This window comes from Mercenaria mercenaria, chromosome 7, assembly GCF_021730395.1.
Source record: "Mercenaria mercenaria strain notata chromosome 7, MADL_Memer_1, whole genome shotgun sequence".
In the NCBI taxonomy this organism is placed as follows: Eukaryota; Metazoa; Mollusca; class Bivalvia; order Venerida; family Veneridae; genus Mercenaria; species Mercenaria mercenaria.
In genome coordinates this window covers 23,544,677-23,616,765 of record NC_069367.1, presented here as the reverse complement: position 1 = coordinate 23,616,765, position 72,089 = coordinate 23,544,677, and the positions used below count along the sequence as shown (strand labels likewise).

The following is a 72,089-nucleotide window of genomic DNA, read 5'->3' as shown; positions in this document are numbered from 1 at the left end:
TATTACAGTGTAATAATTCTGAAGAAATAATACCAACACTTTTTTAATTGAGTCCAAATGACACATGAATTTGTTACGTTGAATATTTGTACAAAGGTGTATAAATATTCATGCATAGATGAAAAAAGTCTGCAGACAGAACAATAAAAAGAACTACAATATTTTACAGACTGGACGGCAAAAAATCAATGTTGACTTTTGTCCTCCACGCGTGACCTTGACCTTTGAGCAATAAAGTAAAATCCTTATGAAGGATGATTGAGTTTTTGACCGGACAGAAAAAAACAAACAAGTGACCTTTGACCTTTAAGTTAGGGGTCTGAAATTTGTGAAATAAAACATGTCTTATTATGAGAAAAGTTTGAGCCAAGTAATGTTAATCCCTTGACTGATTGTTGAGTAGCAGAAGTCCTGTTGATCTTGCACCTTCAAATTTGTCCCTTTACCTTTATCTATAGTGTTCACATATCTATGAAATGTAATTTAAACTGCAATTTTCCATAATCATGCATGTAAACAGGCTAATTCTCCGTGCAAACAGGCAAATTCTTACTAAGAATATTATGCATTTACTGCATTGTACAGTAATAAAACCCATACAGTAGTCTCTTCTGAATAGTAATGACCTTGCTAGTTTTCTTAAAATGCAATAATACAGTGTTTTAATTACCGGAACTATTTTTTTCAACTTTTTTAAGGTAGTAATTTCATGGAGTACTAGTAGTATGATCAAATAAAACTCTATCATTGCTCGGTTTTAATGCCAGTTTAACATAGAAGGTCAAGCTCTGTGATAAACAACGGTTGACCCGCTGACCGGTAAGAGAGCATTTTGATGTTCATTATGACGTCATATTGCCATATGAAGTCTGGTTCATTACTCCTCAAGTAAAAGAAGTCCAGCATTGTATTAACCACAATATTTTAACAAGAATGTTAGAATGAAAATGTTCAAGAACTTCTTGTGGTTTGTTGTCTTATTTACCACGGTTCATCGTTCAGATGCTAAAGTATTTAATCACTCGGGCTAACGCCCTCGTGATTAATTTCCTGCACATCTAAACTTTAGATAATTATTTTAAGAATGGATTCAAGCAATTAATATGTACCTCCAACGTATTCTGTGATGCCCGGAGCTCATACACCAAGGTATATAAAAACTGGGCATTTTCTTTCCCGATCGGGAAATTTTTCAGTCAATATTTCCCGAACGGGAAAGTTCCCCAACTGATATGGCTAAAGCATAATGGAAATAGGCGTAGCTAGACCAACCTTGTCTGTATGCACACTGCTGGCCCGAGGGACTAAAAAAAGTGTCACGTGGTCATGTAATAGTAAGACATGGACTTTAGCTCTCTCAAATTATTGGATTTTAAAGGGCATTTTTTAGGAACGGGAATGCATTTTTTTTTTGTTCTGGTGGTACCGAACACAAAACAAATTAGCTCAACACTCCCTATTACACAATTTATTTACCGTATTTAACCAGTTAGAATTATCTATAACTGACAAATTTAAACTTTTTGAAAGCATTTTTGGTTCAGTTTTAAACTACGGTGTTGAAATTGGTTATCATGAAGGGAAAAATTCAGAAATGATACATCGTAAATTTCTTAGAAAAATCCTATGTGTAAAAAAGACAACAAATCTTGATGGACTTTATGGTGAAACGAGGAGACATCCTGTGCGAATACAACGAAAATTAATTATGATAAAATACTGGTTGAAAATACTCTAAGTAATGACTGCTTGCTGAAACGCATGTATAACGTTTTAAAACTTGATGTCTTTCTTATGGTGGAAATAACTGGGCATTTCAAATAAAACATAATTTAAATGAAATTAGTGACAAATCTGTGGATTAATCAAGAACATTTAACAGTAAATGTCCAGCAAATAAAAAGTAGAATACTCAACATTTATAAGCAATAGTGGTACGGCAGCGTTAATAATTCTAGTAGACTATCATCATACAGCATAAATAAACATTCTTTTGAAACAGAAGAATGTCTTAAAAAGGTTAACATTAACAAATTTCAAATTTCACTTACAAAATTTAGATTTTCGTCACATAATTAAGCAATAGCAACCGGTCGATATGAGAATGTTACACGCGAAAGCAGACTTTGTACAAAATGTAATTTAAATGTAGTAGAAAACGAATTCCACTTTTTGTTGGTTTGCCCGAAGTATTACATTCTACGTCGCAAATATTTGAGACTATATTACTGTCATTGGCCAACAGTACATAAGTTTGAAAATTTAATGTCTGCATCAAATACTCAGCTATTAAACAATTTGTCAAAATTTTTGTATTTTGCATTTAAAGAACGAAACAACAATGATCAATAGCATCTTTTAAGCTCATCATTTACATCATTTTACGTAAATACTTTCTCTGTAAAACATTATCACTCAGTAAGCTGTGACTCATATGTTCTTACATTACATGATTGTTGTAATTGTATTGGCTATAAATGTGCATTTGTCATTTTATGCCAAATAAAGTATATGTTATGTTATGTTATGTTATGATTTAGGGGCCGCATAGGCTCCCTGTGGGTCCAGAAAAAAGCCCTGGTATGGGTTGAAGCTCTTGATGTTCATAGAACTCATTTTAATGTTCTTCAAACGACTGTGCTTTGTGTCGATTATAACATCACAGCTTGTGTTTCAGACAAAACAATTCAATAATCTAAAAAAACTTACATCCTTTAAACTTGTCCTACAATCGACGCAAAACAAATAAATGACAAAATAACACGATATCTAAGAGAAATTTGTTTTAAACATCTTTCGTGAATAATCAATCCATATATTAGACTATTAATACATCTATGGTAATAATATTGATGTTGGTATACCAACATATATATGGCAAGTTATATGTTGAAAATAAGTTCAGGAGTCTGTCCTTCCTTCGTGCAAATTCATGCACCACTGCCTCGGCTATTAGTTCTTTCTCCCGGTGAATATTAAGTAGCCCTTAGCCGGAGATACGTTCCGTACTCACGGTTGCTGCTAAGTAAGACTTAGTCTTGACACGTCGCATAGTGCTGAAAGATCTTTCAGCAGATGCTGTGGATACTGGTATAGCTATGAGCACGGTCAAGCACGCTTTAAAATTTGAGTAAAGTTCCTCATTTGTTGTTTCAGGGGTTGTTGCAAGGCAACCTGTGAATTCTTTTAAATAAGTAAATACGTAAATTACTAACTAAATTGAAACAACCTTGTCTTAAAAGTAGAATGTTTGGAGGTTATTTGTAAAGCCGCATCAAGTCTTTTTACTTTACAAAACGCACGCGTCATAAAGTCTCATTTCATTTTATTTTTTGCAGCATAATGCCTAAAACCCATAAAATATATGTATATGCATTTAAAAGACGTTCTTGTGAACCTTATTGTTCTATATAAACTTAAAGGAAATACAGTGTCTGGCTTGAGGAATCTCTAGAACTGAATGAATACTATGTTTTAAGCACAGGCTTGTCAAATGTAAAATAAAGGTCTGCCATTTATGTTCGAATACTGCTTCAAGCCAGCAGTGTATATCAAGAAACTGGACATGCCCGTAAGGGACGTGTGTGTGTGGAGGAGTGGGGGGGGGGGGGGGGGGGGGGGGTGAATTAACACATAATCAAAATACCTGTTATGCTGTCAAATATTCAACCTCGAGTGAAGCATTATCAGTTAACAATCTTTTAAATAGTGCATTGAAAACACGGGGGAAATTGTGAATTTTAAAAAAGAAAACGCGGTAACATGAATACCCGGGAATCTGGGAACTGGAGACAACAATTGTTAGCGAATAATTTCATATAACTAAAGTGTCTTTATTAAACGAGTTGAATAATATAATGACGACGGTTTTATCTTTTATTTAACTAGTTTGGTACAGTCAATGTGAAAAGATACACACGCAATATTCTTTTTATCAGACTTTAGCTTTTCCATTTGAAATATTTCCCCCATTTCTTTACCTTTCCATTTTTCATTCTACGAGTATTAGCAACCCAAAATAAACCTTTTCCTTTCTTTTTTTCTTTACCTGTTACAAATAATCTCAATTCAGTAGTGTAATAATTACAGACAACCAATTGTTTTCTCAAAGATTTCATTATTACGTTATGACGTGTACGTCTCCCAAAGGGACAAAAATGCATATCACCTTGATAATTTTGCGACTTTGTCATTTTGCGATTCTTTTTGGAGAGTAATCCAGTATTCGATAGACAGCTTTTGTACCATGTTATATAAGAAAATTGAACTAATCTAATATCAGAATGTTAGAACGCTATATGTTACTTGTATTTACTCAACGTTTTCTATCTGAATCTGTTTACAGTCAAGTGAGAGATTCTTCATTCGCCCATAACATTCGTGCGGGGGAATATTGATGGATAAAACTAATTCTGACCAACTTAAGCATACGATGTTTGGCGGCTGATGCGAGTCTAACATATCATTATGCTGATTACTAGCTCCTTACGATTTTTGCACGATAACTGACCGAGAAAACAGGTAAGGTAAGAAACAGACCTGTTAGCAACTGCAATATTTGAAACTGGACCAGGTTGTAATTGTTGCTGTTTCAGTAGATAAAGGAGATAAATTTGCGTCCTTTGACACTCCTTTGATTTTCGTCAATCCCATTGTAACTTAAATGATATCATGAATGTGCCTCCTTTGCCAAACTCATATGGGTGCATTGTTTTAGTGTAATGTTTAAATTTGGTTCTTGGGATGTATCAAGCAAGGCTAGGAACAAAATGTTAGTGTTCATGGGCATCTTTCAGTACAGCTAGCCTGCGTACAATGACTCTTAAATATAACTTATCTACCAATATATAGAGTTAAATCAGTGCATAACACTGTTTAAAGAGTTAAAAATTTATTCCATATCAATGTTTTTTATTATATTTTTAGCAGTAGAAGCATTCTTTATGAAGTGAATGTCAACAGAATTTAGGTATATTATATCTTCCATCTGAGAATCTGCACTTCTTGATGAAGAAGATACGACTGAAAGTTATGCAACTGCTTTACATTTATACAGTCAAACAGTAGCAAATCAACATAAATAAACAAGCAAGCCAGCTAACTAGTGCTAAGCTACCAATCTTACCAAACAAAACTTAAGAAAAACTGCTTACCACCAGTATACTATATCCACAGACGTATAAAATTTACCGAAACAAATTTCCTTCTAAACACATGTTTGTATAAGATAATCAAGTCTGCTGGCAAATAATGAAGTAAACTCGAAACGACAGACTTACAGATAGTTACTTTCATTTATGCAAATGTAATATATAAAACACGTTATTACAGTAAGAACTAATTCATGTCTAGTAAGCATTATCAAAGTGTTACATGTAACATGGCCTTTCTTCTTTATACCAAATTATAAGTTTTCTTACATGTATTATATTCTGTAGTGTTAACAAATCAACAAATTTGAACATTTTTAGAGGTTTCCAACACATTTTATGTACATATTTCTTTCTTAAATCAGTATACATTGAACATTCAAATACAAAATGGTATTCATCTTCAAACTTATTACACATTTCACACTTTTTATCATTCACTGTGATACTTAATGGTCTTGACCACCGACCGACTTCTATTTGCAATCTATGTGATGCAACTCTTAAACTTACAAGACTGACAAAGTTCATTTACTGTGAAATAATCAATTTAAAATGCTATAGTTCTTGAAAATAGTGCTCGAGTAGAGTCTTGTAATTTTTTCATGCTAATTTTGTACCAAATTATCATTAACATATCAATATTACATACGCTTTGTTGCAGCCAAACTTTATAAAAACCGAGAGAAAATAAAAGTCCATTTAATTGAAATCCCGAGTTTTCTTTGCCCTGGATCATTTTCAAAATCATTCAAACTGATGCATTTTACTTGTGATATACTTGTTCTCTTTACTAGCTAAAATGTTCGTCCAATAATTATTCTAACACGACTAGCAAATAACCTACATACATGTAGAGCAAACTCTATCTCGGGTTATTTTGCAATAAACCACTCGCATGCAATGACGTCATCCGATCAAGGTGCGTAGCATGGTCGTAAAACGTAGTCACCATTTTTTTCTAACACTATTGATACTAATATGTCGTGTTAGAATCAAAATAATAAGTTCCCAAGTGTGATTTATCGTAGAATAACCCGAGTTTCGTTCTTATGCGAAACAATATATCACTCAGGCCTACATCCTTCGTGATATATTCTTACGCATAAGAACTCAAAACTCGGGTTATTCTAAGATAAACCACGTTTGGGAACGAATTATTTCTTAAATAACATTCATTAAGTGTCTATATACAGAGTATGTATATTCTACCTAGCTCTCCATATGTAAAATCATTTAGAGTATTTCTTTAAACATAATATTGCATGTGTACATATTCTATAGTCTGACTAGAACTAAACCCCATATCTTCACTTCCATAAATCAATATTGTGGTAATGAATCAAATAAATCCAGCTTAGGTCTAGGACTAAACTATCCGTTTATTTACATCAGTACTTGTTAAACTAAAATGATTTTTTGCGCTTTTCCTACTTGTGTTAAAAGAGCCGCCACATGTATCAGAGAGTGCAGATTTCGTTGTAGATGATACTGTATCAAATGTTGATGTATTGCCAGACGATTATTTTTCAGATAAATACTTGAAACGGGTATCACAAGATAAAGGTCATTTAAATGGAAATGGTTTATTATTGTTAGATTTGTGCAAACAAACTGGGCTCAGAATTATGAATGGACGCTTACAAAATGATGAAAACATTGGAAAATTTACATTTGTTGGATCCACGGGTTCTTCTGTTGTGGATTATGTTATAAGCACACCTAACATATTTGATTTTGTTGAATATTTTAATGTTGACGATCCAAATATTTTATCTGACCATTGTATGATTGATTTCACCTTTTGCTTTAATCAACCTATACGTAAACAAGATATTGTAAACAACGAAAAGAGTTACGACAAAGTAAACGTTAAATACTCGTGGAACAAAGATAAAACACTCGTATATAAAGATATGCTAGAACAAAATTTTACTAAAAATAAACTAGATGATTTTAAGGCAAATGTCAGTAATGCAAAATGTAACTCAGATATTGATAATTGTATTGACCAATTTAGTAGCATACTCGACGGTGTAGCCACGCCTTTGTTTAAACGCAATATTACCAATGCCAATAATAATTTTTATTCTGTACATAATGATAACAAATGGTATACCACCGAATGTGATGATAAGAGAAAAATGTTTTATAATGCATTAAACTGGTTTAGACAAGATAAGACAGAAGCAAATAGAGTGAATTTGGTAGCCAAACGTTCTGAGTATAAATGGTGCTTACGTAAGGCTAGATATGACTATGACAAAAAGAAATCTGATAAACTGATTGAATCTCGATTGCAGAATGCTAAATTATACTGGAAAATGTTAAAAGAGAGTGCAGGAGTTATGAAGTCAAATATACCTTTAAATGTATTTGAACAATACTTTAAGTCGGTGAATAACCCAGACGACAAATTTTTCACACCTGATGATGATATTTTTCATTTTATAGAACGTTATGAGAACAATGAATTTCGTATTATGTTCGATGAACTGAATATGCCTTTTAATATAGACGAAGATCTTAAATCTGTTAACCAACTGAACTCCAATAAAAGTGGAGGTCCTGACTTGTACCTAAATGAGTTTTTCATTCACGGTAAAAATACTCTTTTGCCGTATATAGTGTTGCTATTCAATAAAATTTTTGAAAATTGATACTTTCCAGACAGTTGGTCGGAAGGGTTTGTTGTTCCCTTACATAAAAAAGGAACGATAAATGATGTGAACAACTATAGGGGAATTACAATGCTTAGTTCACTTGGGAAATTATTCACTAGAGTTTTAAATAATCGTTTGTGTACATGGGCCGAACAATATGGAGTTTACATTGAAGCACAGGCTGGTTTTAGGTCAAAGATGGGTTCAGCAGATAATGTTTTTGTTTTACATGGGCTCATAAATCATGTTATAAATACTGGAAAGCAATTATTTTGTGCTTTCATTGATTTTAGTAAAGCATTTGATTATGTTAATAGAGACTGTTTGTGGTCAAAATTAATCAAGTTAGGTATAAGAGGAAATATTCTGAACATAATGAGAGCAATGTATTCCAGTGTTAAATCAAGAGTTAAGTATATGAACCAGTTAAGTGATAGCTTCGAATGTCAATTAGGTGTAAGACAAGGGGAGTGTTTGTCTCCCTTTCTTTTTGCTATGTTTTTAAATGATATTGAAGATATGTATGCAACCAGTAATTTAGATGGTATTGATGTTGACACTTTTAAAATGTTCTTGATTTTATATGCAGACGATATTGTAATTTTTGCTAATAGTAGAAATGAGCTTCAAAACAGTCTTAACATGCTATATGATTATTGTAACAAATGGAAATTGTTAGTGAATGCATCCAAAACAAAGATACTTATATTTAGAAAAGGTGGTCGCCTTCCAACAGATATTAGTTTTCACTATGGTGAACATAACATAGATATTGTTAACCGATTCGTATATCTTGGTGTTGTTTTTACAACAGCTGGTTGTTTTACAGACGCACAAAATACTCTAGCTGGTCAGGCTTTAAAAGCTATCTTTAAAATGAACAAATATTTATATAAATTCACGAATATATCTATTAAACATAAGTTAGAATTATTCGATAAGCTTGTGTTGCCAATTCTTAGTTATTGTTCGGAAGTATGGGGTTTTCATCACGGAAAAACGTTAGAGAGAGTACACTTACAATTCTGCAAACGATTGTTAGGTGTTAAGAAAACTGCTCAAAATGATTTTGTTTATGGTGAATTAGGCAGAATGCCTCTACAAAACTTAAGATATTTTAATATAATTAAATTCTGGATCAAGATATTACATACATCTGATCACATATATATCAGAAAAGTTTATAACATGTTATATAATGATGCATTGCAAAATCCAAATAGAAAAAACTGGTGTTTACTAGTAAAAAATCTATTATGTGAGCTTGGTTTTATTGATGCATGGTTGTTCCAAATGGTGGGAAATGTTGATATATTTCTATGTAATGTTAAACAAAGAATTAAAGACCAATTCGTCCAAAATTGGCAAGGTAGATTGAATGAGTCGTCTAGAGCACTCTTCTATAGACATATTGCTAATTTTCAATTTCAACCATACTTATGTTCAGTTGTCATTAAGAAATTTTGTGTTAGTATGTCACGCTTACGTATGTCATCACATAGATTATCTATTGAAACTGGCAGATGGAATCAGCCAAGTATACCTGTTAATGATCGTAAATGTTCAGAGTGTGATACTTTAGAGGATGAATATCATTTTGTGATACAATGTAGATTATACAATGATTTAAGGAGACAATTAATACCACCTTATTTCTGGAGATCTCCCAATATGTACAAGTTCATAGAACTGATAAATTCAGAAAATGCAAGAACGGTTAAGCGTCTGGCGTGTTACATAGAAAAGGCATTTAAAATAAGATCGAATGCATCATACAATGCCAGACAATAATAATAAAATGTTGACATATATCACTGATATATAGACTTATAAGGCTAGTTGAATGATATGTGCATTCCAAATATCTTGACAGAGCTTTAAATTATCAGTACATCGTATACATTTTTATTACACATTTTGGTTTGGTGCGCACCGTTTTTATTGTATGTAAATGGAAATTACCATTATTACCTTATTTATTCCAGTACATTACGTTATAACAAGTTATGCAATATCATAAATTTATATATGTCATACAGCAAACTATGCAGCAATATAGTACATGATACTAAAGCTCGATTACATGCTGCTCTATTTGTAACTTAGTTTTAAGTATTAATGTCCCATGCTTGTTTCCGTATATGTGTAGGGGAAGTTTCTATACAACAACCATGTGATCGCAATCCACTTGTCAACCTTTTCAACTTTTTTTCGGACAAGATAGACATTAAAGTGGACACCGACACATTATTCTTATCAATATCTTAGTATATTAAACTAGCAAATGTTCCAAAACATTATGATGTTCCAGTGGTCAACCTTGAGCTATCCAAGGAAGACAACAGTGGATGCACAATTTGATCGCTATTTATTAATGGGAATGACATTTATAATGCTAAAGTTTCTTTGTTGTTGTATAAAACCGTTTCAAAATTAAATCGGTTGTGTAATTAGATAGATGTATAAAAATGCTATAATATATCCATGTAAGTGTATCATACCGGCAATGAAAGTGAATATTATGTTGTACAGGGGAACAGAATTTCAAGTCTCAGTCTGCTCATTCCCTCCCTTTGTATGATAATTGTATCACTTGATTCGCTATTGATTTGTGATATTTAGTATGGTCATATTCCATAAAAAATGCAAGAATAACTATGCACGATATATATATATGTAAACGTATGATTTTATTAGTAATAACAAGTGCAATTTATAATACGGTCTAAGGGAAACTATACGTTTTCTGTTGAGCTGATTTTTATTAATGACAGTGCTAGCTTTGATATAACTTTCTGCTATTGTCTTCATTAGCCATTGCTATTTCGTATTTTGGAAATATTATTAGAACTTTGTATTTATATTGAACACTTCATGTGCAATTGTACGCCATATTATCATGTAAATGTTGCCTCATGGGTCTTATGACCTTCTGGTTGTTTATAAAATAAACTCTTGAAACTCTCTTGAAACTCTTGTAAATTTTTTTCTAGATATGTCACTTTATAAACAATTTTCAATTTAATTTCCATTCATGATAAAAACGTGAGAGGCCATCTCTTTTGAATATCATCAAATCTGTTTTGGATAAAAGTATTTTTAAGTTCCAATTCTAAATATTTATTGTTTGCTTGTGTAACCAAATATCATAAGGCAAACCGGCATTTTTACTTTTTGGCACGGAAAACATGCAAAATTAATACATATTACATGGATTTCAACTGAGCCTTTGATTTGTCAAAACTGTGTGTTTTGTAAAGATGTATAGATCATGTTAAGAAATGCCCTGAGCATATTGTGATATAATTAGTACTGAAATTGTTCAACAGACGATTTGTTTTTAAGAGTAATTAAAACCTCAAGAAAGTGCATGTTGTGAATCCTACTGATAGAAAAGAGATAAATCTCTGCTGCCTAAATGTATATCTCAAAAAAATCCAACAAATATAAAAAATATGAGAAAATCAAACATGATAGCAGCATGACTGTGTTATTCTACATTGCATGAAAGCACATATGGTACCTTTCTATGAATGATTCAATGAACAACTGACATAGGAAAACAGGTCTTTTCCCTTAAGTAATGGCATTTAAGTTAAATCTGTAAATGTCGTGCTTTTACACTTGAAATATCTCCTTTATGCTATATTATGTTTCTTTGCTTTGTCTTGGTAGTGTAAGGCTTAAACTCATACCGATACACATAGCGACATTCATGAGAATTCCGGTGCCAATACGGGCATTATTTCGAACACGGGTTAGACCTAGGTAAGTAAGTAAGTAAGTAAGTAAGGGTAGCTCATTTAGCTGATGCTAATCTTCCATGAGGCCCTCTCAAGAAGAAAACACATGTATATACAGAACATAATGCATAATAAACATGAGTACATTGAAAATACAAAGGCATGTACATAAGAAAAATAAAACAAATACATATCAGAAAACAAAAAGGTAATAGTTTATGTAATTTTCATCCAGTTGAGACATGATGATTTAAAGCATTGTAATGAACGAGCAGATTTAACTTCTATAGGTAAACAGTTCCAAATAATTGGACCAGAATATAGCATACTACGTTTAAACAATTCTGTGTGCGTATTTGGTATACAAAAATTCTTGTTTGTGTTTGATCGCAAAGTAAAAGAAGTATCATTTACTTGGGGTTTTTGCATGTACATTTCACAAATATAGTTGGGATGTAAATTATTTGCGATTTTATACATAAAACAGGCCTTTTTATAAAAAAAGACGCTGATCAAATCGCTGTATTGATAGAGAACATAATGCCTGGTTAAAATCTCTATATTCCGGACCTAAAATGATACGACACGCTCGTTTCTGTAATAGTATTAATTTGTGTACATTTGTGTACGTTATGTTTCCCCATATGATAGAGCAATAGTCTAAATGTGGTTGTATGTAAGCTTTGTAAAACAAAATTCTATAACTCGTGTCTAGAAAACTCTTGATTCTTGATAGCAACCAAATATACGACGACAACTTTTTGCAGATAGTTTTTATATGTGAATCCCATTTTAAATCATGTTGAATATAAACACCTAAGAGTTTTTCACCAGATGTTTGTCCAAGTATTACATTTTTATACGAAAGTGCGATATCATTAGTTTCCAAAAAGCGGCGTTTTTGTTGAGTTGTTATAAAAATTACTTTAGTTTTATCAGTATTTAACTGCATACCGTTTTCTAGGCACCATTTGTCCAAAATAGATAAGGCTGTGTTTAAATTAGTTTTCAAGACAAGTTTATCTTTTTGAACATCATAAAACGTGGTGTCATCTGCATATAGATCTGTAGATGATACTGTTTTGCCGACTGTTATCGGTAAGTCGTTTATAAACAAAAGAAATAGCAAAGGACCTAATATGGACCCCTGCGGTACACCGCATGTTATCGCATTTTCATTGTTTGACAACGATTTGTTAATTTGCACAACTTGTTGGCGCTTTGACAGATAAGATTTAAACCATTGTATAGCGGATTTGTTACATTTATATAGTTCCAACTTTTTTTTTTTTTTTTTTTTAACCAGCCTAATGTTTCCTCACATAACTTTTTTCTTTGAACTCATAATACTGTGGGTACTTGATTCGAAGTCAGTGACGCCCCTGTCTGAAAGTACATATTTGTACAAAAGTTGACTTAAAAGAGAGTTAAAACGTTCTTGACGTTTATAAACCTCTACAATACAGTACAGTAAAATGTAATTTGTGCAGAAAAAAATCAATGACGGGACATCAGAGTACCAACCTTCCAGAAGATCTCTGCACTGGTTTGCCAAAACTGTAAAGCCTGTGCCTGCACATGTACAAGATAATATTACAAACTAATTTGATAGTTCTTCCTGCCAACTGATTCATTTTATAGTCAATCAAAGTATTCACTATATCTTTTCCGACTCGTCATTTCTGTAGCTTCCACAATAAGCTCTTCTACGCCAAACACCATACTGACGTTAACAACAACATTGGTGTCCTTACTGCCCGGAAGGTAAACAATTATATTTCCTAGGTGCCTTGTGCCGTCCTCATCAACGAATTTTGGATTTGGATTGCTGGATTCATACACCTTGATTGTTATTTTTTGCTGATTCGGCCAAATCGGAGAGATTTCCCAAGACCGCGCGTCACCGATTCTGCAGGCCTCTCCACAAGTGATAAATTTCATGAATACATCACGACAGCGGTGTGTTGAACCGACAATTACGCGTCGGTTTTCAGGATGGATAGACGGATCGTATAATGGTGATACGCTTAGGCCGTATGAGTATTTAGAAACACGCTGTCTGGACACTTCCAACGATCTGTGACCGAAAAGCACGGCACCTTTTAGAACAACTTCAGAAGAATCATCCGGAATGACTATTTGTACGTTCGGAAATTTCTTCCTAAGGCAATTTTGCAATAGATCACACTGCGACAGTCCGCCGACCAACAGGAAGACATCTGTTCCTCTGACTTCCTCGTAATTCAGTAAATTACTAATGTGACTGACAACCATGTCAATGCAAGGTTTAAACAAGCTTTTTATAATATCCACATGAATTCTGAGCTTGTTGACACTGTATTTAATTTTGCCATTGTAAACCGACTCTTCAATAGCTTCCTCCGTGGTCTGCTTAGTTGATTGTTGGTATTCGTCTTCAAGAGTTTGTGGAATTTTGATTACTCGATATTGACAGTTTGAATATCTCTCAGTCGGCTGTGGTTTTAGATTTTCGAACGCACGAAGTAAATCGATATAACAGCTTGGGTATTTCTTCTGGAACAGTAGAAATACTTCTTTTCCAAAAATCTTTTCTACCATGTGAATGAATTCGTCATCTATTTTTATCGAACCAGCTGTACTGTCACTGTCTTTGTAGACTTCTTTTAATCTGTCATCAGTCTGTTTTTCGTGTACAGTAACATCCATAGTACCACCTGTACCAAAAAGTACACATATATGCATTTTAAGCTCTTTCTGCTCTTTCTGTGTTTTTTCCTAACCATAACTACAACAGCAGCAAATCACGTGTTCGTTACGAAAACGCTGAGAAGAGGTATTACAGTTTGTACTTTTTGTAAAGATTTCAGAGAATTTGCCTGGCTTCCCCTAACCCATGCATGTAATTTTATGACCATTTAATGGACATTAGTTAATCAAAAGCTGTTTATTGAGACAATGTGCAAACTGATATGATCTGTTGCAATGCCTCACCTAAGAATGGTCTACGAAACCACTGCATGGCTATCCTATGTGACCAGATACATGATTCTTTAATTTATTTATTCACTTGTTGAAAGATTCCAACAATGATACACATTTGCTTTCTAGTCTGTCTGAGTATAATGTTGCTACGGAACAGGTTTGATGAAGTTCAATGAAGAAGTTCATGAGAAGAAGTTGTAAAAAGATTTTCCTATTTTTAGCTGTAACTGCCCCTAAAAGCAGTAATGTAGGCCTATTTGAATTCTCTTGAAAAAGGGTTAGAGTGTTAAAGACCAACAGACTAAAGGCCATGAACTTTGGTACCATCCACCTATACTAATAACTCCACCTGACCATACTTTTCGGATGAGCTAAAAAATGTTTTTAAAGGCACTTACTCCCAATTATACGACAATAAAAAAAAGAGTTGTTTTTTTTTAATATCAGGAAATTATTGCTGTGCATTTTTTAAGAAGGCTTTGAAACTTAGTTACCAACAGATCATACGAGGATCCTCGTAAATTATGTAAACACAAAAGAATTAGTCTTTTTTACTGAAATTCCATTCAAAATTGTAAAGCGTTTGAAATGGGGTATCTAAGGTAAACTTCCTTATTTATAAAACTTTATATCTAAGTATTTATTCCAGTCCGTGGTGTAATGGTCAAGACTGTGAGAAAATATTTATTGTCCGGGGTCGATTCACGACTTGGGCTTGCCTTTTTTCTTGATTTGGCATTTTTTAAATTAATTACGATCTTTCATGATATCTCCAAACTTCAATTTTTAAGACTAATCATTTTTAGCCAAATTCTGAAGGTCAGTGCCTTTAATACTTTTTTTAAATAAATAAACATTAAACACTGTTAAAATTAGATTGGCTTCCCCAAAGAGACTTCGCTCCAGATTTTGGATAAATGTGATTTTCCTTTAAATCTGAAGGTTTTGTCACATTATGAAAATTATAAAATGAATTTTATTTCTATTTTTAAAAAATTCCAGATGATGCTGTATGCATGATCTTGATCATGCAGTTTAATTAGGAAATAGAATATGGAAGTTCAGGTAAATAGACTAAGTATTCTTGTTATTTTCATATGATATTAAATATCAAACTCAGTGCTTAGTTAGAAACTACAAAATGCATAAGATGTATAGTAATTTTATTTTTTAAGTTTTCAGTTGCCACAATTTTGAAACCATAAACAGCCATTTTTTCAAATAAATTTACACTGTTTTCAATTATAAACAACAACTTCTTTTTGTAATAGATTCAAGCTGTAACAATACATGAGCATGGACAGATCAAAATGATCCAGATACAAATACACCACAATATATCACTATTGTGATGACCAGTGACCACCATAACTCTACAGGGACTAGGAATTTTACTGCTTTTGTGATAAGGTTAATTGCTTCACAAGTAAGCAGGAACCCTAGTAGTTTCTACTAGGAAAACTGGGCAAAAAGAACATACTAATTACTTAATAAAGAGCAAAATACTTTTCTTTTTAATCTTTTATCACATAGCGGTGCGTACACCATTTTATATTATATCATGTGGTCGATAGTGTGAAATTAATGCCACTATAGTTCATCAATGATCTCTGAACCTTACCTTTGGAAGAGCTTATTTTGAACGGATAGATATTTGGACTAACTATAAAGTAAACAACCAATACCTTAGCGGCTAAGTACATGTTTTCTTAAACTCATTATGTTTGACTGATTAACCGTACACACTTACCCCCTAAATCAATGACGATATATTTTTTCCCTGAAGAAATTGGTTTGAATTTCTTCTCATCTCCCTCTTTTAAATTGCGAAAAGGGACCGTCTGACAGTAAATAGAAGCAGCCTCCGGTTCCAGAGCAATGGTCAGACTCTCTTCTTCTATACCACCCTTAAATAGATTAAAAGTTGATTTGATCAGATAAAATCATCAACAGTCTGAATTTTGTGAACTTACTAGTTTTAATACATACACATTTGCTACGGCCTGGTAGAATATATCTTCAACGCGCAATCAATATGCAATAAGATTGTTTTGTTCCTGATTCAATTATTAACTTTAGTGCACTTCAGCTCGAAATGTCAACACAATTATACCGTATACTGTACCTGTATAGCTGAATTTACATTCGGCCTGTTTATTAGGAACGGAAATAATATTTCGCATATGGCTACTCTACGCAGGCCAAACAGACATGACCGCAGAAAGTAAACTACTTATATCGCATTTCAAATAATTTGGCTAATATAAGTCTGTACTACAATAAATTACCAGTGCAGGACAAAGAAAAATATAATTATGTAATTCTTTGCAGATCGACATCTGGGATTCATAATGAACAGGCAATAAAATTAATAAATTCAAATGGTCATTAATCTTGTTTTTCTTTAAACATTCTGTCTGAAACTTTCAGGGTTATATTTCCCTAGAGCTTTTAACATTATCACAATGTGTTATTAACATCCATTGAACCATGTCTGAGAAACGATTCCGGACGGACAGTAAATGGACTATTTTGTACTGTATGTAAAGCCATAAATACTGTTTTCTACGAGTATTCTAATTAAAACTTGAAGGGTCGCATTTTTATAACAGTTAAACTTTCTTACATGTCTTCTTGAAATCCTACAAATAAGTTCTGACATATGACCCCGGACGGACAAAAAAAAAAAAAAAAAAAAAAAAAAAAAAAAAAAAAAAAAAATATATATATATATATATATATATATATATATATATATATATATAATTGCAAAGGGCCATATTTCGTGTCTTCCACACCCAATCTGACAATCTGAATGAAGCTTTCGGGGCAACATTGCCCTATAGCAGTTAACATTTTTACTATGTTTTATTGAAATACTTCAAACCATGTCTGAGATATGACTCCTGACGGACAGAAAATAAACTCTTTATGTACTGTATAATATTATATAAGTACAAAGGGCCACAAATTATGTCCTCCTCAAGCGACCCAACTTAAACTTACAGGGTCGCATTGCTTAATAGCAGTTAACATTTATTCTTTTTTTAGTCCTAAAGACCAGTTCTGAGATATGACTCCGGACGGACAAAATATCCAATAAAACAACTATAAATATAATTCCAATGGGCCAAAATCTTGTCTTCCTCAACCAATCTATATGAAACTTGCAGAGTCCCATCGACCTATACCAGTTAACATTTCTACCATGTTTTACTGAAATCTTTCCAACGATGTCTAAGATATGACTCCTGACGGACAGAAATGGACTATTTATGTACAATATATATATATAAGTACAAAGGGCCACAAATCTTGTCAACCTCATGTAATCCAACTAAAACTTACTGGGTCGCATTTCTTAATAACATCTTGCTTTTTGAACTCATACAAAGCAGTTCTGAGATATGACTTTGGACGGCCAAAAAATCAGACGCATTTTTAATAGCAATTAATATTTCTACCTTGTTTTAGAAAAATCAAACCAGTTCTGAGATATCAATCCGGACGGACCAAAACTCGAATAAAACAATATATAGATAATTCCATTGGACCATAAATCTTGTCTTACGCAACCAGTCTAAATGAAACTGCAGAGCTGCACTGCCCTATAGCAATTAACATTTCTACCATACTTTATTGAAATCTTTCCAACCATGTCTGAGATATGACTCCGGGCAGACAGAAAATGGTATAAAACACTTTATCACATGTTTGACGTCGCGGGAGTGTAAGTAGTATATAACGAGGCGTTTCGGAGAGTTGGGGCAGCGGTGCAATGGTGCAATGGGGTAGCGGGACATTTTAATCCGACATAATCCCTAAGCCGACATAATCCCTAATCCGGTTTAATCCCCTCCTATTCGGGGCAATGGGGCAGCAGCGGCTGTGGTGCAGCGGGATTTACGTAAGTAGGACATAAGAGTGATTCAGGAATTGCGTTTTGGCTCTAATCCGACTTAATCCCTAAGCCGGCGATCCTATCTATGTCTGTATTTATTAGCAAACCGCATTGACAGCAAGGAGCATTCTGCAAAACGTTTCCGAGACGAAAAGGCAAACCTTCTTCCTTAATAGTTTATGTCGTGATTTATTGAGGACTTAAACAGTGAAGACAACGCGGTCTTGAAAAAATACAAAACGGAATATTCTGTATTATAAAAACGCGATATAGCGGTAAGCGCATTTTACTTTATTATTATTTGCACGTTTATCATTATCTTATTTATTTCCCATTATTTTAAATAACTGAAAGAAAAACATACTCCGACGGGCCGTCTGCGATTTTTTTTTAGGTTTTCCTGTCTAAGAATTTATAAAATCTAACACAAAGTAACAAAGTCATTTACTGCATAATATAGTACAAAGAATAGCAGTCAAAATTCAAATAATAAACCACAATCTGTAACCTTAGAGGACGAACACATTTTATATTATGGCGCTGTTCAAGGTTATTACGTACGATTTTTTTTCCAGCGATTAGAAAGCTTACCTAAAACATAACACCCTCAGCTGGTTTTACAAATAAAAGGTGATGTTTATATCCTTTTCTTTTCATTTTACGACTATGATACAGAGCACAAACATATGCGCTTAGTCTTCAACTATATCCAGTCAACCGGAGCATTTTAAAAAATTAATTTGAAAGTTAAATGTTTAAAAATCAGATAAAGCAAATGTCTGTTTAGATGAAATACATAATTACACGAACAGAAAATCTCTACCTTCAATATCACGCATGAACGTTTTAGTTATTGCGATAAAGGGAGGTAATCACAAACAATAAATTCACTAATATTTTCCACTATGTAAACAACATTCAAATCTTTGGCTGCTTCATCAGAAAAGGTTGGTTCTGTTCCGTTCAGTTAAGTTAACGTTTGACTTTCCATGTACATATTTTTCATTTCCCTTCCAATACTTATAATGATATTTAGACACTCGACCAAAATTTATCTCAGGAAAACAAAGGAATAACACCGAACTTTGGCCGAATATTATAATATCGAACGCACAGAACGTATAATATATGCACATTTGACAGGTTAATAAAATATCACATTTTTTAATATCTTAATTTTATTTAAACAGAAATAGCTTGTTGCTGAATTGTGTTGATTAATTTAACAGAATCTTTATGACTATGGATACCCAATATCTCAGATCCGTACAATAATAAGGAAACATCCAGATAGACAAACAATAAAAGTTTTGTTTTCATATTCAGTTTAATAAATACAAGGGTTTTTGTTTTATTTGCATTTATTTCAAGATACGTAATCCCCTTCAATGCGCAATCGTTGACAATCGGGAATAAAGTAAAAAACGCCACCGAATTAGTACCGAAAACTAATCTCTATTGTAGAAAAACAATAAGTGGCATTCTATTATAGGATGATACACTACCTCTATTGTAACATTAATCGTAAAGAATAACACCGACATATATGGGCGAATAAGTGCAATATAAATATAAAAGATTTACAGGGTTATAATGATGGAACGAATATTGTTGGAATCCTTGGTTTTTTCATTCCACACTGTCCGTCGGATAGGAAAAAAAGCCCAAACAACTTGTGTTACACATGCGGGTATTTAAGATCCTCATAGTCACTATCTTCTCAATATTCTCTGTCTATATACAACAAAAATATTTTTAAAATCATCGCATGATCATTTATCAAAATTTCATAATTTTCCTACATGGAATGGTCAAATGTCTTAAATGTGTACCCATCTGTAAGCAAAGGTTCCTAATTGATCTGCCTCTATTGCTTTCCAATTAATTGCAAGAGCTGTTTTATTAAAGTTTTCTCATGACAAGGCACAAAAAATTCACAAATTAAATGACGTACCGCTTATCAGAATAGCAAGTTACAATGACCTACCATTATACTGTTTAAGTCATTTCAGGATATAGTTTCTTACATTCGAATTACTAGACAGAAACAAAATGGCGTGTATAATCACTTGATGTTTTTTTTTTTTAAATAATATATTGAAAGTTAAATCAAACAAATTGAAGGTATTGCATTATCCACTTTTTGACAAGGCACAAAAAAATCACAAATTAAATTACGTATCGCTTATCAGAATAGCAAGTTACAATGACCTACCATTATACTGTTTAAGTCATTTCAGGATATAGTTTCTTACATTCGCATTACTAGGCAGAAAAAAAAATGGCGTGTATAATCACTTGATGTTTTTTTTTTTAAATAATATATTGAAAGTTAAATCAAACAAATTGAAGGTATTGCATTATCCACTTTTTGACAAGGCACAAAAAAATCACAAATTAAATTACGTATCGCTTATCAGAATAGCAAGTTACAATGACCTACCATTATACTGTTTAAGTCATTTCAGGATATAGTTTCTTACATTCGCATTACTGGGCAGAAAAAAAAATGGCGTGTATAATCACTTGATGTTTTATATTTCATAATATATTGAAAGTTAAATCAAAAAAATTAAAGGGTATCGCATTATCCACTTTTTGTACACTTATGAAACAATTAGAGGGACGTTCTGGAGGACGGACTTTAAGCCACCTAACAGAAGTTTTAGTCACATACTAATAATTAACAACTTATGTACCGATTCATATTAAAGAATGGGCTATAAGACCCTCTGGTAGAACGTTTAACCTTAATTGTCAAATAAGCATTTATGAACAGAACCTTAAATTGATCACTTTTGCATATATATTAAGAAAATTATACTCATGAGTAAAAACATTCAAACGCGGTTAATCTGTTCCATTCCAGTCTGTGGATTACAGTGAAATGACTGTGGGGTCCCTTGAAACCCGATTCCGGATTTAGATTCGTACAATAATACGGAAACATCAAGAGGGTCAAACAATTAATGTTTTGTTAACTAATACACGGATATTTTTTTGTTTTATTTGCTTTTATTCTAAGTTGACAGTCGGATTTAAAGTAAAAAGTGCCACCGGAGTAACGTAAAACTAATCTCTATTGTAGAAAAACAGTAAGTGGCATTCTATATATATAGGATAATACACTACCTCTATTGTAACGTTAAACCGATATATATTGGAGAAAGGTGTAGAGATAAGTAAATATCATTATAAAGTTGTCACTGTAGAACGAAATTATGTATTAGTATTATAATAAATCAAAACGAAAAGTTTTAATAATAAAAGCGTTGATGGGTACTAAATTAACTGAAAATGTTATACGTTAAAAATCAAACCGCTAAACGTACTGAACTAATTTAAAGGTACGTTAAAATTAATGTTCTTAAAATTGTAAAACTAAAACGTTGACTGGTTGTAATCAAAGCGTTGAAAGCAACTAGTTTTTCTTCAAACTACATAGCTTGAAAACCTGGGACTTACTTCAAACATAATCAATCTTAAGTCTTCATATAGTGAACATTCTAGAAAAATATTTTTTTCATCATCTAAAATCTGACAAATGGACACAAGCGCTGATCTACAGGTAGACCTTCATATCTTCCGGTCTCAAGTCTGATTGGTGCCGCACCACATCAAATTTACAAAAGGTGAACGATGTTTAATGGCAAAAGCATAGTACAATTTTTTCTTACACCATACTCTTCTTAAAGGTAAAATTTATGTTCTGGGCTTATTACCCCCTACGCGAGAGACCAGTAACAGGAATGTTTTTCAACAACCATTCATTTTTATTTTTGGTCTAACAAACACTGTTAAAACTGACATAACAAGAAACACTTTAGACATAGACCTGCCTTTTATCAGAATACATATCGAGACCAATTCTTTCAATTGTTTTCTAACACTAAAGTACCAATTTTCAATAGTGTTAATCCGGTATTTTTGGGTGAGTCAGGGGAGCAGTTATTATCCGATTAGTTAAAAATTCATCACAAGTAATTACAACGTATTGAAAATTATTTACATACATGTACGTATTTCAATTGTTTTCTAACGGGTTTTTTATGTTTTGAAAAGGGCCCATAAGTATAAAAAAATATAAAAAACCACAGGAGTGATCTCCTATAAAAAAGGAACAAAAACTTGGGTCTGAAGAAAGACTAGCCCAATTATAGGCTGTAAAAAGGGTATGTAAAATATATCCGCTGTCAAAATCTACTCAAATTTATAATGTAGGTAAAGAATACGGTAAAAGCGCGGTTTGAGATAGTCACTAAAAGACGGAAAATTTTTACACGTTAAAAAATAAAACGCTAAACATACTGAAACCAATTTAAAGGTAAAAACGGATTAATTTAACTAGTCATTCAAAAACGGTAAATTTAGTATAATAAAACGAATATGTAAGGAAGTGGGGTAAGTGTATTATTTCTTATTTTTGGTTCTATCCATTATTTTTAAGTAAATACAAAAGGATCTCAGCTCCGATATTGTTTTCCGTTTGAAAGATAATGACCGTTGAATTTGAAATAATGAAAACAAGACGTGCTACGCGTCCGTAACAAGATACCATGGTCAATATAACTTTTAAACATTTGACTTTACATTTCAGGACCTAAACCGATCCCAAAGAAAATAATCAGAAGACAGTATTAAAGTATTATAATAAAAGTAGGATTTGAACGCATTTTTATGCAATACGTTAAAAAGGGATTAATGACTAGAATAAATCCCTGACAAGTTTGTAACAGTTTTGCGCGGGAATTGGTCAGCCACGTTGTTTGCAATGTCAAATGTATCAGATGGGAGCCAATTGTAGATATTGAGCAAAGAATTTGGACTAGAGTGTCTTAAAACAGTGGAAATATATCGGGATGTGTTGTTGGCTTATGCAGAAGTTTAACTTACCTATACGTTGTTATTTGAAGGATAATTTGTTGGATTTAATTGAGAGGATATCGTGAGGATTCAGATCTCTTTCTGGCTGTAATGGATTTTAAATGGACATCAGTGTTATAAGATATTTTGTGGGAAGGACAAAAGTAAACCAAAAAAGTGGTAAAACTTACGGACATGTCAAAATCAAACATGCAATGGCGTTTGATAACCTGATCTAACATCTCTACCACCAGAGTTAAAGGGGGGAAGAAAAGTTCACTGTGGTTCTAAATATCAGATATATATAGACCTGTTCGTTCTATGTAGCGAAAATATTTTGGGACGCGAATTTTAAAAAGTATTTTCAAACTTATTTTCTTTTCGTGAAAAAATTATATTAGAAACATGTAAATTGTTTGAATTTAGGATCGCTAAACAGCTTTCTTTAATATTTCAATGGACCGTATTTTCTTTTACTGACATCCATGGGTTGACAAAATGGGAAATCGTAAAAGTTTAGGGGTTTAACCAAATGCGTTGCGTTGAATTGTTCTTTATTTATTTCGTCGGAGAAGTTCTTTTTTTGTTATTTGAAGAACATTAAAAAATACTTTGTGTAATAAAAACCCATAAATTTGAATTTGTTTTGACAGAAACGATGAATCTTTGGTTGAGTTTGGTGTACAAAATAAAATAATGTATTCCTTTATCGTATTTTATTTCTTCAACATCGTTTTTTACAAATTGATTATCATGCTTTTCAATAAGCGTCTCTAACAGTTCTAAATGATGAATTGCATCAACGATATCTACAGTTTTTCGTAAGCAGAATAAGATTTTGTTTTTTTCCCCTTCTTAAAGATGGAAACCAATTATATTGAAGTTCTTGGCCACAACCGTATCACATCTTTGACATAAAGCGCTATTTTCCTCATTCTCAGGAATATAAGTCATCCAGTCACTTTCACGATTGCCTCAAATTCAAATTCATCTTATGAAAACGAATCATATCGATCAAAGTGTCTTTAAAAGATAAAAAAGTGCTCTTTTTCTTAAGCCACTGTTTATGCTCCGTGGGAAATGTTTGTGGCGTTATTTTGCAAAGAGCCAGTTTATACGGCTCATAGTCCAGCACGAATATAACGGTATGTATTGGTCTTTCAACACAGTCAGAAAATATTTTTCCACATAGGTCCAATGCTAACACATCCATATTATATTATTTTAAAAACTGCCTCTTCGGCCTGTTTTCATAAAAATTGGTGTATTTGATGAACACAAATCAGCACAAAGCTATTTCTTTTTAAATGAATTAAGAATTTCCCTTTTAAACGAAACCTAGAATAACACGAAGTAGTAGTGAATGGCTCAATGCATTTACATTACACAGTGCGCTTAAAATAATCAGTTAATAAATACATAAATAAAATCGTACATAGCATCGGAAGGACTGTATTTTTAGCTTAACGGAAAACGTGGACATTTTTTTCTAATATTTCTAAGAAGTAAGTTAAGTACAAAATTCAAATTATAACTTTAAAAGGGTTAGATATCTTATGTTAGCTTATTTCTATTATAAAAAACGCGGTTAATCTGGCCCTTTTCCCGTCTGAGGATTGATGTGCAATGACTGTGTGGTCACTTGAAACACAATCCAGATGAGCGTAATCATCTTTACAAAATACATGAATTTTTGAATATATCAGTGTTTTTCATAGTTAATTTAACATGTCAGAGATAAATAGTTCTTTACAATTTCCGATTTCGCGAATTAAACAAACGGGTGATCACGTATGGCATAGCATTACGCATACGAGATAGAAAATTAATTAGAAAGACAAACAGTAAAACATTCACTGGTGATCCCTAGTTTTTTTGTGCGTATTTTCATGAGAATCCGTACTTGCTAGTCTGGTCCCCCGAATTCTATGACAAAGTTTGTACGATGTTTGATTTAAGTTTGTCTCGTCTTTTATAAAACAAAAATGAGTGTATAAAACAATTGAGCTGTTGAGAACATTCGACGCTAAAAGAAATATTTAAATGCCTTAAAAAGCCAACACTTCATTTTCTATCCCCATGTCTTTATACATTTTTATTTGGATATTAGTATTGCTATAGCTGAAAACCCTCTACCACTTTCGTTTTTGCTTGAATAGAGATATTATTGGCGCCGTGGCTATCTTTCAAAATTTTGGAAAGGGGTTTAGCAAAAAAAAAAATAAACTTAGCTGAGTGCAACAAAATATGCCATTACCTTTAACAAAAACTACTTTTTGTGGCTATATATTAGAATCATTTAAAATCATTAGTCTTTACAAAAACTTACTTAGGTTATACAAAAATTGATTAGCGTTTACAAAAACTTACCGGATGCATCAAAAAATGCCATTGCCTTTAACAAAAACTTCCTGAGAGTTTACAAAAACTGACTCGATAATACAAAAAATCGATTGCATTGACAAAAACTTACCCGAATGCAAAAAAACTTTTGTTTACACTATATAATTTAACGGAATTTAACATTTTTTGAGGCTGTTCGCGCAAAAATAGCATTAGTCTTTACAAAAACTTACTAACTCTATACAAAAAGTTGATTAGCGTTTACAAAAACTTACCCGGATGCATCAAAATATGCCATTACCTTTAACAAAAACTTCCTGAGAGTTTAAAAAAAATGACTCGATTAATACAAAAAAACGACTGACATTGACAAAAACTTACCCAATGCAACAAAAACTTTATGTTTACACATATAATTTAAAAGGGAATTTAACATTTTTGTGACTATTCGCGCAAAAACATCGTTAGTCTTTACAAAAACTTTCTAACCCCTATACAAAAGTTGATTCGCGTTTACAAAAACTTACCCGAATGCAACTAAATATGCCATTACCTTTAACAAAAACTTCCTGAGAGTTACAAAAACTGATCGATTAAACAAAAAATCGATCGACAATGACAAAAAAAGTACCCGAATGCAACAAAACTTGATGTTTTACACTATATAATTTAACGGGATTTAACATTTTTTGAGGCTGTTCGCGCAAAAATAGCATTAGTCTTTACAAAAACTTACTAACTCTATACAAAAAGTTGATTAGCGTTTACAAAAACTTACCCGAATGCAACAAAATATGCCATTACCTTTAACAAAAACTTCCTGAGAGTTTACAAAAACTGACTCGATTTATACAAAAAATCGATCCACATTGACAAAATTACCAGAATGCAACAAAAAACTCGATTTTTTTACACTATAAAAAATTAAAACGGGGGATTTAACATTTTTTTGAGGCTTGTTCCGCAAAAAGCATTAGTCGTTACAGAAACTTACTTAGTTATACAAAAAAGTTGATTAGCGTTTACAAAAACTTACCCCGAATGCAACAAATAAAGCCATTACCTTTAACAAAAACTTCCTGAGAGTTTACAAAAACTGACTCGATTAATACAAAAAAAATCGAAACGACATTGACAAAAACTTACCCGAATGCAAAAAAACTCGATTTTTTACACTATATAATTTAACGGGATTTAAACATTTTTTGAGGCTGTTCGCGCAAAAATATCATTAGTCGTTAAAAAAAACTTACTTAGGGTATACAAAAGTTGATTAGCGTTTACAAAAACTTACCCCGAATGCAACAATATGCCTTACCTTTAACAAAAAAATTCCTTTAGAGTTTACAAAAACTGACTCGATTAATACAAAAAAATCGACTGACATTGACAAAAACTTAAACCCCAAAACAAAAAATTCGATTTTTTACACTATATAATTTAACGGGATTTAACATTTTTTTGTGACTATTCGCGCAAAAACAATCATTAGTCTTTACAAAACTTAAATAACTCTACAAAAAGTTGATTAGCGTTTTCAAAAACTTACCCTGGATGCATCAAAATACCATACCTTTAACAAAAACTTCCTGAGAGTTTACAAAAACTGACTCGATTTATACGGAAAATCGATCGACATTGATAAAAATTATCAGAATGCAACAAAAACTCAATTTTTTACACTATATAATTTAAACGGGATTTAACCCTTTTTTTAGGCTGTTCGCGCAAAAATAGCTTTTTCTTTACAAAAACTTACTAACTCTATCAAAAGTTGATTAGCGTTTACAAAACTTACCGAATGCAACAAAATATGCCATTACCTTTAACAAAAACTTCCTGAGAGTTTACAAAACTGACTCGATTTATACAAAAAATCGGATCGGGCATTGACAAAACTTACCAGAATGCAAACAAAAACTTGATGTTTTACACTATATAATTTAACGGATTTAACATATTTGAGGCTGTTCGCGCAAAAATTGCTTAGTCGTACAAAAACTTACTTAGGTTATACAAAAAGTTGATTAGCGTTACAAAAACTTACCCGAATGCAACAAATATGCCATTACCTTTAACAAAACTTCCATGAAGTTTAAAAAAAATGACACCGATTATACAAAAAATCGATCGACATTGACAAAAACTTACCCGAATGGCAACAAAAACTTGATGGTTTTTACACTATATTTAAAACGGGATTTAACATAAATTTTGAGCCTGTTCCGCAAAAATTGCAAAAATTTAGTCGGTTAAAAAAACTTTCTTAGTTATCAAAAAGTTGATTAGCGTTTACAAAAACTTACCCGAATGCACAAAATATGCCCTTACCTTTAACAAAAAACTTCCTGAGAAGTTTACAAAAACTGACCGATTAATACAAAAAATCGATCGACATTGACAAAAAACTTACCCGAATGCAACAAAAACTGATGTTTTACACTATATAATTTAACGGGATTTAACATTTTTTGAGGCTGTTCGCGCAAAAATATCATTAGTTTGTTACAAAAACTTACTTAGGTTATACAAAAAAGTGATTAGCGTTTACAAAAACTTACCCGAAAGCAACAAAAAATACCATACCTTTAACAAAAATCTTCCTGAGAGTTTACAAAAACTGACTCGATTAATACAAAAAAACGATCGACATTGACAAAAAATTACCCGAATGCAACAAAAACTCGATTTTTTACACTATATAATTAACGGGATTGAACATTTTTGAGGCTGTTCGCGGGAAAAAATTTCATTAGTCGTTACAAAAACTTACTTAGGTTTATCAAAAAGTTGATTAGCGTTTACAAAAACTACCCGAATGCAACTAAATATGCCCTTACCTTTAACAAAAACTTCCTGAGAGTTTACAAAAACTGACTTGAATAATACAAAAAATCGATCGACATTGACAAAAACTTACCCGAATTTCAACAAAAACTTGATGTTTTACACATATAAATTAACAGGATTTAACATTTTTTGAGGCTGTTCGCGCAAAAATATCATTAGTCGTTACAAAACTTACTTAGGTTTTAAAAAAAAAATTTAAAAAGCGTTTTCAAAAACTTTCCCGAATGCAACAAAATATGCCATTACCTTTAACAAAAACTTCCTGAGAGTTTACAAAAACTGACTCGATAAATACAAAAATCGATCCACATTGACAAAAACTTAACCCGAATGCAACAAAAACCGAATTTTTTACACTATATAATTTAACGGGATTTAACATTTTTTTGAGGCTGTTCGCGCAAAAATATCATTGTCGTTACAAAAACTTACTTAGGTTAACAAAAAGTTGATTAGCGTTTACAAAAACTTACCCGAATGCAAAAAAAATATGCCATTACCTATAAAAAAAAAACTTCCTGAGAGTTTACAAAAACTGACTCGATTAATACAAAAAATCGATCGACATTGACAAAAACTTACCCGAATGCAACAAAAACTCGATTTTTTACACTATATAATTTAACGGGATTTAACATTTTTTTTTTGGGGTGTTCGCGCAAAAATATCATTAGTCGTTCAAAAACTTACTTAGGTTATACAAAAATTGATTAGCGTTTACAAAAACTTACCCGAATGCATCAAAATATGCCATTGCCTTTGACAAAAACTTCCTGAGAGTTTACAAAAACTGACTCGATTAATAGAAAAAATCGATTGACATTGACAAAAACTTACCAGAATGCAACAAAAATTCGATTTTTTACACTATATAATTTAACAGGATTTAACATTTTTTGTGACTATTCGCGCAAAAACATCATTAGTCTTTACAAAAACTTACTAACTCTATACAAAAAGTTGATTAGCGTTTACAAAAACTTACCTGGATGCATCAAAATATGCCATTACCTTTAACAAAAACTTCCTGAGAGTTTACAAAAACTGACTCGATTTATACGAAAAATCGATCGACATTGATAAAAACTTATCAGAATGCAACAAAAACTCAATTTTTTACACTATATAATTTAACGGGATTTAACATTTTTTAGGCTGTTCGCGCAAAAATAGCTTTAATCTTTACAAAAACTTACTAACTCTATACAAAAAGTTGATTAGCGTTTACAAAAACTTACCCGAATGCAACAAAATATGCCATTACCTTTAACAAAAACTTCCTGAGAGTTTACAAAAACTGACTCGATTAATACAAAAAATCGGATCGACATTGACAAAAACTTACCAGAATGCAACAAAAACTTGATGTTTTACACTATATAATTTAACGGGATTTAACATATTTTGAGGCTGTTCGCGCAAAAATTGCATTAGTCGTTACAAAAACTTACTTAGGTTATACAAAAAGTTGATTAGCGTTTACAAAAACTTACCCGAATGCAACAAAATATGCCATTACCTTTAACAAAAACTTCCTGAGAGTTTACAAAAACTGACTCGATTAATACAAAAAATCGATCGACATTGACAAAACTTAAACCCCCTGCAACAAAAACTTGATGTTTTACAACTATAAAATTTAACGGGATTTTAAAATATTTGAGGCTGTTCGCGCAAAATTGCATTAGTCGTTACAAAAGCTTACTTAGGGTTTTACAAAAAGTTGATTGCGTTTTCAAAAACTTATCCCGAATGCAACAAAATATGCCATTACCTTTAACAAAAACTTCCTGAGAGTTTACAAAAACTGACTCGATTAATACAAAAAATCGATCGACATTGACAAAAACTTACCCGAATGCAACAAAAACTTGATGTTTTACACTATATAATTTAACGGGATTTAACATTTTTTGAGGCTGTTCGCGCAAAAATATCATTAGTCGTTACAAAAACTTACTTAGGTTATACAAAAAGTTGATTAGCGTTTACAAAAACTTACCCGAATGCAACAAAATAATATTTTATTACCTTTAACAAAAAACTTCCTGAGAGTTTACAAAAACTGACTCGATTAATACAAAAAATCGATCCATTGACAAAAACTTACCCCAATGCAACAAAAAACCGATTTTTTTACAGTATATAATTTAACGGGATTTAACATTTTTTGAGGCTGTTCGCGCAAAAACATCATTAGTACTTACAAAAACTTACTTAGGTTATACAAAAAGTTGATTAGCGTTTACAAAAACTTACCCGAATGCAACAAAATATGCCATTACCTTTAACAAAAACTTTCTGAGAGTTTACAAAAACTGACTCGATTAATATAAAAAATCGATCGACATTGACAAATTCTTACCCGAATGCAACAAAAAGTCGATTTTTTACACTATATAATTTAACGGGATTTAACATTTTTTGAGTCTGTTCGCGCAAAAACATCATTAGTACTTACAAAAACTTACTTAGGTTATACAAAAAGTTGATTAGCGTTTACAAAAACTTACCCGAATGCAACAAAATATGCCATTACCTTTAACAAAAACTTCCTGAGAGTTTACAAAAACTGACTCGATTAATACGAAAAATCGATCGACATTGACAAGCGCCCTGGGTGTGAACATTCACACCATAAGCTACTGTGACCAGGGCGCTGGCTGGTGCCTTGACCGATGCAGTTCCAAGAGAGTGAGAGTTGACGCAACTCGTAGCCATAGTGTAGCACGATTTTTTGTATAAATCGAGTCAGTTTTTGTAAACTCTTAGGAAGTTTTTGTTAAAGGTAATGGCATATTTTGCTGCATTCGGGTAAGTTTTTGTAAACGCGAATCAACTCTTTGTATAGTGTTAGTAAGTTTTTGTAAAGACTAATGCTATTTTTGCGCGAACAGCCTCAAAAAATGTTAAATCCCGTTAAATTATATAGTGTAAAACATCGAGTTTTTGTTGCATTCGGGTAATTTTTTATCAATGTCGATCGATTTTTTGTATGATCGAGTCAGTTTTTGTAAACTCTCAGGAAGTTTTTGTTAAAGTTAATGGCATATTTTGATGCATCCGGGTAAGTTTTTGTAAACGCTAATCAACTTTTTGTATAACCTAAGTAAGTTTTTGTAAAGAAAAATGATGTTTTTGCGCGAATAGTCACAAAAAAAAATGTTAAATCCCGTTAAATTATATAGTGTAAAAATTCGAGTTTTTGTTGCATTCGGGTAAGTTTTTGTGAATGTAGATCGTTTTTTTTTTTTTTGTATTAGTCGAGTCAGTTTTTGTAAAATTTCGGGAAACTTTTGTTAATGGTAATGGCATATCTTGTTGCATTCTGGTAAGTTTTTGTAAACGCGAATCAACTCTTTGTATAGAGTTAGTAAGTTTTTGTAAAGACAAATGCTATTTTTGCGCGAACGTCAAAAAAATGTTAAACCCCTTTAAAAATTTATATAGTGTAAAAAATCGAGTTTTTGTTGCATTCGGTAAGTTTTTGTCAATGTCGATCGATTTTTTTGTATTGATCGAGTCAGTTTTTGTAAACTCTCAGGAAGTTTTGTTAAAGTTAATGGCATATTTTGATGCACCCGGGAAGTTTTATAAACGCTAATCAACTTTTTTTTATATCCTAAAGTAAGTTTTTGTAAAGACATTAATGATATTAATGAACTAATGATATAGCTACAAAAAGAAGTTTTTTGTTAAAGGTAATGGCATATTTTGTTGCACTCAGCTAAGATTTTTTTCTTTTTTGGTAAACGCCTTCCAGATTTTGAAAGATAGCCACGGCGCCAATAATAACCCTTTTAAGCGAAAACGAAAGTGGTAGAGGGTTTTCAGCTATAGCAATACTAATATCCAAATAAAAATGTATAAAGACATGGGGATAGAAAATGAAGTGTTGGCTTATGTAAGGCAATTAAAATTTCTTTTAGCGTCGAATGTTTCTCAACAGCTCATTGTTTTATACACCCGTGTTTTTGTTTTTCGTGTTTCAAGTGACCACACAGTCTTTGCACAGCAATCCTCACCCTGGAAAGGACCAGATTAACCGCGTTTTGATAATAGAAATAAGCTAACAATAAGATATCTAACATTATTAAGGTTATAAATTTGAATTTTGTATTTAAAACTACTTCTTAGAAATTTTGGGAAAACATGTCAACGTGCCCGTTAAGCTAACAATACAGTCCTTCGATGCTATGTACGATTTTATTTTGTATTTTTTAACTGATTATTTGAAGCGCACTGTGTAATGAAATGCATTCGATGAGCCATTCACTACCTACAAACGTGTTTATTTTGTTTTCGTTTTAAAGGAAGTATCTAATTTTCATTTAACAGAAATAGCTTTGTGCTGATTTGTGTTCATCAAATACACACAATTTGTATGAAAACGGGGACCGATGAGGCAGTTTTAAATAATATAAATGATGGATGGTTAGCATTGGTTTTAAAGTGGAAAATATTTTCTGACTGTGTTGAAAGACCATTCATACCGTTATATTACGTGTTGGACTATGAGCCGTATAAACTGGCTCTTGGCAAATAACGCCACAAACATTTGCCCGCGTAAGCATAAAACAGTGGCTTAAGAAAAAAGAGCACTTTTTAATCTTTTAAAGACACTTTGATCGATATGATTCGTTTTCATAAGTTGAATTGAATATTGAGGCAATCAGTGAAAGTGACTGGATGCCCTTATATTCCTGAGAATGAGGAAATAGCGCTTTATGTCAAAGATTGTGATACGAGGTGGCGACCAAGAATTAAATATAATTGGTTTCCAGTCTTAGAGAAGGAAAATAAACACAATCTTATTCTGCTTACGAAAACTGTAGATTCGTTAAAGCAATTCTTCTTTAGAACTGTTAGAGACGCTTATTGAAAAGCATGGATAATCAATTTGTAAAACGATGTGAAGAAATAAATTACGAAAAAGGAATACGATTATTTTATTTGTGTACACCAATACGTCAACCAAAGATTCATCGTTCTGTCAAAAACAAATTCAAATTTATGGGTTTTATAACACAAAGGTATATTAATGTTCTTCAAATAACAAGAAAGACTTCTCCGACTGAAATAAAAAAAAAGTAATTTCAACGTTTTTGATTAAAACCATTCAAACTTTTACAAAATATGTATCAATTTATAGAATTAGCTTGCGCATTTTGTCGACATGAATGTCCAGTTAAAGAAAAAACGGTTCATTAAAATATTACAGAAAGCTGTTTAGCGATCCTAAATTCAAACTATTTACTTGTTTCTTTTATAATTTGCATGAAAAGAAAAGAAGTTGAAAATACTTTAACATTAACGACCCAAAATATATCGCTCATTAGAACGAACAGGTTCTATATAGATCTATCTGATATTTAGCCCGACACTTTTTTTTAATTTTTTTTCAGTATCATTTAACCTACAATGCAAATATGTAACTCTATAAAAATTGGGCTAAAAATCAAATTTCGTTACAGATATATTGATAGAAAGACACAGTTGTATCTTCATGTTCAAGTAAATGCGTTTATATGGAAACTGTAATGATGTATATGAATGAAGGAAAAGACCATATGGATAAAAGTTCCTTGTTGGAGGAGTCTCCCCCTGAATTGTTAGGTAAAAGGTTCTACTTGATATATCTCTTCTTCCTCCGTGTTGTGGTCACTCTTTCTACTTTTAAACTGAAGTTTCTCCATCATTTTTGCCAGTGAGAAAAAAAATGTCTACGTGTTAGTTTATTTACGTATTCGTCTATTTTAAGCATGCGTGCTGCGTTAGAACGCTTCTGGCTACCCTCAAAACGCTTCTCCTCCAGGCGGGATTGATTGTTTTTCATGCGAGATTCTCGATAGTCTTTACATTTCACTTGTAACCTGAACATGTCTATAAGGGTCGTGCATAATGCCCAAAAAACCTTTTCGTTTCCGTCTCCCAGGCAAAAAAACAAGCTTTTCATTTTCCAAGTACAATTACATGGTTCATAAATGACAATCTTTGTTTTTAAACTTCGTAGATGGGTGATCAATTTTTTTTACTTTTAAACTGAAGTTCTCCGTCATTCTCGCCAGTGAGGAAAGAAAATTGCAACATGTTAGTTAATTTACGTGTTCGTTTATTTTTAGCTGCGTGCTGCGTTAGAATGCTTTTGGCTGCCCTCAAAACGTTTCTCCTCCAGGCGGGATTGTTTTTCATGCGAGATTCTCCCATTGTCTTTACATTCACTTGTAACATGAACATTCTATAATGCTCGTGCATAATGTCCAAAACCTTTATTTCCGTCCCCAGTCAAACAACAGCTTTTCGTCGTCAATACCGTCATGATATCGCCATGATAAGTAAACAGCCCTTTCTTACTCTCTTCTGAGTCACATTTTGTTATCGATATAAGCGTCTTTGGCTTGCACGCTCGGTTTTTTTTTTCAAACAAGTATGACCCTTTGTGACAGCCAACTTTTGCTACACCCGAGACAAGTGTGATGAAATGCGACAGATTCCTAGGTATCTACGACGTACCTAGCATACTTAATTGTAAGAGAACTAGAGTATACCACACTTTGGTGTTGTCGAGACAAAACATTGCTTCGTTCCATTATAATATACGTTCGTATTTTAAATTAAGAGATAAATAGTTTTTATATACTACAATTGATAGAGTACGATAACGCATTTATTTATTGGTACACTCATACGTATTCACCTTTGAATTGGTTCAGTACGTTTAGCGCTTTGATTTTTTTAAACCCTAACATTTTTAGCCTTTAGTGTGACTATCGCAAACCCCCGCTTTCAACCCTATTTTTTTACCTAAAATATTGAATTTGAATAGACAGACAGCGGAGTATTTTACAATCCTTTTTAGAGACTATATTTGACTAGTCTTTCTTCAGACCCAATGTCTTTTGTTTGTTTGTTGGTTTTATTTTTATAGGAGATCACTTCTGAGGCAATTTATATTTTTGTGTTCTTAAGACCCTTTTAAAACTAAAAAACCAAAGACGATGTGGTTGAATAATTGAGAAAAATATTTTTTAAAAAAAACGTTTATACGCGTTAGAAGGGCCCCCGGTTTCTAAAATGATCTTCCTTAAATAACGAGGAATGTGTTCTCCGACTGAAAATTAAAAATACTTTCAACGCTTTTATATTAAACTTTCCCCTTTATAAATGACTAATTAAATTAACCTTTTTCACCTTTTTAAAATTTCTTCAGTACGTTTTTGCGCTTTGATTTTTTAACGTATACATTTTCAGTCTTTAGTGACTATTGCAAACCACGCTTTTACCGTATTCTTTACCTAAATTATTAAATTTGAATGGATAGACAGCGGAGTATTTTACATATCCTTTTTACAGTCTATATTTGACAAGTCTTTCATTAGACTCAATGCAGGGGCGTAGGAACGATTTGAACATTGGGGCGGCAGAGGGGGTGGGTTTGGGAAGGAGTGTAGGGCCTACCCCTCCTATGAACGGGGTCCGGGCTGGCCCCGGGAAAATTTTGCATATAGCTACAGTAAATAGTGTAATCTGGCGACTTCTTGGACTGCTCAGTACCTGTTGAACATACTGGTTCTTTTTTCGAGTTTTCACCCCTAATTACAGTTTACTATGTTTAAACACTGTGTTGGCGGGACATGTTAGATACAGAATGTCTTGCCAGGGTTAAAACCAGTAATGTTTTAAGTTGGGGACCGAGCACAAGAAACCTGACTTAAAACGGGTAATCTAAAAACTTATTGCATTTTAGTCATTTAATGGCATTAAAGGTAAAACGCAAACCATTAAGGGTTGAATGAACGGACTTCAGGGTTCTTGTTACCAAATGATCGATTTGGAAATGCAAAATTGCGAGGGTGAGTAATAGCCTTTTATATTTTTATGTAGAAGCTCTAATACTTGTTAATTTAACTAGATCTGCAAAATCTATGAGGGATTTTCTACATTTGATGCGTTGAATTTAAATCATTTAAAATGGTTTCTTCGATATTTCGAACAATGTTTTAAGTGTCCCAAAAAAATTTTAAATTTTAAAATATTTTATGAAAATTCATCTAAAAATCCCGATTTGCGTTTGTAATTTACTCAAGATACTTACCTTTGTCGGGAGAATTTGAGACACAACATTTAAATTACAAGTGTCTATACCCGTTCGGGAGTAAACAATTAAATACGATAACTTTCATTTTAAATTTATGTATTGTAGAGATTTATACCCTTTTCAAAACATAATAAAAACTGTTAGAAAATAATTGAAATACGTACATATATGTAAATATTTTCAATATCGTTGTAATTACTTGTGATGAATATTACTAATCGGATAATAACTACTCCCCTGACTCACCCAAAAATACCGGATTAACACTATAAAAATTGGTACTTTTGTGATAGAAAACAATTTAAAGATATTTCCTCGATTTGTATTCTTATATTGAAGGCCTATGTCAAAGTGTTACTTGTTAAGTTTAGTTGAACAGTGTTTTTTAGACCAATTCAAAAATGAATGGTTGTTGAATATCATTTTCGTTACTGGTCACTCGCGTAGGGGAGGTAATAAGCTTAGAACATATTGTACCTTTAAAGAAGAGTATGGTGTAGAGAAATATTGTACTATGCTCGTAATTTACGCTCTGCTACGGGAGGGTGTAAGCGTAGATGAATTTTACAGTTTCGTCACCGAGTGCGGAATCCAAGTTTTTAAAACCAGTCAATAGTTTAGCCAATTCTACCGGTATTCGGGACTGTAATTATGGAGACGAAGGGCACCGAGCTGATTAAAATGATCTTCCCCTGAATAACGGGAAAGGTCTTCTCCGACTGAAATGATAACAGTACTTTCAACGCTTTGATTATAACCAGTCAACGTTTTAATTTTACAATTTTAACAACTTTAATTTTAACGTACCTTTAAATTACTTCAATTCCTTTAGCGCTTCTTTAATAAGGTATAACATCTTCAGTTAATTCAGTATCCTTCAGCGCTTTCATTGTTTAAACTTTTCGTTTTGTTTTATCATAATACTTATGCATAATTTCGTTCTACAGTAACAACTTTGTAATGTTTTTACTTATCTTTACACTTTCCTCTCATATATATCGTCGCACGTATGTGATTCTTTACGATTAGAGGTAGTGTATCATCCTATATATATATATAGAATGCCACTTATTGTTTTTCTACAATAGAGATTAGTTTTCGTTACTCCGATGACACTTCTTAATTTAATCCCGATTGTCAACGATTGCGCGTTGAAGTGGATTAAGTATTTTAAAATAAATGTAAATAAAACGAAAACCTTTGTATTAGTAAAGTTGAATATATATATATATATATATATATATATATATATATATATATATATATATATATATATATATATAAAACAACATTAATTGTTTGACTCTGGTGGTTTCCGTATTATTGTACGGACATGACATATTTGGTTTGTGTCTTAAGACAATTCCATGTGTCTCAATTAATAAGACTATTTCACATTAAACTGATGTTGTTTTAGAAGCTAACATGTATTTTGAATATTGCGCTTCACTAAGATTACGCCGATTCACGCTCTGACACGAGATCATATGAGAATACCGCCAGTTGCCATTCTGTGTATTTTATATTTCTTTGAGTGAGTTAGGGGAGCAGCTAGTAATCCGATATGTTAATATTCATTACAAGTGATTACAACTATATTGAAAAATTATTTACATACACGTACTTAATTAACTCCTCCTAGCTAGCTCCAAACTTAAATTAAGGGGAGAAATGTTTTGAGGACAGTCAGAAAGCATTCTTGCGCAGCACGTTTGCTAAAAATTTATATTTACTTGAAATATTTACTTGAAATATATAAAACCAGCTTCAAATTTATTTAACTTTACTGAAAATACAAATTAAGTTTGTATGTTTATATATTGAGCCACAAACATATTAAAGCCATTATTTCAGCAATTGTACACGTTTCTTATGTTCTATCTATACATGTACGCAGTGTGTACAGGTTCTCGATGCACTATTGCACAATTGCACCATTGCCCCTCTATAACTAAAAAAATCATGTGTGATATTGACGGTAGAGATTTTCTGTTTGCGTAATTAAGTATTTCATCTAAACAGACATTTGATTCATCTGATTTTTTTGAATATTTAACTTTCAAATTTTTTTTTTTTAAATTTGCTTCGGTTGATTTGATAGGCCCCCTATTGTTGAAGAATAAATGCATATGTTAGAGCTCTGTAACATAGTCGTAAAATGAAAAGAAAACGACATACACATCACCTTGCGTTCGTTTGTAAAACCGGCTGATGGTGTTATGTTTTCGGCTGAGGGTGTTATGATTTAGGTAAGCTTTCTAAACGCTAAGAAATAACGTACGTAATAACCTTCTTAGACAGGAAAACCTAAAAAAAAAAAAAAAAGATCGCAGACGGCCCGTCGGAGGTAAGATTTTTTCAGTCACTTAAAATTATGGGGAATAAATAAGATAATGATAAGCGTGCAAATAATAATAAAGTAAAGTGAGCTTACCGCTTTCGTTTTTATCATACAGAATATTCCGTTTTGTATTTATTTTTCAAGACCGCGTTGTCTTTTACAATTTAAGTCCTCAATAAACCACGACACAAACTAATAGGAAGAAGGTTTGTCTTTTCGTCTCGGAACGTTTTGCAGACTGCTCCTCGCTGTCAGTGCGGTTTGCTAATAAATATAGACATAGATAGGGTCGCCGGCTTAGGGATTAAGTCGGATTAAAATACTCCGCTGCACCGCTGCCCCTGCTGCCCCGATTAGGAGGGGATTAAGCCGGATTAGGGATTATGTCGGCTTAGGGATTATGTCGGATTAAAATGCCCCGCTACCCCATTGCACCATTGCCCCGCTGCACCGCTGCCCCAACTCTCCGAAACGCCTCGTTATATACTACTAGTGTAATAAAGCCATTAAATAAAAATGATAATACACTAGTGTAATAAAGCTTTGACGTCGACGTCATTTATAGTACATGAGACGTTGGTCAAATTGACTTGTATATATAGTAAGAGAAAGTAGTATTTTTGATGTTTCGACAGGAAAGGCTAGCATGTGATAAAAAGAATATTATATTTTGTGACTTTCCACATTGAATTTATTAAACTCGTTGCATAAAATTGATAAAATGCTCGGCAGAGCCTCGCATTATATTATTTTATTCAACTTGTTTAATTAATTAATTCAATATAAAAAGACACTCATGTAATTTCCTCTATGTATACGTAATGTACAAAGAGCCATAAATCTTGTCTTAATCATGCAATCTGACCGAAACTTGCACGGTTGCATTTCTGTACAGCGGTAAACATTTGTACCACGTTTTATTTAAATGCTTTTCACCATGCCACAGATATGGTTTCGGACGGACAATGCTCAAACTATATCTTTGGCAAGGGATAAAAAATACCATTCAATAAATAACAACAGTATACGGTAAAGCATTTAAATAGACAACTGAGAATTATATATCTTTGAATTAAATGACAGTAACTGTGCTGAGTACCATAATTATTATCTATCTTATAGGGAAAGGTCTTCTGTATATTTAACTAACTGACAAACCATGTATGCGGCCTCTCTCATAAATTGTTTCGCCGGATCCGTCCATATTGCGGGTACTGTCAGAATCCAGAGTATATCATCTTTTTCAAATGAAGTTCCTCTCGTTGCTAATTCAAGAATCAAGTGGTCTTTCAAATACTTGATAACAGCGGCAACAACTTCTTTGGCATTCATTTTATTTCCATTGGCTGCCTCAAGTTCAGTTGAGCGATGAATCTTTAATGAGGATAAGTGAATGTTTTATCGAAGTTCAGTTATAAAAAATATGACTTTCTACAAACAGTTAAGTTTTATATAGCTTAAATATATCTATTTTACCATCAGTATTTGTCAAAGTATTGAATCTGTTGTAATATAATGCAATGTGTGAGAAAGTTCTTTTCTTCGTCACTATAGTAACACCAGACATTTTTATTTCAGATATCAGATTCTTTTTTATTTCGTTAAAACGCAATGATATTTTGTATTTAAGAATATCAATAGAAAAGAATGTAATATCTGTGCATTTGACTATTTTGATGCTGGATAGTGACTGTCACTGGAGTGTTTAATGACTCAAATGAGGACAATAGCCTAAGTCTGTGTCAAATGTATTTGATAATAATAATTCATGAAAATTCTGCAAAATAAATACACCATGTGTGATATCATATGGCTAAAAATGTTGAACAACTATTATCAGTTTGAGTCACATCTATATAGTAACAAGAGGGCCATTATGGCCCTATATCGCTCACCTGTTCTCATTGCACGTAAGGACAAGAAATCCTTCAAGGGGTTCAAGAGTTACAGAGCGGAAGGGAAATTGCTAACCAACAGACAGACAAACGGACATCGAGGCGATAGCATAATACGTCCCTTCGGGCGTATAAAAAGGAATCCAGATCTTATGGTGATACAAGTTGTGTGCAAGTCTGGTTAAATGAAATCATAAATGAAGCTGCTATTGTGCAGACAAGGTCAAAATAGCTAATTCTGGCCCTTTCAGGGGCCATAACTCTGGAACCCATTATGGGATCTGACCGGTTCAAGAAAGGAACCGAGATCTCATGGTGAAACAAGTTTTGTGCAAGTTGGATTAAATTCAAATCATGTGCAGACAAGGTCAAAATAGCCCATTCTGGCCCTTTCAGGGGCCATCGCTCTGGAACCCATAATGGAATCTGGCCAGTTCAAGAAAGGAACCAAGATCAAATGCTGATACTCATAATTTATTGGTTCCATCAATATAGACCTGGTGTCATATGATCATGATGATGTTGTAGAATAATCGTTTGGAGTTTGAATCAAATCTGTACAATAACAACGGAGATATAATGAAAAAGCATCAACATTACTGGAACAATAAAAATAAACTAGAATTCTTTGTAAAAAGGGAACATAATTCTTGAAATATTTGCGCCAGAGCTTATGTCATATGTTGAGGACGATGATGTTGAAAAACTTTTTAAGTTTGAATCAAATTCATTAAATAATAACAAAGAAATAACAAAAGTGAACAAAAGTTAACCTGAAATTCTATGAGGCATTAGTCATGAAATACTGGTGCAAGTGTTATGGCCCTTGTGGCATATGGTTTGGGTTATAAAATGGTACAATCATTGTAAGTTTGAATCAAATTCTGTAGGTAATAGCAGAGATAGAGTGAAAGGGCATCAAAACTTTAACCGGAAAGTTTAAGTGAAAAGTGGGATAATTCATAAAATATTAGCGTCAGAGTTATGGCTCTTGTGTCAAATGATGTGAATGATGATGTGGAACAACTACATAACTTCTGTAATAACAGAGATATCTACAGTGAAAATGAATCAACATAAACCTAAAATTCTATGTAAAAGGCGGCATAATTCACGAAACATTGGTGCCAGAATTATGGACTTTGTGTTATATGATGAGGGTGATGAAAGGGTGATGATGGGGAACTATTTTAAGTATGAATCAAATCAGTAATAACCAGATAGAGTGAAATACGCCAACTTTTCAATCTTAAAGTTTAAGTAAAAAGGGGGAATATTTAATGACAATTAGTGCGAGAGTTATTACCCTTGTGCCGTATGATGTGATTGATAATGAGGAATAACTATTTCAAGTTTAAAGCAAATCCATAAAGTGATTACAGAGATTAAGATAAAGGTCACCATCAATCCAATCAAGGTATGGACGTCAAAGGACGCCGACGATGATGCCGACGTAGACGCTTGCTCCCGTTCCAGTAGGATGGCTCTACAAATATATCGTATAGTCGAGCAAAGAAACATACGCCGATTGTGAAACCGTCCACCAGTGACAGAAACGAAGATAAAGTAATCACCATTTTCTCCCGGCTCATTTTCCGATAAGTGAAATGAAAAACAACAGCTATCATTAAAAATTTGAAAATGTTTGTCAATATAGACTGAAGACAATGTGTGAAATTAAAACAATGTGGCTTACCAACGTTACTTCTTCAAGGACGGGCTTAAATTTGATACTATGTTTAGTCTTGATTAAGGTAACGTTATTTTCGTTAATCCTGGAAACGGTTTTGCGCAAATAAATGAGAATAAAGCACCTGTGATTTACAGACATAACAAGGTTTTATGTATGAATCTTGTAGTTTTTTATGCCCCCGAAGGGAGGCATATTAGTTTTCAACTGTCCGTCCTTTCGTTAGTTCGTTCGTTCGTTCGTCACAACGTTAACTTTTTGCATGAAGGCGTTTTTCTCGCAAACCACTGCACCCAGGACCTTTTAACTTCACATGCTGATAGTACTTAATGAGTACACCACCCCTACTGACTTTTGGGTCACCAGGTCAAAGGTCAAGGTCACAGGAGCCAACGTTAACTTTTTGCATGAAGGCACTTTACTCGCGAACCACTTATCCAGGACCTTCAAACTTTACATGCTGATAGTACTTATTGAGTACACCACCCCTACTGACTTTGGGGTCACCAGGTCAAAGGTCAAGGTCACAGGGACCAACGTTAACTTTTTGTATGAAGGCACTTTACTAATGAATCACTTCACCCAGGATCTTCAAACTTCAAATGCTGATAGTACTTATTGAGTACACTATTCCTACTGACTTCGGGGTCACCAGGTCAAAGGTCACGGTCACAGGGGCCAATGTTAACTTTTTGCATGAAGGCACTTTACTAGCGAACCACTTCACCCAGGACCTTCAAACTTCACATGCTGATAGTACTTTTTGAGTACACCATCCCTACTGACTTTGGAGTCACCAGGTCAAAGGTCAAGGTCACAGGGGCCAACGTTAACTTTTTGTATGAAGGCACTTTACTAATGAACCACTGCACCCAGGATCTTCAAACTTCACATGCTGATAATACTTATTGAGTACACCACCCCTACTGACTTTGGGGTCACCAGGTCAAAGGTCAAGGTCACCAGGTCAAAGGTCAAGGTGCTGCGGGGGCATTTGCCACCATTAGTGACAGCTCTTGATTTTTTTTTTATTTTTAAAACATACTTTCTGTAGATTAACTTGCCATTTAAGAAGTAAATCTTCCACAGAACTTTAATCTGGAAGCAACATTGACGCCGACGCCGGAGTGAGTGACTAGCCCTCTTTATTCTCTAGATAGTCGAGCTAAACACGAATTACAAAGTAAAGACAAAGTTGATCCGTATTTTTGGAGCATTTTCTACTAATACAGGCTCTATAGTCTTGATTGTTTGAATTAAATGTTGTATTTTTTGAGTTCCTTCCGAAACGTTTTCAACTCATATGGAAGAATTAGACCCATCGATGTAATATTTTATATACATGTATGTTTGTTTGATTTTGGTTTAACGCCGTTTTTCAACAGTATTTCAGTCATTAACGGCGGACAGTTAACCTAACCAGTGTTCCTGGATTCTGTGTCAGTACAAACCAGTTCTCCGCAAGTATCTGCCAACTTCAACACATGAATTATCAGAGGTGGAGGACGGATGATTTCATTTCGAATGATTTTATTTCAGACATAATGTCTTGTATCAAATCGTCACGGAGAACATGCGCCCCACCTAGGGATCGAACTCGTGACGATTCGTAGACCTGAGCTAAGCGGGCGGGTTTTAACATTACTTTATTCAAATTTATAAAAAAATATTATAGGTATTTTAGCTTTGCAAACGGTGTGATAAATTCAATATGTTGTCTTTCTTATGAATATTTTATTACTGATATGAAATTAAAAGAAAAATGGTCTATGTCTGTCTTTTTACAATTAAATACGTAGTAAAACACGTATAATTTGCTGAAATTACTTCTGTTTGACGAAGAATAAATAGTTTTATATCTACCCTCTAAGACCACCGCAAACGGCTTAGTAATCCATATTCATTTAGCTATTGTTTCATATTATATCATTTTTGTAAGTGAAGAAGAAAATGGTCTTTTTAGGCGTTTTTTGGATGAGTATAGGTATTTTTTCGTCATCGAAAAGACTCGAACATTCTCGTATACTTCCGTCAATTCTTACGGAATGTAAGTTCCCAAACGGTGAAGACTGGTTTTGCTTACACTCATTAGTCGATTTTGAACAGCTTGAGGATCGAAATTCAAAATTTCAAAAAGAAAAAATTTGATTTGGGATCATCAAATCTGGATATTGCTCGAAGCTCGAAACTGAAACGTCCAGTGTAAAATCCAAGCTAGCATTGAACTTCGTGTCTGTCGAGAGTGGTAATCTAAGGAACTGATTTCAAGCTTGAATGAAACTTCGAGCGTGTAAGAAGAAAAGACTCAATAGTTTCAAAACGATGAAATCTGAGACGCCATATTTTGGGCAATTTAGAAAATAGAAATTAAATTTTTCGAAAAACTGACGTTGAATTTCGCTGACATTGAATTTCGAACAAACTCGGAGATCGAAATTAAAATCAAAAGACAGCACCGAATTTCAACGTAGAATTGAATTTAGAGCCAGCTGGAAGATCGAAATCCAAATATTTCGAGCTTGCATGAATTCCTAGTCAGTCGGCATTTTGAAAATTTGAATTGCGATCTTCAAGTTGGCCTGCTCGGTACTCAAATTGAAAAGTTGACTTGATTTTGGCATGACTATCGAAACATCAAGCGGACTCAAATCGAAATTAAGCTGTTTCAAAAATTGGTTTCACATTAAATTCGATTGTTTTGAAAATTCGAGCAGGCTTAAAATAGGATACCCGGAGTAATCTATTTAGCTTCTTAACGTTACATTTGATATGGTACTATTTTTAATCTTTGAATTATGATCAGGCTAGAGCAGATCACAGTCTTAGTATTACGTTGAAATTCCCCTTTTTTAAATAAATTATAAGTACGATTTTCGACTTGGCTCAACACTCAATGCTAGCTCAATATTCGACTTTGAAAAATCATTATCCATCTCTAAACAAGCTGTAAATTCAAAGCAAGATCGAAATTCGGCTTTTGGAAAATTATGAATTTCGATTATTGAGCTGGCAGATTAAAGCTATTTTGAAATTAGACGTTTTGAAAATTTAAATCTCGATCCTCAGGGGTAGCTTTGGATCAAAGTTCGGCAAGTTATGAAGTTGAAGTTCGATCTTCGAGCTGGTATAAGATTATAAGCTAGTTAGAAATTGAAGACAGTGACACGGCTCACGACATGATAATAAATGTGCAATTATTTGAGTACACATACAAAAAAACAAAAACAATTTAAAACCTTTATTTCATAATCATGATTATCAAACAAAGTATTATAATAGCAAGCTTCTATCTGATTCTAAGATAGTAGAACTTATTTTTGCAAAGTGATTATTCCGTTTCATAGTAATTTGTTTGTTGAGATGCCGTTATGAAGTTATTCAGATTAATCCGCCAAATTACATTCAGTAGGTGCCGATTGGTTGACAAGTCTATGCTCTCATTTATCTTTGCAACCGCTGTAGATTTAATTCTATAATATTTGTTTAATCCATATGATCGAAAATATTAATGTAACGGTACAGTGGCGAAGAACGGATTACCTGTTCGGCACCGGCCGCAAATAACGGAGAAGGCCGAAAACTACCAAACAGTCTCGACAGCCGATTTACCTGGCCAAACTTATCGGCGTTTTGTTGTATTTTTCATGATGGGTCTAATTTTCCCATATGCATGAATCATAATGAATAAATACATGTCTTACTGAATGTGGTCACATAAATCTTATTGTCTTTTTATTGGTTACCGGAAGTCAAAAGTTATTTATAAAAATTGAAACTTGAAAATTGTATTCATCTACATTATCAGATTAGATTTGTATGTCATGTATACGAAAATATTGGGCGGGGTGGCCGGTATATAAGATCCCGAGCTAGATAACTTGACCGTTCAATGTCGTTTACGCTGCATTGTCATGTAACAGAGTTGAGACCCTCGAACGTCAATATCAATATGAAAAATGATGCGAAAATATAATTATGAAATATCATTTTGTTGTTCTTTCTTCTTCCGATGTGCTTTAATATCATTAACGATAAGAAACTGCATTGTATGGATATGCAGAATTGAAACTGATTTCAAGAAATCGTGTTTACCTTTTTGTTGTAGAGAAATGTCTTAAATCGTCTAAAGAAGAACCAGTCGTGATGCGTGTCTTCTAAAACGAGGTCGGCGTTTTTTTCCTCTGCTTCAAATCCAAAGCTGTGAAAGTTTCCCTTCGGGTCAAATAGAATGGCTGTTGGGGCTTTTATAGACATTAATGCTTGAGATCTTGATTATACTGGAATAAAGTTTCCTGTTACATTAAATCAAATACCTAAAATAGAAGTTTTAAATGAAATATGATTTAATATATTTGGTTTTGAAGAACCTGCAGGTATTTATCCATTGTACATATCAAAATATCAATACGAAGAACACTGTGACATGTTGCTAATTACTACTGATAAAATAACTGATGATGACTGTAAATCACCAGGGACCCCGGTTCATCATTATGTTTGGATAAAAGACTTTAATAGATTAATGTTTCAAAAAACAAAATATCAACATAGAAAACACTTCTGTAAAAGCTGTCTGCAACATTTTTCTCAAGAAAGAATATTAAATGAACATATTCCAAATTGTTTAGCTATTAATGGTACCCAAGGCGTAAAAATGCCAAAAGAGGGAAGTAAAGTACAATTTAAAAATTATCATAAAGGTTTAGCAGTACCTTTTGTAATTCATGCTGATTTTGAATCAATAACTAAAAAAGTTTTAACTGCTTTACCATCACCCGAATCTTCATTTACTGAACCATATCAAAATCATATAGATTGTGGTTACGGCTATAAAGTTGTTTGTTGTTATGACGATAAATATACTAAACCAACCCAGATTTACAGAGGTCCTAACGCAGTTTATAAGTTTATTGAAAAAATGCTTGAGGAAGAGGAATATTGTAAAGAAATATTTAAAGAGCACTTTAACAAAGAACTAAGAATGTCTAAAAAAGATGAAAGTGAATTTAAAAAACAAAAGTTCTGTCATATCTGTGAAAAAGAATATATAGAAGGTGAAGTGCCAGTACGTGATCATTGTCATATAACAGGAAAATTCAGAGGAAGTGCTCACTCAGAATGTAATATTAATTTTAGACTAACACACAAAATTCCTGTTATTTTTCATAATTTAAGAGGTTATGACGGTCATTTTATTATGCAGCATATAGGAAAATTCAAAAAAGAAATTAATGTTATTCCTAACAATATGGAAAGATATATGGCATTTATGATTTCCGACTTGGTCTTTATTGATTCATTCCAATTTATGTCTCAGTCATTGGATAACTTAGTAAAAAATATTCCAGAATTTAAATATTTATCTCAAGAATTTGATTACATTGAATTTTTAAAAACAAAAGGTGTTTATCCATATGATTACATGGATTCATTTAAAAAATTCAAAGAAACAAAATTACCTTCTAAAGAAGATTTTTATTCAATTTTAAATGAAACACACATATCTGACAACGAATATGAACATGCTAAAAATGTTTGGAATAAATTTAAAATTAAAACAATGGGAGAATATCATGATCTATATTTAAAAACTGACGTATTACTTTTAGCTGATGTATTCGAAAATTTTAGAAAATTATGTTTGGCGTACTACAAATTAGATCCTTGTCATTATTTTAGTAGCCCTGGTTTAGCTTGGGGTGCAATGTTAAAAATGACTGGAATTAAGTTAGATTTAATAACTGATATTGATATGTATCTTTTTATTGAAAAGGGAATGAGAGGAGGAATAAGTTATATTTCAAACAGATACAGTAAAGCAAACAATAAATATATGAAAGATTATAATCCTAAACTTGACAGCAAATACATTATGTACCTCGACGCCAATAACCTTTACGGTTGGGCCATGTGTCAACCTTTACCCTCTGGAAACTTTAAATTTATATCCGAAAAACTATTCAAGAAATTAATTGCAAAAGGTAAAACAAACTTTATAGTTGAATGTGATCTTGAATATCCAAAAGAATTACATAAAACCCACAACGATTATCCTTTAGCTCCTGAAAAAATTTAAAATACCAGACGAATGGCTTTCTGATTATAGTAAAACTATTAAAGAAGAATTTGAAATAGGAAAAAGTAATGTAAAAAAATTAGTTCCAACTTTAATGAAAAAAACAAAATTATGTAGTTCATTTTAAAAATCTTGAACTATATACACAATTAGGGTTAAAAGTAACAAAAATACACAAAATATTAACTTTTGACGAAAGTCCTTGGTTAAAAAAATATATTGATTTTAATACTCAAAAAAGATCTAAAGCAAAAAATTCATTTGAAAAGGACTTTTTTAAGTTAATGAACAACTCTGTATTCGGTAAGACGATGGAAAATTTACACAAGAGGGTTAATATTGAATTAACTCATGATGAAAACCTTTTATTAAAATATATAGCAAAACCTTCATTTGTTAGTTCAACGATGTTTAACAAGAATTTGTTTGGTATTCATAGAATAAAAGAAAGTTTGTTATTAAACAGACCTTGTTATGTTGGAATGTGCATTCTAGATTTATCAAAATATTTAATGTATGATTTTCATTATAATTACATTATGGAAAAGTACGAGGGTAATTGTAAATTACTATTCACTGACACTGATTCATTATGTTATGAAATAAAAACCAAAGATGCATATGAGGATTTTTATAAGGACAAAGATTTATTTGATAATAGTGTTTACGATAACAACTAAAAATTTTATTTCGACAATAATAAAAAAGTAATTGGAAAATTTAAAGATGAAGCTGCCGGCATTTCCATGTTGAATTTGTTGGATTAAGAAGTAAAATGTATTCATATTTATTAGAAAACGAAGTTAATTTTAAAAAAGTGTAAAGGAATTAAAAAACTTTTTTGTTAAAAAAACCCAATAGTTCATAAAATTACAAGATACTTTGTTAATTCAACCCAAACTAATCACCCCTTTAAAGTTATTCGTTCTGATAAACACAACTTTCCAGTTATGTTATAAATAAAACATCTTTATAATGTTATGACGATAAAAGATATATTCTTGATAATGGTAGTGATACATTAGCTTATTCTTAAATTAATTCTTAAATTAACTCTTAAATCAATTCTTAAATTAACTCTTAAATTAATTCTTAAATAACTCTTAAATTATAGAACCATAAATTGTTAACTGAATATTAAATAACGTTTAAAGAATTAATATAAATAACATCATTTTTTAAATTTATTAGCATAATTAATAGAACAGATTCATTTTTTCTGTTATTTTTTACATTGTAATTTTGAAGAATTACATTTTCTTTATTTTTTAGTTGTAATTTAGCTTCTCCTTTATCTAATTTAATTGCTCAACAAGAATAATTAAGATGCAATTGAAATAATTCCCTTACATTATTACCATTTTGAACTAAACCAGGGCTAGCATTTACAGTTTTCCTTTGGGAAATAATCCACTACCGGTATCTTGAGTATAACATGTTAGAAACAATGGAGGTTTTTCTTATTAATTGTCTTTTATTTGTTTTTCTATTTTATTTACTTTTCATTTATATTATTGAATATTCCCATTATATTAATTATTCCAGTTAAATAAAAAAAACAGTAATTAAAGTTTTAAAAATTTTTTAAATTTTAAATAGTTTACTTTCTTTATAATTTATATATTCCTCCAATATGTAAAATTGAAAATACAGTGGCAAAAGAAAAAAATTCTATTGTGGGGGGGATAAATCGCTATAAGTATTAATGTCAAAAACATTGTCTTTTATGTTTAGATAAATTTTGATTTTTTCTATACACAGATACTAACGGATTAACACTGAACATATTTGCTAACACATCATCGTCGCTAAGGTCATTGATGTCACTGATGTCTTTGACCTCAGGTGTTATATTTACACTTCCAGATGGAAAATCACCGATAAAACCCTCTTGCCACCACCTAAAAACTAAATGTGATATTGGACATGCTTCCCAACTTGTATATGACTTTAAATAAAACCTGATATCTATTATATAAATTCCGGCTTTTTTTACTGAGGACAGATTTTTTAAAGGTACAGACGGTACAGGTAGTTTATATTCTTGGTTTGTGTTTATAAAATCTTTATAATCTACGATATTTCCAGATTCCAAATTAAATAAATCTAAATAACCCACTTTAACCAGGTCATTCCCTCCAATATCATCAAACAAAGTATACAGTGATAATATCCAGACACCGTGTTTATCATAATACCTCACCATTGATATTTCAATGCGAGTGTATATTTTGATGCCACCGCGTGATATTCCATGATCATCACTACTTTTGTATTCAAAAAGAAACACTTCACGTTTTACTTTTTCTATTTCTTTTTCCAATTCTTCTTTTTTTTTTATCTTTATTTTAAGTTAAGAATTATTTCAGCTAAATCATCAAGTCGTTTTTTGTTGTAGCAACTTCAGAAGCAGATAAATTTGTCAACAACCCCCTTTGTTCTAGTAATTGTGTTTCTTTTTTAGAAAAACATTTTTTACTTTTGTAATTTCTTGGATATTATAGAAATTTCTTGAGTATTAGCAGTAATTGATTCTCCTTGTTTAGTTGATACTTCAATACAGAGTCCAGTTCATTTATTTTTTTTTTAATTTTAATCATTAAATCCGCTGATATCTTTTTCTAACATTTCTGTAGTGTATTAACCCACGTACTTTAAATGTGGCGTGGGGTAACAGTACTAATCAAGTTCCAAAGTTGTTTCTTAAAATTTTCTAGCTGATCATTAATCGTGTTAATTGCTTTTAGCATTAGCAGTAATTTGTTTCTCCTTTTTTAAAATGATTTTTCAACTACAAAGTCCAGTTCTTTTTTATGTTTTACAACTTTAGCATTAAATTCATTATATCTTTTTGAAATTTTTTTGTAATATTCCCTAGTCTGCATACTTAAATTAGGGACGGTTGTCAACATTTACTAATCCAAATTCGAATTTGTTTTTTAAAGTCATCTATTTTAGAATTGAGCTTTTTTTTTAAGGTTATCTAATGCTGTGTCATGATCATCACCTCTTTGTGAAGCTGCCTTTTCCAATTAGTTTTATTTGCAAAGTTTATTTGAAAATGTATCAGTAATCTTGATTCCCTTTTACCTTTCAGTATTTTGTTTATTTATTCTGTTTTGATTTCTAACTGATACATATTTTGTAACTTTTTCTCAGCTTAAATAATTTGTCTTTTAGTTCTTCATGTTTTAATCATACTTCTTTTAATTCATATGTGCTGTGTAAAATGTTTAAATTGGACTCTAAATACTTCTTTTATGTTGTCATCTGTCAAATCAGATTTCTCTTCAAGTTCTTTAATTAGAATCAACTATAGCTTTCATTTCTTCTCCGAGTTTCCCTTGTAACTAAAACTATTAATAATGAATTGTTTTTTAAGTCTTTTGTTAAATCTTCAATATTCTTTACTTCTTCTTCTAATGTCTGTTTTATACTTTTAATGTCTTCAAGATTATAGTCATCTATTACACTTTGAACTTTTTATACATAAACCGTCTTGAAACTGCATCTTTGGGTTTATCTGGATCTCCTGGTTGATTATTTCATACTCCCATATCTAATGCTGTTCATTGTGTTATCAAGTTTCTTTTTTTTGTGAAGATATGATTCCGTTTCCTTTTAAGTTTTTGAATTTTTTTTTGTTGCATAATCACTTAATCAATATAAAATTTTAAAACTTACTTATACTGTCAGGTTCACTTTTTTGTTCTATATTATTAAAAACTCCCATTATATATTACCAGTAAGTTTTTTCAAAAAAACTTCCTTGGTTTGTCAATATATAAGAAATCATATTTTTGATTTGTTGCTTTAGCAAAGATTTGGGGTTTAATATTTTGTTCATACAATCATATATTTTCTCGTTCCCTGGACTTTAAAATAAAATGTTTTGGGGAACAGTTAATACGGATATCTTTTGGTGTTTTATAGTAAGATTGATTTAAAATAAATAAACAACGTCTTTGTAACGTCCTTGAATAAAGTATTTTGTTATTTTATTTTGAACCTTTTTATTTTCACATACAAAATCATCAAATTTTACTACTTTTTGTTTTTCTGATTCAAGATTCTCACAAGGTTCAATTTGATTGGAATCGGCCGAATATTCAAGTATTTCATTTGGATCCACTTTATTTTTTTTTGCAATTTGACTTAATTGGTTAATTAAATCTTGATATTTAGATTGTTCTAAGTTTTTGGGCATATAGGTTAATTTATTCAAAATATAAAAAGGGGTTTTTCGAAGTATATGCTTTAAATGTATTTGTTTTTCCAGACCCAGAAGATCCACATATTAACATTCTAAAACATGAATCGGGCTTAAAAGGATAATTTTGTTTAAAGTTATTGGATTTATCACTTTTTGTTTTCATAATATGGAATTTCCATTTATATATAATAATACATTATCCTACATTTCTTACATTATTTTACTTTTTTTACATTATTCTTACTTATTATTAAATGCAATAAAAAACTTAATGAAATAAGAATAAGAAAAAACTTAGTCGGGCAAAAGATGAGAGCTCTTAGAGAAGAAATAATGAGAGAAAAAAATAAGAAAGCTACAAATCGGGAAATGTACACTGAAATAATAACCCAAATTTACGAAGGAATAGAAAGTCAAAAAGAAAAATTATCAAGTCAGTTAAAAGCATTACCTGGAATTTAAGAGCAATTAGCGTTACTTCCAAAAAGGTTTGTTGATAAAATACAAGAAGTAGAACAACAACAAAAATTGGCAGAGTTATTGGAAGAACCCCCCCCCCCCCCCCCCGGAACTACAACAACCATTATTACAGCCATTACCACAATATCTAGAAGGCGAAGAGATTGATAAAATACTGAAAGATTATGGTAGAAAAAAAGAATTTGATATATATAAAGAAGATGAGTATGATACAGCCGAAGAATCAGAAGAAGAATTGGAAGCAAGACCAAAAGAATTTACAGTTGATTTTAATAAAGAAATTGATTTAACACTTTTAGATAAAAAAAAAATATAACACACCACAAGAAGTGTTTAACTTTTTTCATAGCAAATCTAAAGATCCTGATGAAAGAATGACTAAGGAAGAATTAAATGATATCATAGAAAATGCATCAAAGGATATAAAAAAAATGGGTCATGACTCTGGTTCAATAAGTAGAAAGAAAAATCCCACAAATTTCGATCTGAAGCAAAAGGAAGCAATTATAGCCAAGTCGGATAATTTAAACAAATATAGAGAAACGATTAGAGATATTCTAAAACAAGGAAAAAAGTATATGGGAAAAGGAATAAAACATTATAATCCGTGTAAAGTTTTACCAAATGGACAATATGGTAATTTAATTATTAACTTAAATAAACTTTATGGTCAAAACAAATTGGTTGCTAAGGATAGAATAACTGGAAAAGAAGTAATTAACACTAAAGTAGATAATGATTTGATTGATTTGATTAATAAAAGATATAAAAATAATAAAAAACAAACAATTCATTCAAGAAAAATATTTAAAGAATTAACAGAAATATCAAGATTACCTATCAATAAAAGACCTATGAAATTTAAAAAAGTAATTAGAGGACAAGGTTATGATGTTTGTTCATGCAATCCAGAAGAATTGGTTAATGAGTTGGAGTTAATTTGTGGTTCAATTAATGCTGGAAATAATAATGAAGAACTAAAAATGAAGGTATTAGAATTAATTGAATGAACTATTAAAAATGAATTCACTCTTACCAGAACACATGAAATGTTATATAAAAATTATTTTTCTTGAATTTAGAATTTTAATTATATATAAATGGAAAAAAATAGTATTAAGTTCTGAAACAGTTTAAAAATAATAACAAAAATACTCCGAGTGATTTTACAATCAGATTTAGTCGTTTTTTAATTTTAGATAAAAAATAAAACTTAGTTGTTGGTTTGGATAGTATAACACTATGACCTATTCTGGCATAAAATTAGTTGATGGGAAAATACAATTTAAAAAATTCGTTATAATAATGGTAAGGGTTTAAAGGGTTGGAAAGATATCATATTTTCAAATGGTTCTTACTGTTTACACAGATATTAATAATTATATTAGGGAAACATTAATAAGTAATGGTGATTAGAATTTGATAAATCAGACATTGCTCCAATAAGTTTGGAATTTGATTTAAGTAGTTTTAAGATTTTGATTTAATTAAAGATAATTTTATGTTGGGTTTAGGAATGTCAAATTTTCATACATTGCTTGGATTTTAGAAAAAAAAATTAAACAATAATGAATGGGGAACTTCAACACCAAATATAACTAACTCTGTGGATACAATTTTACAATCATTGTGATCTTATTGATTTAAATTCATTGTTTATGGTAATTTCAGTGATATTATTTATGCTTTAAGTACTGCAGAATTTAACAAGAGCTTATCCATTTACAAAAGAACCACAAAGAGTTGGATATTCTGAAATTAATAAATATATTATAAATTCAATTAGAATATATATTACGGATGTATTTGGTAGAATAATTAATTTTAATGAGGTTGATAACAAGTTTTACACTAATTTTAAAAGAAATATAAATTTTAGTTTTATTAATGTACAAAAAGTTTATGACAAAAAATAAAGGGAAAATTTATTTATGTTTATGCTCACACAGGGAAAAGAAAATTATACGCGGAACAGGTATCTTTGCACTTTTTAAAGAAATTGCTTTCAAGTTCAGCCGCATCTTCAAATTTGCACAGCTGGAAAAAAAGCTCTGGAAACAGCAGGAAAACAGCACTAGAAAGTGGAACAAAAAGGTTGGAACAGAAGTTGGAAATTTAGCTGCTAATAAAAATTTTTGAAAAATTTAAAAGAACCGCTCCGGCGTTGGTAATTTAATTGCCAAGGATTACAAGAAAAGAATAACAGTTTTAAAAAAATAATAAAAATATAATGATGAATAGGGGGATTTAATATGAGAATAAATAGAATATTGTCAGGATCTGGAAATTCAACTCAGCGTAAACGTATTAACAGATTAATTTATAAAAAATAAAAATAAAATAATATATACATGTTTAGAACAAACAATATTGTGAAGATATGAATTAAAATCCTATTCAATTAGATACAGCTTTAATATCTGTCTTGGGAAAATAATGTTAAGCAACAAAAAAACGGATATCATTTTTCAATTAATGATAGAAGCTCATATTTTGATTGGTTTAATGCTTTTTTTGAAGTAAGTTTTAAAGTAAATAAGCTTGCTAACGGTAAAAAATTATGCTGATGGAGATCAAATTGATCTAATTAATAAAACAGCTTCAATAATTTATCAGTTAGTTGTTAAACAAAATGGAAAAAAAATTGTATTGATTGTAATAATTTATATAAGGTAGTAAATGTAAGAGTTTGGTTGAATTGTCTGAAGATTATGCAAAAAAACTGGAACAAATGAATATATTTTTAGATACTACTGCTGTTGCTGAGAGCAGGAATGGTCAAGCTGGATATAAAGTGGTTTTGCTTCTAGGAAGTTATCAATCCAATGTGGTAATGAGGTAAATACTAAATATCCAAATTTAAAAAATTTATTCATTTTCAGGGGTTTTGAAACTAATATTATACCTCCCAAATCAAATTCAAATAACACTGGGAGCTGACAGATGAATGATGAATTAAATTTTTAGAGCTATAATGCTGCTGATGCTGGTAGAGTAATTGTAACAAAATTAATTCTATGGGTTCACCGTTTTGGGTTTTTTAAAGAATTTGGACTTAATTTAATTTCTGAAAGATTTACAAAAGCAAGATGGTCATACTACGGGAAATGGTGACGCAATCAATGATACACAACAAACTAATATAACCTTTAGAATAAAGGCTGGTGGGAAACAAAACCACAACATGTATTTGTTTATTTACAACGACCTGATAAAAGTAATTCACAAGAACTAATCCACATTTATTAGATACATTTAGAATTATTGCAGCAAATGAAAAAATTTCACTTTGAGCTCTTGTCGTCTTGAAGTTGGTAATGGTGTTTTTTATCCAGAAACAGAATACACAAGTATACAAGAATATATGCTGATGTAATTAATTATTATTATAAAAAAATAAATTTAAAACTACTGGAAGTCTTTTAAATCGATCAAATTTTTTTAAATTTTTTTGGATTTGTTCATTTAACTTAGAAATAAAAAGGAAGTAACTACAGAAGTCCTAAGCATATTACATTAACAGCTAAATTAAATTTTTCCCCCGGCAGCTAATATTCGTGTTTACGAATTGTTTGTATGAAGAAACAGTTGAAATAAATACTATTGGAAATGAACTTGTTATTGTTTAAAAAAAAATTAAATATAAATTAATATAATGACATCAAATTATATTGAATATAAAGTTAACCTAACAGATGGACAAAAGAAAAATTTAGCACAAGCTTATAATAATAAAATTCCACATACTTGTAGATTAAAACATGAACAATTACATGGAAACTTCCCTTTATATTAACAAAAACACAAATTAATCAAATAAAAAAGCTGTTGCAAATAAGAAGGGTTTAGAAATTAAAATTTCAAAAAAAAAATGTCCAGTCAAGGTCAAAAAAGGTGGATTTTTAGGAGCTTTGGCTGGTTTGTTAGGAAAAACAATTCTTCCAATGGCAGCGAAAATAGTTCCAAAAATATTTAGCCCCTCTAGGCATCGGCGCTTTGTCTGGGCTGGCCAGTACTGGTGTTAGCAAAATACTTGGAAATGGTATGATATCAGTAGCTAATGATAAGAAAAATGTTATACACCATATCTTACACCTAATCAAAGGGAAAACAACTAGTAGGATCTGGGGTGATTTAAAATTAAACAAAAAACAAAAACAAGACGGTGGGTTTTTAGGTTTTGTGGTGCTAGTCTAGAGATACCTTTGATTAATCTTTGTTAAGTGATAAGGGGGGCATGGCAGGGTATACAGATTGATTCTCAGAGAAGACCTTACAGACGAATTCCATAGTAAAAAAATAAATAAAATTTTAAAACAAAACCCAAATTTTTAACTTTGAAATTTACATGGGATTAAACAATTAAAATTAAAAACTTAGGGGTGTATTTAGTAGAAATAATTATTAGAATTAAAAGTAAAGGACGTGTGTAGAATTATAAAAATTTGGACGACTCTGCGGGACCTGGAACACATTGGGTTTTTTACTTGAATACTTTGTACTTCGATCCATTTGGAATTCCTCCCCCAAAGGAAAATAATTAATTATATACCTGGGGTTTTAAATTATAACAGCATACAATATCAAGACAAAACAATACACTCTGGGGGTTATTATTGTTTATTTTCATTAAAATGTTACAAGATAAAATACCGTTGAATGATTTATTGTATAAAAAACTAAAGTAAACAATCAAGAGTAAGAACAAAACATTATAAATTTTTTAATAAAATGAGTTAAATGTATTAAAAAAGTATCAAGAACGTAATATTCTTTATACTAACAAAAATGTATCATAAGCGTTTAATTCCGTACTACTCCCAAAAAACGTATTACGGAAGTGACGTGCGTTTCACTGTAAACGTTACTATAAACAGAAGTTATGATATATGAAATTCCACTAATGTTCAAAAAAAAATTGAACATGCTATACGGAAGTGACGTGCGTTTACAGTCTAAACTTACTATAAATAAATGTGAACATTGTACATGGAAATTCCACTAATGTTAAAAAAAATAAATTGAACGGAAGGGACGTGCGTTTACAGTTGGTAAACGTTACTATTAATAAATGTGAACATTATACATGGAAACCCTTTCATGATTTCTACTTTAAAGCTGATTTTTTTTACCAATTCAAAATCTGTACATAATTTCTTTTTTTTGATTAAAGTTCCCGTGTTTAAAGCACACTTCAATAAATTTTATGTTTCTCAATTAATTCATAAAACTAAAGCCGGATTCGACAGTAGGAATTGTGTAATGTACACCTCTGGATGAAAATAAAGTCCCAGATCACAATCCTTTGGGCAAACTGATTTTTAAATTTTTAATAATAAATCCAATCTGATGTGTACAATAAACAATATTCCGTTTGTTTCTGTATATTGCTTGTCTAAATTTCTAATGCTTTCAATACATTTGTCCTGGCTTGAAATATCCACATTAATTGTCTAAAACCTCCTCTTGTCCGAATGATTTCGTAATTTCTTCTTTAAGCTTTTCTTTTAACGTACTCCTTGTTTGTTGCTTTGTTGGCTTACATGTATCAACCAATTTCTTGATATATTTTGAACTGAATGTTGTAGTCCATTCTTGACATACAAAATCGTCTTTGTAATTATCTTTTAAATGGGTTGTTAATTCCGTCAAGTCTTTTAACAGGTCTGCTGTTGTATTTTTATCCCTAAAAAGAAACACAATCTATGGAATTACATAAGTATAAGCAGGTAAAAATAAATTTATCTCTAAGAAACACAAAATAATATTTCTAAAGTTAGTGAATGAGATCCGTCAAAGATCTGCTAAAGCTTGAACATAGTGGCGTAAATGTGTTTTGAAAAGTAACTTACATTGTAATCGTTTTCCTTGTTTCTGTTCTATCGTTGTATGTATTATAAGTCAGCAATATAAAGTAGCAAAGAATGTTCTGGTGTTAATCAGTTAGGTTTGTGTTGCAAAATACGACCATTTTTCAAAAAATATCACGTAAATCCCATATAACACTTTCAGATAATACGTCAGTTATTTATAACCAGATTTTCCGAAAATACGATAAAACGAAAGTAAAGGAAATATGTCAGTTATTTATAACCAGGTTTTCCGAAAATACAAGAAAACGAAGGTAAAGTAAATATGTCAGTTATTTATAACCGGGTTTTCCGAAAATACGGGAAAACGAAAGTAAAGTTAAAACCTGTGGATTTTAAATTGTCCGGCATTAGTTGGTTCGGACCAAGGATTAAAGGTTAAATTAGGTCAGATTGGCCTAGAAACGCTATTTTATTCACTACTCATCTGTGTCACGGACTGTTAGTGTTAGGACTTTATATTTAGAGATACTGAGCTCAAAAAGGCCACCTATAGGCAAAGAGTCATTTCAATATCTCAACCCAAATTATTGAACGGAAACATTATCTTGGCGTCGTCTATCAATCTATCTACCCATCTAATCGGCAAAACGACATTGCTTAACTAATCTTTAAAAAACCTCGTTAGCGAGATTATAATTAGATATTACTAAAAAGCGGGGCGCACAATGTACATGAAAAGGAAGGAAAAATGTAACTAAGATTTGAGAAAACTGGTTGCACTATTAAATTTGATACAAAGATATTGGCCAAGCCACATGGTAGTCGCCGTGGTATTGAGTAAAGAAATTATACGTCATATCATACTCATATGTTATATTCCGGGTAATTTAATTTGATTGGCTAACACATTATATTTACAGATTTGATGAAACTGCATGACGGTCACATTAATGATAAATTACATACCCGCCTTGGTGAATGATTTGATATTGAGAGATACTGAGAGATATTTGATAAGCGACTTGTTTTGTCGCTGTAATGGTCGCCGTGGCTGAGGTTTGGGAAACTACGGTTCATTTGTAATATTTACTGATTTTTACTTGAAGTAAAATATATCTTTTAAAACAGTTTGTTTTAATAACAGATGACGTTATAAAAATATAATGTAATTTAGCCATGGAGTGCATGCAGATTTATGAGATTAGCGGGCCGCCGCGGTGATTTGTTTGTTGAAGAAATACAGTTCATATGTTGTATCTTATTGTATCTAACTTTATTTTCTAACACGTTTTAAAGCAGTTAGTGTTTTAGTTTTGACGATGTGGTTTGTGACGTTTTCGATACAGAGATATGATTTAGCGACATGACGATCGCAGTTGTGGTGATTGATTGAATAAAGATCTATGAGATCAGCGAGATGTTGGCGGCTTTAACGGTTCATTTGATATTTAGACGTATGTTTTAAGTGACTTGCTAGTCGTGACGGAGATGGGTTGGTTTGAAAGATACAGTTCAATTGTTATATCTTTCTTGCGTTTTCCAAGAGAATTTTATTTTTATTTTTGATAAAAGGACGATGACCACAATGGTAATTGATTTGATACGGACTTATGAGACTGGCAGTCGTTGCCTTGATAATATTGCAACAGGCTAAAAATTCCTCAGACCTGACCGAGAATCGAACGCGGGACCTCTAACATCTTATGTGGACACTCTACCACGTCGCTATAAAAGCTAACTCAATAGCAAGGATGTATAAGTGCACCCTTATACCCTTCCATACTATATACACTCCCTCCAATTTAGAATTCGTCCCCGAATTCCCGGAGTTTGGACCTCTGTGGGACGTTCAAAGGTGTTCATTCATATCTACTCGTGAGTTATTTACGTTGGGGCAAATTTTAAAAGGTGAAAATTTTTGCCCTGCCCGGGGTTTCGAACCCGGATCTTAACACTAAGGGGCACCCGCCGCTATAAAGTGTAAAATAGCAAGGATGTATAAGTGCCCCCTTATACTTTTCCATACTTATACATCCCCCCCAATTTAGAATTCGCCCCCGTTCCCCGGAGTTTGGACCTCTGGGGGACGTTCAAGGTTTTTTTCATTCATATCTATCTGAGATTTACTTTGGGGCCAAATGTATAAGGCTGAAAATACTTTAGCCCTGACCGGGTATCGAACCCAGGATCTCTAACACCTAAGGCGGACACCACGCCGCTATAAAAGCTAGCTCAATAGCAAGGATGTATAAGTGCACCCTTATACTCTTCCATACTATATACACTCCCTCCAATTTAGAATTCGTCCCCGAATTCCCGGAGTTTGGACCTCTGTGGGACGTTCAAAGGTGTTCATTCATATCTACTCGTGAGTTATTTACGTTGGGGCCAAATGTATAAGGCTGAAAATACTTTAGTCCTGACCGGGTATCGAACCCAGGATCTCTCACACCTAAGGCGGACACCACGCCGCTATAAAAGCTAGCTCAATAGCAAGGAAGTATAAGTACACCCTTATACCCTACCCTACAACAATATCATGAGAAAATCAAAGTAATTTGTTATTTCGAATCGTATTTAACTTCAAAATTGATAATTTAAAAGTAATGCAGTAATGTAATTTTTTGATAATAGTTCAACTGAGACTTAAGACTGTGAACTTTTATAAAGCTTGTAATCTATGAGTCAGAAAATGTTTCGTTTCTTAACATAAACATTGACATTTTTTACTTGATTATTAAAGGGCAAGTTTGGCAATAAGTTAATTTTATACGAAAGCCATCGTCAAGCCATTCATAACGTTGAAAGAATTTTTAGAATCGAACCACTTTTAAAAAAAGGTATGGTAGTTTGAAGTTTAAGAAAATGGCTGAGCAAGTGTATGTATCCTGTTATGTATCCTAGTTTCGTGACACTTAACACCGATTTTCGCGTATGCGCGTTTCGATATGCATGGGCAGAGGTCAAATCATAATTAAATTAAATTTTTTTAGAATTGAGATAATTCAGTTAAATTTTTCCCAAATTTGTCGTCTGCTATTATGTTATGTCAAATTGTCGTCTGCTATCTATAGATAAAGTGCCGTCGATATTGTTACACCTGGCTGCCCAGGATTGGTTCCTTTTCATACTATAACTGGTACCCAGTCCAATATACTATAAATACCAATAATCTCGTGCAGTTCTCTCACATTTGGTTGGCTACACTGGCACCAGAGCAGAAGGAAAATGCCTCTGTTCATGTTATACCAAATCTGACTAAAGTACTTGATCTTCTAAACGAAGATCTGAGAACGACCAATTCACATTCGTCTTCTGTATATTTTGGATTTCTAATATTGCTATTTTTATTTTCGCAAATCTATTTTTATTTGAACCAATCAGACAACTTGTTCAATGTCAAAGAGTAAGAAAAATTTGCAGTCAATCCAGGGCTCGAATCCGGGACCTCTCGCTTACAGAGCAAGTGCCCTACCGACTGAGCTAACCGGCTATCTGACACATTTCGACATAAAAATTGTAGATATCAAAAACCAAGGCTTTTTAAAGCTTGCAGAATGTTGTAAGTTAGCTTTTGATTGGCTAGCGGAAGGGTCGTCAGAACGAGGCTATCAATAGCTCGTTGTCAGATCCTATGCGTAGCGTAACAGGATATGTACTTTAATCAGATTGATGTTATACCAAAACCTAGGTATTTTATTAGAACCATGGTCATGAAGGGGAAAATATACTAACCCGTTTCAATAGCGCATTTCATACCTAAAACACGCAGTTCGGTAAATGTGTACTATGGATATCAAACAAGTGGTAATTTATCTTCCATTGTGTACCGGTCACATTTCTTCAATACATCTTATCTTAGAAAAACAACGAGTAGTTTATAGTTATTTCAACGTTACACAAAAAAAACTTGCTTGAACTTCCCTGGTGATGTTCCGTTCTAGATTACAAAACCATTCTGATTGGCTGTTGTGAAAATGTATGTCAATCGTCATTTTACTACACGTGTTCGCTAAAATGTAAAAATCCAGCATAAATGTGCAAAATGAATAAAATAAACAGAACAGATGCAGAGCAATGTACGATTTCAAATTAAAAGTCATAATACAAAATGAATTACATTCATCACTTCGAGTTTTAGTGTAAAAATGTGATTTTTTTTTAATTCTGTTTTTGTTTGTTTACGATTCGCCAAACATGTGCACACAGCCGTGACCTCAAGACCGGATATTCATTAGGGAAGATTTTTATATAACGTTGACGAAACCATAAAATATGTTGATAATCTCAATATGGAATATTGAGACAATGTGACTGGTGCACGATGGAAGATAAATTATCGCTTGTTCAATATACTAGGTACCCATTCACCGAACTGCGCGTTTAAGTTGAGAAATGTACGATTAAAACGGGTAAGTATATTTTCCCGTTCATGACCATGGTTCTTATAGAATACCTAGGGGTAGGGTATAACTGTACAGAGGCATTTTCTTTCTGGTCTTGCGCCAGTGGTTGGCTACACCGTCGTACTAACGTCTAAACTATTTATTGAACGATTTAACCCGTCTGAAGTTTAATTTGCAACTTTTTGCAATGCCACGTGGTCGAGGACAGGAACCGATACGCTGGAGGGCTCTTCGTAACAGAGACGTTCAACAAAATAAAGGGCAAGACAATGTTGAAAGGCAAGAACAGGCAGGAGAGAGGGTTTTACGACCTAGACAGGTCTAGAGAGACGCAGCCGAGCAGATAAAGACGGCAACCCCTCAGTAGGCCGAGGTCAGAAACGTTGTGCAGACGTCTTGGAGGAGAACGTTGTGAACGACAGAGTTCAGCAATCCTCTGCCGCTAGGTCAAAAAACAATATTATAGACTTTGAGCAAATTATTAGGGATACACACATAGTTCCTCAAAATGTGGGATGTAATAGCGTATTGGTTAGGCCTTCTGATATATATATATATATATATATATATATATATATATATATATATATATATATATATATATATATATATATATAAGCTGCGAATATATACGCTACGCCCGCATCACCAAGTAATTTTTTTCTTGATAGTACCTTAGTGCACAATTCAGTAAATTCGCTAGGTGACATTTCTATACAAACTCTACGCTTGGCAGACGATGATTTAGCCGCCCACGTGCGTGTTAGCTTCTCTCCAAAAAAATGTAAGTGGGAGTATGTGAATCTAGCTTTGTTGTTGAAAGGCGCAGTTGAATTGTCCAAAGTTTGCAAGGGCTCGGTATTTAAATTAAATACTGACGGGCACATTGAGTTTGCACAAAAGGAATGTAAAGATCAGATTAACTGTATTGAGAAATGGACTAACGCATTTATCATTTATGCCTCAATATATCTCGCAGACAATTCTAACAAAAGTTATGAGATACATTATAAGTATAACATCAGAGATTGTACGATGCGCCAGGGTGGCATGGCATGGAGAAACAAACTAGATTCTGTTACCTTTTGTTGTATTGTTTATCTCTCTTTAACTCAGTGAATATTTCTATTGTCTTAAACAAACTGAAGATAATGATAATCAGTGTACTTTATAACATAACCACTGACAAAATATGTTTTCTTAATACATAGTCTTAGAATGGATTAGGTAAATTAGAAAAGGCATAATTAAATTGTTATTAAGAATAAGAAATATTATTATAAAGATAATTTAAAATTTTAAAGAATGAAAAAAAAAGAAATTGTTTTATATCAATTTCTTAGCTTTATATCTGTTTTCTCTTCGTGATTTTAACACAGCACTACAAAGGGAAACAACTTAGTCAGAAATTATTTATCATTAATAACAGCTTTTATCTCCCTTCAGTTATCTTGTTCTGTCTATAAGTAGGAAAATCTATAATATTAGATGATATCTTTGCTGGCAATAGAATATTCACGACTTTTGTTGTTGTTATTCACTGACTTTGTCACTATGTATTATGTTCAGTCATCTGTTTGTAATCCAACATATCATGCTATTGATTTACTGAAAGATTCATGCTATACTCCTATTAAGTGAACATGTAAAAGGAGTTTCTCTGGAAATAAGATATAAATTACCAACAAACGTCAAGCTATCACCACAGCCCCTTGGCCTAAAATAAATAATGATCTATGGTGGCGTTGCATGCAGGTTAAACCAGTTTCCAAGAATCAAACTAACCGGTTCAGATACACGTGCAATGATTTTAACTCTGGTAATTGTGCGTGGGGTTATTGCAGATTTTCCCACGTATGTGCAAGGTGTTACGCTCCTCATCCGGAGGTTGCCTGTACAATGTACCAATCTCTATACGTCTGTCAAGACTTTAGGTAGTCGAAAGCCCTCATCATTTCGAGCTTCCTTTCGTGGTAGGGGGTCACAGCCACTCTTCAGGTCACGTAGCCGAGCCAGGGGCCAGTTTAGGAAATAAATCGATAGGTACATCTCAGCTCCAGAATAAAAATGTTTTCACTTTTTAGCAAAATCACCTGTTAAAATCTCAACATTGAAACACTATTTAAGTTTGTACGATAAAAAAGAAGCAGAATTTCTATTAGATGGGTTTACTTATGGATTTCCCATTCAATATTCGGGACCACGTGAACCACGTGACTCAAAAAATTTACTTTCCACGGACTTCAACCCAGAATTAATGAGTACACAAATTAAGAAATAATGATGCTGGCCGGGTAGCTGGTCCTTTCAAAGAACGACCGCCACCAAATTTAATGGTTCCACCAATATGGAATGATTCATCATTTATCTTACCCTCCTGGTAAATCAGTGTGTGATTTTATTGATCAAGCCATTTATACGGTTAAGTACACAAGTTTCGATGAAGCAGTTAAACTGGTACAACAACTAGGGCGCAATTGCAAATTATTTAAAACAGTCATCAACAGTGCTTACAGTTTAATTCCGATCAAACCTTCGGATTTGGAATTACTAGGATTTTGCTTTATTTTGACAAGGCTCTCCCATTTGGTGTTTCGATCAGTTGCATAACATTTGAAAGGTTTGCCAAATTTTTGGAGTTTTGCATAAAATCGAAATTGAACACTGCTAAATGGTTATTTAGCAGGGAACAAAATGACTGAGGTTTGTACCCATGCTTTAAAAATAGTTCAAGATACCATGTCGGAGTTGGGTGTACCCTTAGCAACTGAAAAGACTGAAGGTTCTACGGAAGTTTTGGTATTTTAGGCCTAGAGTTAGATCCGAACCAGATGGTTGTAAGAATACAGGAAGTAATTTAGAAAATTAAAGATATTTTAGCACAGCCTAAATTAACGTTAAAAAAAGTACAATCTTTGATTGGTTCATTGAATTTCTGCTGTTGAGCCATTGTATCTGGTCTGCCATTTACTCACCGTCTGATAAACTCAATCTGTGGTCTGACGAAACCATATTATCATGTGAGAATTAAGAAAGAGATTCGACTTGACTTAGCAATGTGGTTATTATTCTTACAGAATCACAATGGTTTTTCAGTATCTCACGACAGATTTTCGGGTAGGCGAATTAGTAGCCCCAACGAATTTACAAATACAGAGAGTTGTTCAAGTCTCATACTTATCCATTATAGATAACAAACATGCAATTATCAAACTTCATTATTTCAAAACTATATAGGCGGACAATCAGGTCACATTGAAAATTTCTAGAGACGAAGATACAATTTTTCCAGTCCGTGCATTATCTCAATATATAGCGAAAAGACCAAAAGTTCAAGGACCTTTATTTATTCATCATAACGCTACACCAGTAACAATATCTTAGTTTTCTGCGGTTTTAACCAAATTCTTCGATAACGCTCGAATAAAACATATAGCTTTTGGAATGGTAGAGCCACAGATTTAGCGATGCAAGGCCTGTCGTAAGAAACAATAATAAGACTTTGTGGATGGCCGTCTGGTTGTTTCAAATTGTTTCCATAACTAATAGTATTATGGCATTAGGCTTATACGCTTGGTGAGACCCGAGTCGTATGTCAATATTCAACATGAAAATTACTAGTAAGATGTAATTACTTACACACTCGTATAATTTTCATTTAGACATTTGGGTCTTGGGAGACTCGATCTTCTACGTGGCTGGATTGCGGGCAAAGGAAACGAACAAACAGAACCTGCGCTTACAAGACTTGACTATTGACTGGCTGGGGGTACGAGACTTGCATTGGCGGAATTTCAGGCCGGAAATGGAAGTTAAGGTGCTCTTTTCTTCCCCTCCGTCAATAATATATTTGCAACTAGGCGGAAATGATTTAACTGACTCTACAGCTGTTCAGATTAAAAGGACAGTGGAAACAGAGATACCATATTTACGTTACGCCTTTCCTCAGTCTATACTAGTCTGGATAAACATCCTGCAGGGGCAAGTCTGGAGAGGGGCCTTAAAGATGTATGATGTAATTGAACAAAAACGCCTAATACCCCAGTCATATATACGGCGCGGATAGCTACGTCTAGCCACGGATAGAAACATAGTTATCCGTATCGATCCGTACCTGAGCCGTACCTTAAAGTAGTAATGAGTATCAATCCGTACGGCTCAGGTACGGACCGATACGGATTACTACGTTTCTATCCGTGGCTAGACGTAGCTATCCGCGCCGTATGTGTGACTGGGGTATTAACATAAGCAGGTCGCAAGTTAGTTCGATCAGGTGGCAGATACGCTGTCATTCAGCCTGATATGGATGCAGAAACTGCTTTTTTTCGGTCAGATGGGGTTTATCTGAATGATGTAGGGCTAAAATTTTATTTAGATTATATAAGAGATTCAGTATTAAAGAATAGCTCGGAAAATCAGTAGAATTTTGGCGGATGGTGTTACTTTGTCTTGCCTTGCCTTACATTGACTCGCGTTGCGATTTCGTTCAATAATCGGTGATACCCGAAATGGGTGGAATATATAACTCGACGTTCAATTGACATTGTTGCGTATTTGCATTTGAATGATACCCGTGGCAAATTACAAAGTACAAAGTGTCTTGCATCGCTTTACCATGCGTGCTGTTATATTGCATTATCTCGCTCTACATTGGCTCGGGTTGTGCATTTGACCCACATTCCAGTGAGACCTGGGATGGGCTTGATTCACGATTCAAAGTTCGATAGATTGTGTGGTTGCGTTGTTGCGGTTAGTGATGTTTGCCTTGGGTTTGTGCGTCTGTTCTCCTCTCGGTCGACGGAAATGTTATTGCACTTCGACTCTACACCGTAAGACCCTTGTTGAGTCACGAGCGGCCAATCTACTTTCAATATTATTAATATACCTACTTTAATCTAAGTTGACTACATTTTTATTATATGTATGTTGAACGTTTATTGTAAGTGTCGGTACATATGGATGTTAATATAAGTGTACGAGATAGTTGGTCTTTATTTTGAGAAATAAAATAAATGATTGATAAACTTCAATATAAACTAGTAACACACAAGGAAGTATGAAGGTTTTAGAAAATATGTATTATCAGCATACCTGTTTAACATGTGCATCATGATCAGGATCGTCTGGGTGCTTTCTCCTCATTTCGTGATTTCATTTACTCTTGCCAATAAATCAAAAGAATAATACATGTTCTACACTCCGTTTCATTTAATATGTTCCAGCATCAAATAAAAACAGAGTTACTGCTAAGTTAAATCACTTAAATAAAAAACATCCTTCACCCCTGGAAAACAGGTGCCATTAAAATAAGCTGATAAATCAACAACCTGAAACTATATGGAACAAGTGTAACTATTTCAATAAACTACTATGGTAAAACTGGAACATATTTACAGTAGAGATGCATGTGGGGCTTATGTGCATGTTAATTCTGTCTGCAATGCTGACACAGGGAGAAGCTGTACCCCCTTATATTAGCATGCTCCTCGGTACAAAATGCAAGGTGCACCCATTGATCACATGCATCACACTTGCCTCACCCTATAAGTTTGATACAATCACTCAGTCAGTGTCAACTGGGATTCCTGTCAATGTTCATTTGGAGGCCACTGGTAGATGGTTTTGGGCTTAGTTAATTAGATATGGTTTCTCTGGTCTTTCGTTTAAGTGCAGTTTTCTTCTCATTGAGCCTTGGAGACTTCTTTCTTTGATCTATATAATTTGTCATTTCTTCAAAATTGTTATCATCTGTTATAGCCTTGCCACTAGCATCTGGTTTCTGCAATAAACACATCTTGCTCTTGCATGAACATTTATGGTCATCATTTTCCTTCTCCGCCTCTGCCATTTTCCTTATATGTTCTTCTTTATTGTCAAGAAAATTTTTAACTGCGTCTGGACCGACTTTGCCTTTTGCCTTTCCTACAGGATCTTTCTCTCTAAAATTTTCACAGGGTAACAGCTGCTCACGGCTAATTACATCAGTTTTCAGAGGGTAGATTCCTGTCTTCCGAAAGCCAGCCTGTATGTTCATTGGCGTTAATGCCTTCAGATACGCTCTGCATGCAAAGGCACACATTTCGTATCGTGTTATGTTCTGTCCCATATGTGTTTACATGTACTGTGCGCACTCACTATAATAATACTTTTTGAACGGTCTATATATGGTGACATCAAGGGGCTGAAGCGGATGTGAAGTGTGAGCAGGTAACACAAATAAAATGATGCCATGTTCTCTGGCCCATTTAATGGTTTCTGGATTTTTGTGAAAAAAGTGTCCATCATAAATAAAAAGTATCGGCTGAGTGCTTGTTGATGTTGGCTTTGCGAAAGGAAGAAAAAGATGTCCAAGATAATACCAAAACAGCTCACTGTTGGACCAACCTGTTTCCGACATTCTTCCATTCGCTCCAGTACATGTTCCTTTCATAAGATCTGGGTCCCATCGTTTCCCTTTAAAAATGAAAAAGGGCGGAAGTGTATTACCCATCGCATTTACACAGCCAGTGACAGTTGTCGTAGTAGGTCTGGGTGAGGTGACTGCTTGGGTTTTGAAATTTGGATCTACAATAATATTTGATGGCTTATATTCTGATTGTATACCGGTTTCTTCAAGGTTATGAATATGCCGTGGGTTATGTAACAATTCATTTTCTTCCATAACTGTTTGCAGATTCTTGAAGTAGGTATCTATTGCCTCTTGAGTTGAATTTTTTTTACTCTTGCACTTTCCTGTTGATTGGGTTTAATGATGCTATTTAATTTTTCCATCTCTTTAAAAATGCGTACAACCACTTGTTGCTCATAGGTGCATTTCTGTTCTTTTTTCTTTAGTTCATATGCCATTTCTCCTACCAACATCTTGGTGTACACATTTGATAACCCATACCCTAGCTCTGCCCTTGCTTGCAAATGTTCGACCAATTCCTTCTCTTCCTCTTCTCTTCCTCTCTGCTAAACAGGGTATCATTGCCTAATTTAACAGTGTCAACTTTGCCCAAAACACGATCTCTTAAAGTTTGCTGAGGTACGCCAAACGTTCTAGAAACTTTTTTCACAGGGACGCCTTTATTTTTCACCAATTGTATGTCCTTAATAAAGATTCGGAATAATAGGATCTGTATTTCCCATCCGCCTTTGTGGGCTTGATTTGAAAGAGGAATTAATTACTAAAAGCTATAAAAAGCATGGGCACAACCTAAGGCCTAAGGCAGGGGTAATTGATAAGTACAGTGATAATATTGTACCTCATATTTAAGTAAGCAGTGATTTAACAGAATAAAAAATGTTATAAAGAGCACACATATACACTATAACAACATGAAGATGCTTGGAAAAGAGATGCGCGCCAATGCACATACTGGCTACGCCTATGAAGAGCAAAATATAATTTTTTCTCCTTTCGGGAATTGGCTTGTTCAATGGGAACGTAAATTGGAAATTAATTTGATAAAGCGAGTGGAGTAGTTATACTGAAATTGGCCGTATTTCAAGGCGAATAACCGCGGCAGTGCATATAATCTTGGAAATGCGCTTCCATGACAACGACGTGTTGCGCAGGCTGCAAATTTAGCTGCATAAATTCAAGAAATCTGGATTTAATTTGCGAGAAGACCAAGAAAACGGGACTTTTCTATGTGTTTACCTGCATTTTTACGAATTTTCTTCGTTGATACAGTTACCAATACAATGTGTTTCTTCGTGAAGAAAAAAGTTGCGTAGTACCCGGACGTTTCCAACAGCGCCACGAGCCAAACTTCCGAGCTTCGTTTACGTCACGAAACCATTGCAAGGGCCGAATGTAGGAGAAACAAGGATATGACGTCATTTATACAGTGCTTAATTCTTATTTTAGCAAATAATCTTCTAAATAGATACATTCCATATGCTTCTTGTGTGTAAGATGTATAACATGTATTTTTTTCATTATAGCTTGAAAAGGACGAGAAATTATTTTATAGAAATCAGTAACTACAGTTCAAATATGTATCTAGAAATGTAATAAATCCGCCATTTTATTTGTGTTTCTGTGGAAACAAAATGGCCGCCATATTGATCAAGTATTTGAATGCTCATAACTTTGGCATTTTAAGCCGATTTTGAAAAACCTTTCACTCCTTTAAATTATTTCAGAAATCCTTCCAGAATGAATTAACTTAAGAACAACATTTCCTCTCCCTTAAAGTGTGCGATGATTTTAAGGTACTAGTATTTCATCATGAACATTAATAAACTTACATTTAAATAACGATGGTCATGGTTTTACTCGGTTATACAGCGTAAAATAAATTTACGTATGTTTACTGGTATGGATGGGTTGGCTTTTTATTCTTAATTTTAGATGTGATGAACATGTGCGGTTTCTGCGGTTTTATCATCGGCTAAGGGATAATTAAATCATATCATTTAAACATAGGTGGAATAAATGGTTTCCTAAATTATCACAACTAAGAGGTGCTGTTACTTCATAGTTTTAATAGTTATTTTATGTGCTTCTTGACATCATCAATTCACTTTGATTTTTCATTGAAACACCACTCCTCTTGTTGTTGTCACTTGTTTCTGCATTACTTGCAATTTACTTGTTGATAAATATTTTT

At 32.6% G+C, this 72,089-nt stretch overlaps 1 protein-coding gene across 1 annotated transcript; it reads right to left on the bottom strand.

Moving 5' to 3' along the window:
* Positions 1–13,154: 13,154 nt before the first annotated feature.
* Positions 13,155–46,763, bottom strand: LOC128558461 (heat shock 70 kDa protein 12A-like). The gene is made up of 4 exons (XM_053547789.1): positions 46,594–46,763; positions 40,075–40,290; positions 16,271–16,427; positions 13,155–14,252 (listed from the first exon to the last, which is right to left on the bottom strand). The coding sequence occupies exons 1-4, from the start codon at positions 46,753–46,755 to the stop codon at positions 13,198–13,200; spliced, it is 1,590 nt and encodes a 529-aa protein (XP_053403764.1). The 5' UTR covers positions 46,756–46,763; the 3' UTR covers positions 13,155–13,197.
* Positions 46,764–72,089: the final 25,326 nt, after the last annotated feature.

Coding starts and splice junctions, on each gene's coding strand:
- LOC128558461 (XM_053547789.1), bottom strand. CDS start 46,755: ATGTCTATAAAAGCCCCAACAGCCATTCTATTTGACCCGAAGGGAAAC. Junction 40,291..46,593: donor CATTTCTCTACAACAAAAAG/GTAAACACGATT, acceptor TCCTCATTAAAG/ATTCATCGCTCAACTGAACT. Junction 16,428..40,074: donor TGAGAGAGGCCGCATACATG/GTTTGTCAGTTA, acceptor AATCTATTTAAG/GGTGGTATAGAAGAAGAGAG.